At 39.2% G+C, this 72089-nt stretch overlaps 1 protein-coding gene and 2 pseudogenes across 1 annotated transcript; 2 read left to right on the top strand and 1 right to left on the bottom strand.

Annotated features, from left to right (window-relative positions):
* Nucleotides 1–25358: 25358 nt before the first annotated feature.
* LOC109103770 lies at nucleotides 25359–28315 on the top strand (annotated as a pseudogene).
* Nucleotides 28316–31510: 3195 nt separating this feature from the next.
* On the bottom strand, nucleotides 31511–46698 carry LOC109103771 (uncharacterized protein C18orf19 homolog A-like). Its single transcript, XM_042755780.1, has 5 exons — nucleotides 46476–46698; nucleotides 46350–46375; nucleotides 45217–45590; nucleotides 33020–33131; nucleotides 31511–32635 (listed from the first exon to the last, which is right to left on the bottom strand). Exons 3-5 carry the CDS (start codon nucleotides 45561–45563, stop codon nucleotides 32369–32371), a joined length of 726 nt encoding a protein of 241 aa, XP_042611714.1. The 5' UTR covers nucleotides 45564–45590; nucleotides 46350–46375; nucleotides 46476–46698; the 3' UTR covers nucleotides 31511–32368.
* A 934-nt stretch (nucleotides 46699–47632) lies between these two features.
* LOC122144655 lies at nucleotides 47633–70394 on the top strand (annotated as a pseudogene).
* The last annotated feature ends 1695 nt before the right edge of the window (nucleotides 70395–72089 follow it).

Raw genomic sequence — 72089 nt, 5'->3', positions numbered from 1 at the left:
TAAGATGGTTTTGATTTTTTAATTATTTGCTGGCACCTATAATCCTCCTCCATACAATAAGTGATATAATATATTAGAAAATATATTAATAATGAACATGTTGTCATTAATCACTTTCCCCATTTCATTTCCAAACACGTGAAAGTTTTTTTTTTTTTGTACTTCGGGAACACAATTTAAAGATATTTTGGAATGAAAAAAACTGGGAGGCTGTGACTGTCCCCATAAGACTGTCTCTCGCATACACACCGTGTATGCCTGTGTATGCTCTCTGTGTCATCCGTGCCACAGCGCATCCTGGTGGCGTGGGAGATGACACAGCATACAGTGATATGTATGGAGTAGAAGAGACACAGAGGGAGCGTGACCACAAGGAATTGTTGAATAAAGTTTGTTTTATTTTGTTTTCCTTCACTTACAAAAAAGTTGTTCCCAGTTCACTTCATACTAAAGCCAGATTGCGACCGTCTGATGGGCAGAGGAGTTATTTCTGACGATTACTCTTCTCATACCTTTTATCCAGGGCTCAAACTCGACCATCTCCCCCCCCCACTAAAAAAGTTGACAGGTGCGACCATAAATATTATTAATTTGCGAAGTGCCCGTTTTTGCTGGAGGTCGCCAACTGGGCGACTACCCACCGAAAGCTCCTCACCGCTAAAATATAACAAAAAAAAAAGTTTCTCAGCGGATGATTTGATGGATTTTTTGCTTCATTCTAGCAGCGCCCCGTTCTGTGATTTTTTTTTATTACTTTTTAATTTTTTTAAACGAACTCAGGGCCGGAGTTTAGGTTAATACACACAACTACACGCGAGTGTGGACCTGCCGCGATGTGTACACACAGCTTTCAGCCGGAGATCGGCCCCATAGGAGGGGGGGGGAGGAAAAAGCCGTTCTGGTCAGACAGGAAGTGAAGTGTTTTGTAGACGTCGGCGGCGGGCTCTGGCCCATTATCTTCTCACCGATGCCGAGAATGGAACTCGACAGAGTACTGCATTTTCAGCAGCAGAATCAGCCCGAGTGTTATTGCTATCGTGGTTACTATATTATTAACCTGTTAAAACTTAAACATTTTGAATGTATGTCTTTTTTCCCTAATTGTTTGTGTGAATCAAATCTTTTGTTATGTTCACAGTATTTAAACTGAGACGGGGAGATGAGCATCACAACGTTTTAAGTTGGAAAAAGGAGGAGTTTTCCAGACCAGTCCTCATCTCTGGCGCACATCCGGGGCTGACGCACACAGTCTATGATAAACCGCAGCTCCGCCGTGCACTTGCAGCGGACGAGGAGAAATGGACGGAGACGTATAAGAAGGGGGAAATATGATTGTGCAGAAGGAAAGATAAAGCGGCTAATTTCGTGCACAACTTGAACAACAAACTAGAAACAGGTTTTTTAGAAACTAAAGGCTGTCAGCTGTGGGCGTATTGGTAATATCGTTAAAACAATTCTCGTTTTATAATAATTACTAATATGGCCTTCTTCTAAAACAAGATCTTGGTCTGTGTGTCTTTTAATCTGTGAAATCTTCAGTATATTGAAAGTGCAACTGCCCTACAGTAATCGCAAAAAAGCTCTGTGCTTTGTAAACTTTTTAATTTAAAAAAGTACCAGCTTTTAAAATTATTCTCCGAATTGCAAATAAACGGGAAATTCAAAACCGATACAGTTTTGGCGCGCCTTAATCCTGGGGCAGGGGACGGCGGGTGGTAGCTTAGGGCCTCAAGTTCAAGGGCAAGTGACTCATTACTGCTTCTCTTTTTTTTCCCCTTCCCCCCCTTTTTTTTCTTGTACTAATATAGTACATAGTGTGGGAACATCAAAAATTAACATCAAAAGGTAGGCATATTTTATAAGAGATTCCTACAGTACAAAAAACTTACTGAAATTGCCTCCATGTAGGAGGAGGCCCAAGCTACACTCAGTGGTCAAGTGATGCTTAGGCTCCCTGATACTGGTACAAGATTCTGTGTTAATGAACCAAGTTCTTTGTTGTTTGACTGTCGATTTTCAAGCTGAAAAAAGAAAATAAAGACATTAGTTCCCACTTTAAGTGAAAACCTTAGTTCCCAGGTCCATCTACAAGATGGATATTAAATTGCTGATAAAGTCAAAGGAAAAGATAGGGACATAAACACATGACAGTAGGATTGAAATGTTGATGAAAAATGTAAATAAAATAAAATAATATAATCGTTATAAAATAAATACTACACGTTGTATTCTGTGGCACTAAAAAAAAAAATTTTTTATTGGCTCCTAAGTTTTTTTTCTTGTAGGAGCCAATGGCTTTCATTACCTCGATTTTTTTGTTTGTTTGGGAGCCCTGACTGTTTATAGGACCTTGACCACTGTGTATTTACATTGGCAAGTTCAATGGCGACATTCACAGGCCTCCCCGGTTTTCAATTCCAAAATATCTTTAAATTGTGTTTCCAAAGAACGAACGGAGCTTTTACGGGGGTTTGGAACGGGACCCGGTAGGGGGACAAAATTTTATTTTTGGGGTGAAAGTATCCCGTTAAGACACAACGTTTTTTGTTTTTTTTTTCAGTTACAATGGTATATAATAAAATATACTGTTATAAACTGTCATTTTTTACCTTAAATTTAACATGATTTTATTGTTTGTTTTGAGTTACATTGTTATTAGAATAAGTTTAATTACAAAAATGTCAACGAAAAAATGTTGTCCTCTAGTTGTATCTGGTTTAATGTTTGTGGGTTTGTAGAAAGTGGTCCTGCTTCGTTAGTTCGATTTTGTCTTATTCCCACCTTTTATTTGTCTAGATACATAGTGGTAATTACATCAGTCGAAGATTCCTGTCCTGCTTCCATGAATATACTTAAAGGCACATTTACCTATTTGGCTAGACCTCAGACCATGGTGGCAGCCACTTGGTCTCACTGTGATGTTGACTCTGCTGATTGTGATGGCTGACGGACAGTGTGAGTGTGTTATGACTTCCATCCTGAGCAAGCAACAGGTGCCTGTTGGACGGAGGCAGACGGATCGTGTCTGCGTCTCAGGCTGGTAAGAAGCTTGGCCTCCAGCAAACAGACTTTGAGTCCATCACTAACAGGCCACTGACAGGAATTGAAAGGTAATCGTCTGGTGGGGGCGTGAGCCTGATATTTGTAAGGCCCCCCTGTTTTTGGATATTGTAGAGAAAGGTTAATTACTATTAGTACATGATCCTGTGCCCATGTGATTTTCGTGGGAAATAATGATTTTCCAGTTTTTCCTTTTCTTTTCCTTGCAGTTACTGCCCTGTGTTGTGTTTGGCTTTAAGCATCACTATGCTATACATAATTAGGCCTGTTTTGCACAAGTATTAATTTCTGGACATGCCAATCGTTTTGTGCTTCAGACATTAATGACACTCATAAAAAAATTCATGTGTTCTTACTTATCAGCAAAAACTATTTTTTCTCTGGCTGACCAAGGGTCATACAAAAATGGTTATACGAAGGTCTGTAAATTTATAGGTTTCATAGTTGTTATATACACACAGACAACCAGAAAATATTATTTTTGTTTAAACTTTTATTCTTTTTTAATTCAGAGGTTGTCCATAAAACTCTTTCTTATCTGTGGGTCTGGACATTACCGTGACCGGCCTAATAAAGGGGGAAAAGCTTGTCTCACCACAGATTTATATATATCAATTGTAAAATATCCTCACAGCCCCACGCACTCACCGCATATCTGTTTACAGCGGACTTGGCCCTGGAAACTTCAAAAACATCAGTGAGAGGGTCACCGGGAAAAAGGTAGGCAACAAACACAGGTCACTCTTCCCATGTTAAGCACGCAGTGGTGCCTATGAGCTCAGAGGGGCCGCCAGAGGGCGCTAAAGCAAAACATGCATTCTCCTTTCAGGCTTTCAGACTAACAAGGACAATTTTAAGAAACTCCATCCTGACAAACATATCTAAAAAAACGACAACAGTTAAATGGCATAAAGTTTCATCTTTGTAAACACGACTGAATTAGGTCTGTCCTTTGTTTTTTGGACATAAACATTCTTTGTTTTGTAAAAAGGAAAGAAAAAGATGGGGGAAGGAAGCGGATGGGGGGAGAAAGAAAAAAAAGGAAGGGAAGGAGGGGGGGGGGGAGAGGGAAAGGGGGCAGGGCAGGGAGAGAAGGGGGGGGGGAGGTGGGGAGGGGGAGAAAGAAAAATTCTAGCAATAGTGTGGTTATTGATTTACTGTAATAGTCATTCTTAACTGCAATACTTATTTTTAAAAAAAAAAAAAATCCAAATCAGTATAGAGGTAGTTGACAGAATACTATACGCAGTACCTAGCATTGTTCGCCTGGTAACTAAATTGTGAGTAGAAATCAATTTCATTAGTTGATTTCATAAAAGCTGAATAAAATAAAATGTTTAGAAAAAATTAAAGCTTTACACCAAATTTAGAAATGTTGCCCCGTGTCAACTTACTGAAAATAGGAATAAATTGAAGTCTAAAATAAGTAAAACTTAAATAAAAAAAATAAAAATGAAATGAAAACTAAAAATAATTGAAATAAAAGCTAATTAAACATATGAATAAATATTATAATAGTATAGGAAATATACTAAATAACCTGCGATAAACTTTAATAAAAAATTTGTTTAGAGTACGAAGAAAAAGGAGTTTTTATAGTAATAATTGTAAACTTTTTTTTTTTTTACAGTAAAATAATTTCAGTCAAGTACCCAAGGTGATCAAGTGCTTTAAAACTATCGATGAATATGTTACAAAAAGTTATTTACAAATTTTTATTTTAAATTTGCGTCATTTTTATGAGTTTTTTTTTTTTTTTGGAATGAAATTAATCGTAAAATATCAAAAGCATATGGGCAATTCTTTTTAAACTTAAGGTTTTTTTCAAAGCAAAACTATTTGTACACACTGGGATGATGAGAGTTAAGTTTTTCAGTCTTTCTGGCTTGTCAGCGACAATTACAGGCAATGGGTAGTTTCTCTCTGGAGGAGAACCGATGCATCTAAAAAGCCACTGTGACAATCAGTGAATTGCTTAGGTTGTGATAAAAGTTCTAGGTCATATTTTTCAGAGGACGCTTAGTTTTGAGGATTTTTCGTGATGCAGTGCCATTAATTCACAAATTAAGATACTTTTGGGAGGTGCGCTGAGCGTTTCACCAACTCAGGTTACTTCACTTTGCCCACTCAGCCGGACATTCCCCACACCAAACCGGCCCGGATATATTTATAGACCGCAGACAGTTTGGGCGAAGAGAAGGGGGTGTCTGACAACATCTGCTGAATATTCTGCTAGACGGTGGGGTCAGCCCAGTTAAGGGAGCCTCTTCAATGCCTGCCTTGATTGGTGGGGAGATGCCCGAGGCTGGCACTAAGGAGTGTGTGGTGGGTAAGTTCTTAACACGCGCGCGCTCACACACACACACAACAACACCACACACAAACAGACAAAAGGTGCACCGGTGCAAACAGTCCCAGCTCTCCCTCTCTCTCCACCGCCAGTGGCGGCGCCAGTCCTCCCCTCCCACCGCTCCGGTCGGTCCTGTCTGGAGCTGCTCCCACTCTCGGAGGACAGAGGGAGGCGCAGGGAGGAGGGGGGCTTGTGAACCGTGATACAGGTCACAGAAAGCCATTCTCCCTGAGATGAAAGCGAGAGGAAAAGACCGTTGAAGATGCGGGGAACGGGAGTTACCGCGGGCTAGCAGCAGAAAATGCTCGTGGAGTGGTCGCGAGAATGGGGATGAGGACGCGCGTGCACCGATGACCGCAAGCTGCTGGTGGCCGCTGCTGTGGAAGTGTTCCTCAGTTTCATGTGAAGGCCGCGGCCGGCGGTCTCTTACCAACCCGACCCGTCACTTCCCCAGACCCCATTCGAACTCATCACGGTCCGTGACAGCAGCTCCAGGGACAACAATAACAACAACAGCCAACTCCAAATGACACATGCTCCTGCAACGGCACACCCTATCCCACAGCCCACAGGGAATGGATATATGTAAGTAGGGCGGGTTTTTTCTCAAGCCGTTTTTCGAATGCGGAGGGAATGGGAACGCGAAAATCCCCGAACTGTTACTTTGGGTCCAATTTCGAAAGGAGCGGGTTAATGAAAATGAATGTTTTAAAACCGTGGATATTGACCGCACTCGACCTCACTAACTTTGTGACAACATACCAGTTTCAGATTCAAACGTTTTAATTTTCGGTCCCGCAGTCACGCAAATGCTCAAATGTAACCGTATCACGTCCCCGAACCGTTATTGTGGCACCAAGCTGGTGCAAATATGTTGAAACGCGAAACGTATTGAGATTCAGCTTAACACCGTATTGGGGGAAGAGACATTCTCAAAGACGAATTATGGCATTATTTTGAACACCGTTATTTGTCACCGTAACTCACGGGGCACACCCATAGAATTTGGTTTATGGCGTATTAAGGACTATTCGAGGGGTTCAGGGAGGCGCACGCAAAGTGTCGACGTTTGGGGTCAGAAATGACTTTTTAATAAGCCTTCTCGATGTATTGTAAAAACCGTTTGGAAAAACCGATTAAATATATGAATACAAACGAGTGTTGCTGATGACGCGGGTGTTCTGGGTGTGTTTGGCACTGGAACACAACTCGGTGCATCAGTTGAAATTGCTGGTGTTTGCTGTGGGGGACTGCGGCACAATATGGCAATCCGATTTAAACAGTTATTTCTTAAAACTAACCAGCGTCCTGTTTTTATGTTAATAGGGCTTTTTTTTTCTTTATTCTTTCGTTCTTCTTAATTTCTAGTCAGGTAATGCAATAGTGATTAGTATCTTTTCAATTAGGGACCAGAGTATTTTATTTATCAGGGTCTAGCACCGATTTTATAAGACACTAGTATTTTACGAAGCTGATACTAGTTTGCAGATTCTTATTAGTGTTGGGGGATATGCTGCCACATCCATGTAGTCCTCTTGGGGGCCTGTGAGATTGCCGATACACAATATCCTCATGAGGCAATTTTATTAAATTATTTACTTACTTAGTTTCATAGCCCGGAGAGAGAACCAACTCCAACAGTGGAGGGGAGGGGGAAGGCAAACAAGCAGATACACCAGTTATTCTTTTAGTAAGGAGCAGTAAGCAGGACAGATGGTCATGTCATTAAAAATATTTAAATTATGAATTGAATATGTATTTTACACAATTATAATGCGTTTAGTTTCCTCAGTTATTCAAACAGCAGCTACAAGAAAACAAGCAAACAACATTTTACATTATCAAAGATATCATCACTGGGGGAATTCAGTCTAAGCGCGAGTTTATACAGGAAAAATGGACTTTCCTTTATAACGAAGTGAAGCTAATCTACACTGTAATGAATGAATAAATCACTTATACTACATCACACGTACATCTGAAGTTTGGTTTGTTTATGATGAGAGAAATTCACAGAGGAGAGCAGAATTCATTCAGCGAGTGCACAAGACAGGACAACACTGAGTGTTTCAGGTGGGAAAGACTCATCTAAACTCCTCTGATTGGCCATCGTATTCAACAGCTCACAGAAGCGTGGGTGAGATTGAGTTTATAAAACTGTAATGAAAGATGTGAAAAACGATATATGATGGAAAAATAAGCAACTAATATTAAAGGGATAATAAGGACTAGCCTCATAATAATATAATCATCTTGATATCATCAAAGGATTATCAGCCAGAGGCGGAGATTATCTGACTATAGTCACACTACAGAATCCTATTGATTGTGGTTACTAGCAACCTACGATTTCTTATGGGGCTGTTATGTATGTACAGTTGCTTTTTAACTACTAATTGGTTCAGGGATGGGCTTACTTTACAGTTCAGTTGGAAGTTGTATTACTTTCTTATTAAATTAAAAGTTTAGTTGATTGTAACAATTACAACGCTAGCGTATAATATAGGGCACCAATGTATATTTTAGTTCACACCAGGATAACGGAATAGATACGAGTAACTTTTTTAATAGATTCATAGCATGGTTGGAATAAGATTGGTATACAATGAATAATTGCCAGTAAAGGTAGTCACTTGGTACTGATTTAAAAATAGGTACAAATTTTAAACCAGCTTGCCATAGTGCACACATTCTTTAACTCTATTTCCTTCTGCTGGGGTCCCCGCACAAAACAGATCTCTGGTTGTCCAGATCGCTCTTATTCTCACCGATTAATGTACAATTTAATCACAGATTTAATAGCATTATATGCTTAACATGTTAATTACAGTGCAGTTAATGTAATATTATTTAGTGTAGCTTCTTGTAGCTGTGTGTCGTGTTGTCGTAACTATAACATGAAAGCTGCAGGCGAAGTCTTGTTGTTAGATCTAACAGACTTGGTAGTATGTCCCACTGGCGTTATTTGGCTGGGAAAGTGGTTCACTGTGGTCTGGAGCGGAAAGCCGCCATTCAGTCAACCCCTTCCCCCACTATCACAAGCCCAGACTGGTCTTACCCAAGTGCCTGCTGAGACTCCCGGGCTTTCTGAAGTCCACAAGCAGGACAAAAGGGCCTGGCATAATCAGTACGCGCACTGGCTAAGTTTCTGGGACGACAAATGGGATGAAGGGGTAACCTAAAAGTAAACCTTCATATAAAAGAAGGATCCCTATTCCTTCAAAGCCCCCCGGTAGACGTCACTGATGTCTTGACCCAGAAACTTTTCATTCTCTCTTGAACTTTGAATTGATTTCTTGTTCTGTAAGATGTATGATGCATAGGCAGTTTCCCTCTGCTAGTGAGACGAAATCAAGGAAAAATTGGTGGGAAAAGGGTGTTGTGTGCTTTAAAAAACAAGAGAGAGAGAGAATTGAGAATTCGATTTTTGAATGATCTCATGAAAGCGATAGACGTTTCACCACTGAATTATTTTGTTTTTTTTGCATTATTATGACTATCCCCAATCAAATGTCCATAACTGCAAATCTAAAAGAGTGTTTTACCTCTGAGTTTTTTTATTTTTGTTTGTTTGTTTGTTTTTTGTAATTTTCAAAAAACCACAGTGATTATGCTTTATTTATATTTTTTAAATTAATGAACATTTCAACACTATCCTGTTGTGGTTATCATTACTTTGCCATTTTCACATTACAATAAACGAGTTTTTCAATAGCAACAGTGACAACATCTTAGGGAGTGATGTCAAATGTGACATCTTCTTTTTCTTTTTCTGACATAATCAATCCCTAACTTTTATTTTGCTTTTTTGTCAAATTCAGAGAGAGGCTATTGTTGGCTATTATAGCAATTTAACCCAACTATGATGACTTTCCACGTTTGGAGAACCCCGGCAATGGGGTAAAGGGTTCCTGGTGATTCTTCAACACTGCAATACAATAATTGTAAAATATGTGTTTGTTACGGGTTAAATTAAAAAAAACTTAAGTACAGGCCTGTTTTTTTTTTTCATGAAAATGACACAATGCAAACTAAGTTCCCGTTGGTGGCGTCTAAAATTATTACTTTGATTGACTCGACGTTCTTAAACATAATATTTATTTCTTATTTCATGCTTTTTGATTGGAGAAACCTGCATAAATTATGACCCATATTCATTCTTGACTGTTACTGTGATTATTCGTATTAATTTATTTATTTGGATCAATTGGCCGTCTCATTTCCTGCTGTGTTGGTCGTGGCACAAACTTGTGTGTATCTTACAGTGCGTCTTGTTCTTGTTCCCTAATGGATAACGCATACAACCCTAACACTGTATATATATGTAGTATGTGGTATTGTGTGTGTGGTCATGTGTCGGGACACGTGAAGGGAGAGGTGTGTGCGATTTGTGGGTTTGCTTTCGGGTGTGGGGCCTGTGGTGGGCGTGGGTGGTTGTTCGGGACAGGCCCGTGGCAGACAGTGGAATGCCTGGTGACTTTGGCGCTCAGATTCCACTGCAGTGCTGGCTGCTTCAGGGCTCAGCGTTTCAAAACGGAGGGCCGCGGTGCGACATAAATCGGGCTGTCTGTAGAAGACGCGATATTAGTCTCATTCAGCTATCTTTCAAACGGGGTGGATTAGAACACATTTGTCAACGCAAAGTGCTGGCTATACGTGTTGCAGTTTATTGCACAGTCCTTCGAGGTGAGTTTCCTTTCCGTGTCTCGGGTGGCTTTCCATGTCTGGCCTCATGTTAGCCATGGGGTGAAATAATAACGTCCCTGCATGACGAGTGTATTTAGGGATCAGTCTGCGTCTGCGGTTTGCGACGAGCGAAAGACCTCTTAAACTATCTCTGACAAGTGAACCTTACACACCACATAAAAAACGGCTATTTCAAGGGGAAACAGAACTGGCTATTAATAGAGCGCCGTGTTGGAACAGCACATGTTTGCAATTGACTAGGCATGCTAGCACCAGAGTACAACAGAAATGCCCATCATTGACAATACCTCCCTGATCCCCTAAGGTTTGCAAAAATGTGCAAGGCACATACAAGGGATAGTTGTCGTCCATTACCAGTGGGGCCGCAAAAGCCCAAAGTCATACAACCAGAATGCTGAGACCACGATAAATAATGGACTGCCCAGCTTCGGAACCAAAACACTAGGATGCGCTGCAAGCCTCGTACATGTAACGAATAACAGTATAGGGTACAAAACACCATCCTCGTCATACTGACGCTCCCTCTTGCAATCAATTTTGCACACTTTTGTTAGTTTATCCACGGGCAGGCCGAAGCATTTGGCCCGGAACATACTAGGTGAGGCTTGAGACGACCACAAGAGTCGAGTGTTTAAATTGCCAGAAGGCCAGAAGTCAGAGATCATCTGGTTGTTTAAAACTATTTAAGCCAAGATGCTAGCCAATAGTGAAGATGTGCTAGATAAATTTTAACGCGATGGGGAAGGCGTGTTCGATGGTGATTAACAATAGCAATGTGTGCGGTACCATGTTTTATTAAAATGGACATTTAAGTTATACAGTCAGCTTAGGTTTTCATAAGGTTATATATCTTCATTATTGCTTTTTAGTGAACAAGAATTATGGGTACTAGCCTCATATTTTTGATCAATAGCTACCATGCAAATTCTGGCCAAATACCCAATTAGTAGCAAGTTGTATATATTACCTAATAGCCCATATGGTGGTGGTTGTTGGATTTGTCCACATACCATAGCACGGAAATTTTTATTGCTACATGTAACAAACGAATTTAACACTGTAGGAGGCTCATAATGCAACTTAGATAATTGGTCACAGGCGCTGAAGTAAAATCACAGACACAAAGGAGGGGGGGGACGTGAGCTGGGGTCGACAAGTTCTCACGGCGGGGTTATCATAAGGCGGTTTGAACGGCTAGAAACTTCACAATGTTGAGTGACGGTAACTACATGATCAACCTGACTCTAGTGTTTTACACAAGGATCATACTTCTCGGTAGCTGCACTAAAATTGCTGAATGATATGTATAAAATACAACTTTACTGAAGAAAGTCATGTATAAGAGAATTCAACAGGGGTACAGAATTAATTACCTTTATTACAAAAAACTCAAAATAATAACTGTACTACAATCTAGACCTATGAATGAAACACTATTGATTATAGTATTTAATTTAATCCTTGCAAAACAGTCTATACAACCTATCCAATTATGTTTTTTGAGTACAAATGGTAACACCAATATATAATAACATATGTATATTTTTTTCTTATAACTGAAATCAGTACCTTGGTTGAATATTTAGATTACATAATACATTAACACGATTACCAGTAAATTATATTTCCCCACCAGGCGATGACCAACAATGTAATTATTTTACAAAACAAACAAATACAATAAAATTCTCTGTAATTTCACCCAAATATTGGCCTAGTCAGATATCCGAAAAAAAGAAAGCAAAAATGACTAAAGCCATACCTGGGTTTTTAAACCCCACTAAACTGTGAAACATTATATTGAACCTAATTTTCACACGTTTTACATTTTTTATTAAACAATCGTACTATATATATCATGCAAGCTCCAATTATGAATTTACCTATTACATGCAAATTATTATTAAAAATAAGTATTATATTATCTGTATATTCACCAAATATTGAATTGATCAGATACCAGTAAAAAAAAAAAAAAAAAAAAAACTTACAGTGCTTGACTCCTGTTAAAAATAAAATAAAATAAATAACTAGTGCCGCCTTTTTAGGTTTCAAATTCATTATTACTATAACCGGCTCTGGAACTAAGAGAGCTTGCTGAGAATGTGTGGTATTACATGCACCATTTGTGTGGTGTAGTTTTTTTGATCAGAGCAGTTTTTTTTTTGTGTGAAGTGTGTGAACACATAGAAGAAGATCAGTAATTGCCTTGTTCAGAGTAGTCGACCCCGTGGGGCCACCCCAGTGCTCTAAGTCCAGTACATATGCAAACACTCTGTTTGTCGCTTTTCCTCTCCAGTGTGGCTCCGTGGGAGACTCCCAGGTCACAACCCCTGCCCCAGTAACCCCCGGGGCAGGGCAATCAAAACTGGACTTTACAGGCCCACCCCGGCCATAACAGCGCTCCCTCCAATAATCTAAAATGCACCTAATGCAATAGCAGTGTGTGTGCGTCTGTGAGCGGAGTGTGGATGAGGGCACACCGAGTTCAGCTGTCAAAAACGCCATCCTGCTAATCTTTTGTATGGGCCTGCTCTCGATCCGAGGAGGGTGTTTTGTGTGTTATGGTGTGTTTCGCTCGTGTCATGTCAAAAGGGTTGTAAAGGGCACACAGGGGTTGTGTCGGGGTCCCATCTGAGGGGTACCTAGATCCTTCACTTTTTACAAACACTACTAAAACGAACACACTAAACCGCACCATTCATTTTCTGTCAGATCATTAAACCTACCGAAGATCACCCACAGCCTCCACCAAGTAACAACGCGGTGCGAATGAAATGTGTCTCTTGACTGCAACGCAAAAACGTCTCTCTCTTGTGAGACTGGCCGGAAGCTACTGTTTGAAACCAGTAGCTTCTCAAGCTGCACACTGTTTATAATTTACCTGTAGTTTCAAAGGCACTACAGACAAGCTTACTTTTATACAACCCGCTACCAACAAAAACCCATAAAAAAAGAAAACAAGTACTTTAATTCGAGTACATTTTACATGCAAGTACCGTTCTCTAGTCTTGTCTGTACCTTTTCTACTTTTAAAATCCACATGGTTAATGAATTCAGTGTTTCTTGCTCTTATGCTTTCCCTTTGTACTTTATTCGTAAAATGTATTTTTGTCTGAAGTGAAAATTGTTTTCAAAATAATCTTATCCTACACCATTTTTATTCAGTGTACAGTATATAAAAACAATGCAATAATGGTTAATTGGTCACAGAACGTATATTTTATTGGCACACAACAGAGAAGTGTTTGTACAGCTTAAGTTAGGTGGCACGTACATATAAAACACAACAGACAAAAAACAAAAACTTCATTACCCTAAAAAACAAACAAAATCACAACTTTATTTACCTGACAAACATACGAAAAGAAGACTAAAATCTGGGATTGTTTTTGATAATCTTGATTCATCAACTTAAGCCCCTTGAACAAACCTGATCTCAATAGATTCACTTATGGCTAGAGTCATATGAATATACTTTGTACGGTTCTCTTTCATATTTTTTTTTCCTGTTGATCTGCTTCTTGCCCTTACCGAAGGTTAGGTTTAGGAGGTTGACCTTCCTGCTTGGTTTTTCTACAAACAACAAATTGACTTCATAATACGAAATGCTTCCCTGCGTAACTATACGTCCGTTTAATTCTTCTCATGACGTCATGTGCTAGATCCTTTTAAGAGCACACAGTGATTACTGAGTTATTCTTTAAAAACCTGTGATGATGCTTTACTCGCATTACATATAACTTGTGTTGGAAAACATCATGAAAACATTAAAGGAAATGTTAACGGAAGGTTTTTGGTGAAACTTTCAATTTCAAACAGGCTACCCTATTAGTTTAGCTAGTTGCTGTATTTGTTAGCATGACTCTTTTTAGGTTTGGCTTTCGTTCTGGGTAGACATTGGCATACGGGCCTCTATCCCTACATACAAACCCAGCTCTCTGATTGTTTATGTTTTTATGGTGAGCGTGGTCCGGTCGGGTCGTTTCGACGCTACAGGGGTTGATGACCGGGTGTCTTTGGAAGGCAAAGAGGGAGCAGCTCCGGGTGTCCACCCTCCGCACTCACATTTGCAACGCGAATGAGCTTTGCCCTCTGACAGCAGCAGCTGAGCCTCACCGTCCGCAGCACAGTCCAGCCAGCCTTGACATTGGCCATGGTCCCCGGTCCTGTTGTGTTTCCGTGCCCCTCCGCACATCAACGCACTACGGGAGAAAGCAGAACGCGGAAGTTGGGCCACCCTCTGGGACTCTCCACGGGCCGCCGGAGACTTGGGCTCAGAGGGATTTGTGTAGTGCATGCTGGGGGCTCGTACCACACCTGCGTGGGAGGGGATGTAGTGTGTTTTTGGTACGTGTCTGGAAGAGTCGTATGTGTAACAGACCCATTTATGTATTCATGCTGTCCTGATGGGGGTTTGCTGGATAATGGATAGGGTTTAAGGGTGCACAATCTCTCGCCTGTGTTTGGCTTTTGTGTAACCGATGACCACAGGAACCAGACTTGTGGTCTGATTGTCAGCCAACACAGTGGGAGTTGTGTGTTGTTCAGTGTTATATACAAAAAACACAATATAAATCATATATATATCAGTTATTAAAAAATATATATACAGTATTATATATATATATATTAATATATAGTGATATATATATATATGTATATATATATATTATATATATTATATATATAATATAATAATTTATTATGTGATTAATAAATGTATTTTGTATATAAGCAGTTTCTTTCTCCCGAGGTAGCTGATACAGTTTTTTCAGTAGCTGATGTTATGTCAGGAGAGTTGATAAGAATTTAAAATTTAATAAAGAAATATACGAAAAAAAATTCAAAATACACCTCGACCATAAATAAATTCTTATAATTAAACTATTTATCCTCAAAATTCACCAAAAAAAAAAAAAAACCACTACTGTTTAGTATTGTGTTTTAATTAAAAAATCGAGAAAGAAAATGAAGCAGCACAACTGTTTTCAGCATTGATAATAATCAGAAATGTTTTCTTTCTTGATGCAGCAAATCAGTCATATTATACTGAAATTCTGAAGGATCATGTGACACTGAAGACGTGAAGAAAATTCCAGCCAGCATTGATCACAGGAATAAATTATGATTTCCTAAATATTAATTACAATTAGGAAAACAGATATTTTTAAATTGTAATAAAATTCTCTTAGTTTTTTTTTTTTCTTTCCTTTCTCACCTGTTTTTTGTTGATGAAATTAAGTGCAGCCTTGGTGTTGGCATAACTTTTGAAAAGCTAGTGTTTAATTTTAAGTTTATTTTCATTAATTGATATTTAATTATATTTTTTAAAAACTAACGTTTGTTTTTGGTTTTTGGTCAAAAATGAACAAATATTAATAAATGTAAATGGCTTTTTAACTGGTCAAAATAAAATATTGATCTAACAATACGTTTTCTAAAATAGGTTTTAGGTTCCACTTTTTAAAAAATGCAAGTTTGCAGTTTATAAAACTGCAGTTTTTTGTTTATACATTTTCTTTAAAATACAAAAAAACTGATTTAGGAGAGCATCTTCAAGCACAAAAATGCAAAGCGTTTTAGATGCACACATCTTGTCACACATGTGGTTAGTTTTAACAAGCCAATGATCCTTTAAATTTCTGAATGCAAAAAACAGAACATAGTAAGACAAAGGAAGTTTATTAGAAGAAAAGCATATTTTTAAAATCAGACATAGACGTTGGAATTTATAAATAAAATCTGGTGTGTGGTTTGCACCACAGTCGTGGCAGAAACACAAGACTCTATCTAAAAAAGCGGTTGTCCGCTGTGTTTGTTGATGCCTTTTACCAGGAATGTAAAACGGTTTGTCCCGCATAACACACCAGCGTCTGGCCTCCCTTCCGCTGCCTTTTTTTTTTTTTGTTTTTGTTGTAAAAAATGGTGCATTGGTGCTTCGGGGCCGCAAAAGAGACAGCCCGAGCAGACAGAGCAGACCGCAACGAGAATCAGATCAGAGAACGTGATGTTGATCAGACTGTGGTGTCTCACCACCCTTCCCCTCTCATTAGGCATGCATGCACTGGTTCCTGCTCTCAGACAGCAGCTCCTCCTACCCCCTGATCTCAGGTTGAAAGGTCAGAGGTCCTGCCATAAACCCTTAGCTTCTCGTTCATGTGCTCGTCCTTGTGGAGTGCCGGCTGCCTATTTACATACAAACAATCTGTTCCTGCATTGGCAATTACTAGAGAGGACCGTCAAAACATTAAAATCATTATTTTAGCAAATATGAATATTTTAGGTTTATATTTCACCGCAACATTGATGTTGGATTTTGTGTGATTTTTCTGTGTTGTGAGATATTTCACAATGCCAATTGTTTACACAAATATGTAAAATGTAATAAAAATCCAGGCATCTTTTCCACATTTGTTCTTTTACTTTTTTTTTACAAAATGGTCTTTTGTAATATGCACTAATATACGATACACAAAATTTTGAGTGATGCACAAATCATTGAATCAACACGTATTAACTAATTTGAACTTTAGTGTTTTTACTAACATTTTTATCCATTTCAATCATGTACTATTCCCAATTGTACACAAAACCATTGAATAATGTTGTAGTATTACGATATATTATTTAGAGTTTCTTATATAACATAGCAACATTAAACCCGCATCGCAGGAAGTTTGTTATTGTGTTGCTGGTGGCTGAATTGGTGTAGAGTGTGGTCCCCCCTGACCCTCATTTGAAAGTCTGTCGGGATCTGATTATGTCGGTCACCCCTTTCTGCACCTGACCCCCAAACGGAGAGAATGGGGGCACTATTTTATTTAATTATTATTGTCACGAGTTGGCCTGTCTGGAAAAATTACCTCACTGAAATTGCCCCGGCATTTGTATATCTAACTATATACATTTTATTTAAACATTTTTTTTTGAGGGGTAAGAATCAGATTTTGAAAGTAAAAAACATTACAAGCACCTCAACCACAATAAGACTGTTAGACATATGATGCTGCCTGTGTTACTGTATAATAGATGTTGTGTCTTATTGCTTATGAAAAATATAAAGTGTTTTTCGCTGACGGTAAACTTAGGTTAATAGTTGGAACCCGAGGTGTGCAGTGTATATGGGATATTGTGATATAGATCATAGTTATTACTACATACGGTGATGATTCTTAGCTGAATGCTGTATTGGACCAATCAGTTTTCAGGACAAGAACTGTCCATTCTGTGATCAAGAAGGACATTTCTAGCATGTTTTATTCTGTCATACTTTTATTGTTTCCAGTTCTTTTTGGTCTCGTTCGTCAACCACTCATTCCTCTCCGCGTGTACGGCAGTGTCAGATGCGTAGGAGATGATGCACTGGAAGTAGTGTGATCCTTAGGGAGCGCGTGGAGGCCGAGGGGTTGTTTGTGTGTTAATGTAGTGAGTCAGTGTTCAGATAGGATGGGCTCTTACCTTCACATCTCGTATTACAGCAGTCAGTGAAGTCACATGCTGAACCCTGTCATAATCATCATGTTGTTGACTTGATGTTCGCAGTTATTCTCCGAGTCTCCCAGCGCTATGTTTAGAAGATGTTCTCCTGCCAGGACTAAAGCTATCAAGGCTTAGCGTTCTTTCTTTACTTTTCCAAAGAGATAATGGAAATTATCACAGAGGGATACCATAGACTTTGTCTGGGGTTTGGCAGCGTGACACATGCATATTTGAGAGCTATTTGCACCATGACACTTGTTTCGGTTGTAAGAGCCAAAGAGCCATTTGCTCTCTAATCATTTATGTTGTTCAGTTCATGCACGGCAGAAAACAAAATGGAGGGAAAAGAATTTTTTTAAAATGAGGGGGGAACTATGGAAATGTAATCTTTGATCCAAAACGAGTTTTGGCTCCCAACTGATGCCAGTGCAGTTCAAAATACACAGACAGCTTAAACATCACAGTATTTACATTTTTGTGTTGCTTTATGTTGCCCTCTCTGCTGCATGGTAACCCATTAGTCTATAGCTTACTTAATACATTTCCTGGTGTGGTGCATGTCAGTGCCATGATAATGGAAAAACACAAATGCTAATCTTTCACTCTGAAATGTACTTTAATTGTTGTTTGACGTCATAGGTTGGTTTTGTAAGCTATTTGTTAATATTCAGCATTTGGGCATTTATAGTTTGGCTACTGTTGTAGGCAGGGCACAATTCAAAAGTTAAAACAGAATTTAATGGCAGTTAATGTTAATGTAATAAAGTTTACAACATGGTCTTGTCCATTCTGGTATGATGCTCAATTTTCACATCCAATCGTTCTCTTTCAAGTTGTTTTGCTTAATTTAAAATACTCAGAAATACACTAAATATGGAAGTACAGTGGTTTTGCCACAGTTTGGATGCATTAGATCCGAAAACCCTGCATTCACAGCGATTTAGGCAACAAGCTGTGTATGACCCTCCATTCGTTTGGTCTTTTTACAATAAGGCTGGTTAGAAATCCTTCAGGATGTGGAGTGAGAGGAGTTGGTCTGAGCCGAGTGTATGTAATATCCAGCATGCCTCAGTGTTGTGAGGTCCCCACAGGCATGCCTGCTCTCGAAGACTTCCCTGTGGATAGAGGCTACCCAGTGAGGAACGCCTCACCATAGAATAAACATTGATGTATGAGGGTGAAAAAGTGATGGTGAGGATGAAAGCTATATATAAAGCATGATCTTCACATGTTAGTTTATACATGTGTACAAGGAACCAAAAGTTTCCACAGAGGCGGACGATGTTTATGTACACTGTCCAGGCCACATGCTGTTTCCACTGTAGAGTGCTTTTGAAGAGCTCTGTCATGCCGTCAGAACTACGAACGAAGTGAACACATCATGTGTACCAAAAAACCCGAAAACTATTGATGAAGAACTAAACCCTCTGGTCTGGGTTCCTGTTTCAAGGGGATATGACTCAATCGCTGGGCGCGACAGTAGTGAGAGGTGGAGGAGGGCAGAGAAGGGGGTGTCAAAAGGAAGAAGAGGAGGAGAGGGGGTGTAAAAACAATATTTGCGGTAAGTAGGTGTCACCGGTGGGATGAGATGAGCTGTAGGTTGGGGGGTGGCAGTAGGGGGACTCTGTAGGCAGGTGGGCGTCTGGGACAAGGCAGAGCTTATCTTGTACAGTCTTACCGGCAGGTTAAATAATTAAAGAAAAGTGGTTGTTATGCATGGGGAGTCTAGACGTGTCTGGCGCCCGTATGGGGCATCTCTTTAATGCGAGCGCTTTATCTCAGATTAGAGCGCGAGGTCAGTGGCCTTGCGCCCTGCTTAGGTGACAGTGCCGCTTTGCGCCAGCGAGGCACAGACAATGAGCTCCTGCCACTGGCACGATTAAATGCACCCTAGTTCTCCATTGCACTTCCTGCTATCTCTCCCACTGTGAAAGGGCCATGCGTTAGATACCTCCGTTCATTTTTACATAACTTTTATAATGATTGAATATGGTGTGCCACAAGTCTTTACGATTTGGACCGTCTTTGTTTTATTGGGTGGCTCTTTAATTGTTCTCTGATCTCTATTTGTTTCCATGAGACTCCGTTTATTCAAGTGTCCTCACTTTCTCTCTTTCTTTTCCTCTGTCCTCCAACATACTCTGTCTCTCTGCGCAGGCCAACCGCGTCTATTGCGTTTTTTCCCATACACCTTGTGGTCTCTGTGAATGGAAAAGAAAATGTCTGTCACAACCAGAAAAGGGGCTGCTCTGGTGAAAGACTTCACAAGCTCACCCTCCCCCTTTCTCCCCAGTTTCCCCAAACAGAAGAAGACGAGAAAAGTCCACAATGCTTAGTTGCCTCTTTCTTTCTTTTTTGTCCTTTCTGGATAAAATAAGTCCCACACAGTTGTAGCCGGCAAATATTACGAAAATATTAATACTTTGGTCTAGCGACCTTCGCTGCAGACATTTCTTTTCTATCATTCTTTTTCTTCCTTGCTTGAGCTTTCTTTCTTTCTTTTCTTTCCTTTCTGTTCTTTCTTTCTTTTGCCCCTTCCACAAGCCTCTCATAACAGTTGATTCATAGCAATGTTGCAGCCCAGGGAATGTTCCAGAAGGGGCATTACTGCCAGCAGTGAGACGTGGTGGAAAGGCAGTCTTCCATATGATTGCGTTTTCTGGGTTGAAACTTGCCGTCTCCATCCCACATGGGCGTTCTGCTGTGCCCTTTCCTTTTGGTCTGGCATCTGATGTGCCCGCCGGGGGGCCGGGACAACTCAGAGTAAACAGGATGGAGGGGGCAACGCGTCCTTCTCAAGTTCCCAGAATGCCTTTGTTGTATGGTGCGCGCAGTGACGTGGGGTGAATGGATGGTTAACTAGATTAAGGCTTGTGCTTGATGAAGCAGTGGTATTATGACTGGATATGTCCATCTCTGTTTCTTCTCCAATTACCAGTACAACCTGAGTCATGAATGCCAACCTGGGTGGCTGCATGTTCAGCTGTAGGTTTGTGCATGGAGTTGTACGTGGGGATGCTTACTTTTAGTGTCGTTTCGTATCCCTGAAAACACAAGCTGGCCCAGACTAAAGAGGAGGCAAGGAAACTTTCAATGTTTTTTCCTCTCGTCCTCGCTGTCTTGCCATGCCGATGAAGTCACTTGGAAATTAGTCGTTCACTGCACACACACTCTTTCCCTTGGAAATTTGTTGTGTAATGTGTGCTTTGGTATGAATTCAAAGCCCATTCTAAGGAGTTTTCCCTCACTGCTGTGAGTTCAACTGTTGGATCTCTCATGACGGGATGATCTCCAAGTACTGTGCCCAACTCCATGAGAATAGTACTGTACCGGGGAGAGACATTTGGAGACGGAGCACAGATGGCTGGCAGTGTGCAGCAGTCCCCATTCTCAAGCCTCTCTCCCCCCTCCTCCTCCTCCACCCGCTCCGTTTCTTTCCTCCCAGATCGTGAGAGCACAGCTGTTTTCCTTTCTGTTATGAAACTGTGGAGAGGAGGAAACAGGAAATGGCTTCATGAAATATAGATCTGGAGGCCAGACTTGGTTTGTCTTTGCAGCTTGTGAGCACAGTATAAAAAGAAGAGTGAGGAGAGAGAGGGGGGGAAAGTTTCGGATAGGCTTATGTAATGCCCTCCTCCATTTCCTCCTCAGCTCAGTAACCAGAATGGCCTCCGCAGAAGAGAGCATTCCCGCAGTTTCTAGCACACCTCTGTGCTGCCAGGGCGTGTTTCAGACCTCAGAGAAGAGGTGGACGACTGCTTGAACAACGCCGCACCCAGTTCACCTAAGCGGCGCCTTTAGAGGCTCTGTGACAGGTGTTAGCACATATCTCCTCTTAGCTAACAACACAATGGAGCAGCATACGTAGCAGTAAGAGGATTGAGCTGTCTGATCTCAGAGAGTCCGCATAAGGCTAACCTCGAATTAGCCCAGCTGCCTCTCTCCCTCACCGATGTGCAGTTATTGCCACATTATCGCGCAGCCTGTTTTACATTTCTGCCCTGTCGCAAAACAGGCTGACGACGGTTTTTGTTGTGTCTGCTCTCTCTGGGGTTTGTGTCTGTAATCATAATACATTAACAGATCTCTTCCGGGAATTGCCGTCCACGTCCTGACTTAAATGCTTGAGCCCTCCGATTAGTACACGGAAGGTTAAATAAGGCTTCAAGGAATATGATTTTATATAGGGATTACGAGTTTATGTAACTTGTGCTGTTCTTGTCTAGCGTAGTGATGAAACAGCTGATGACTCGCAATGAAGTCACACCATTGAATTCCAGTTTCATTGGTATCTGAATAGTATCTAATTTAGATAAAACAAATCAAGACCAGACACCACCTGATTACACTCCTACTTTTAATGGATCCTAGTAAGGTTAGGGAGCATATTTAATTTGACAAATTACATCTGTTGAGAGAAGGATGTAGAGTTGGTATAGGTACAGGTGGTGATTGTTTAGCTGGCAAAACATTAAAAAGGTGTCTTTCCAAAAAAAAAAAAAAAAAAAAAAAATTAATGAGGATCAGTTGAGAAAATTAGACAAGACCATACAACCTGTTGAATGGACTGTACACCTGTACCCTCACAGCCTTTTCATTCAAGCCCCCCCTGACTACTAGTGTTTGTGCTATATGCTCCATGGTTATATCATCCTATCGTCAGCCTGTGAGATGGCAGATACACAATATTATTACATGCTAATTTATTTAATTATTTATATAATTAGTTTCATAACCCGGAGAGTGAACCAGCTCCACCAGTGAACCAGAGTAGGGCTAAAAGCAGACACACATTTTTATCTTTTTAGAAAAGTAGCATATCAGTTGTCATGTCATAAAATATTTTTGATATGACTGAATGTGTATTTAACATGATCACAATTTAATCAATACATTATAAGTTACTAATTATAATGCTTACATTTCCTCATTCAAACAGCAGCTACAGAAAATGAGCAAAGAATATTTACATGATCAAAGAACATCATAGCTGACTTCAGTCTAGTTTGAGTTTATGCCATAAACATATGTTATAATCAGTGAAGATATCTATACTGTATGATAAATAAATCTGTTATACTTACATCGCACGTACATCTGTAGTTTGTTGTCTCTGATGAAATAATTCCACGAGAGAGCAGAATTCAGTCAGCGAGCGTGCACTCGACAACAAAAACTCTGGTGTTTCAGTGCATTTCATGCATTCATAAGCTCAACAGAATCATGTGTGATTGGTTATAACACGCAACACTGTAAAAACAGAAAAAAGAAATATGATGGACCAAATAAGGTCTAATATTAATTAGATAGTATTACTAGCCTGATAATAATAATAAAAAATCATTGTGATATCGTCAAAGGGATCAGCCACAGGTGATATCGCTGAATATCGTTCGATACACACTCGATAACAATACTATCGTCTATCAGCACAACCCTACTGACTACAGTCCATTTTTACTGCATTAGATGCCATCATCTCTTGTTTGGGTCAGAACAGGTCATTTTTAAGGAGGACAGAGTGAGAATGCTCTGATAAGATTAGCCTGGCAGCTTAGAGAAAACTGTTACAGTGTGTTAAAGCAGCAGTGGCAGTCCTGGATGAAGGAATGGTGCTAGAGCAGTGCCTGCTATGCTAGGTTGGCTGAGATTACAGCCCTAGTGTCTTGGGGGGTGGAGATGTGTCAGCTACATGTTCACCCCACCCCATCCCCCTCAAGCTACCACCAGTTGTCTGTTTCTTGGAGTTAGTCCAGGCCGTAATCTGGTTAGGGCCGTTTTATCTCCTGTGCTGGGTTAACTCCTGGGATGTGTCTGGTCTCTGGTCCTCTCCTCTCCAAGCCCTTAACAGATGGGGCCTTTGTCTTGCAAGCACTCCTCTCCAGTGGAGCCGTGGCAAAGAGCCAGTGCCATCGCAGTTTATATAACCAGTGTCACTACATGGCCCAACTGCATCCCGGGTACGGGCCTTGTTCTGTAAAGAGAAAGTGCCATGATGGAAAGGTCAGAAACTAAAGTTTGAGATGGTTCACCTAAAGAAAACTACTAGCTTGACAAAACTGGTTTTCAGTAGAGATGAGTCAGGATGGTTGACTAGGTATTGAGGTTGACTGATTAACTCAGCGGTTTCTCAATTCCAGTCCTCGTGCCCCCCCCCCAGCTCTGCATATTTTGTATGTCTCTCTTTGTTAACACACCTGATTCAGATAATTAGGCTCGTTAGAATTGAGCTCCGTGCATGAACTGTGTTTCCCATTGACATGGTCCATACACAGTGTTCATTGCTCCCTACTCCCTGAGCAGGGGATATCTGTTGAAGGTTACGTCACTTTGAAATATTCATTCACGAATTTGCACTGCACAACATATTCACACATGGACAAATGTGACATCATATACATCTGTAAATAAATACCAATTTAAATTCACGTCTCGCACACTTCAATGCACTTTGAAATGGAACATAATATGTTCGCCTTGAACTGGAATCGTGGTGGAATATCCTGTGATGTCCACTTTGCAGGGCACTATGTTCGAATAGAACAAACGTCTGAAGCAATAAGAGAAACATACAAAATGTGCAGAGCAGGGAGGAGTGAGGACTGGAATTGAGAACCGCTGGATTAACTTTACTAAAAGTCGCAATGAGGAACTACTAGAAGTAGTGACAGATCTTTTCTTCTATATTGTGATGTTTATCTGAGTGTTAAGGATTATCAAAAAAGAAAAACAATGCAGAGCGAGGACTTGGTTTAATGCATTGGATGGTGAATGGATTGAGAGAGGTGGACGTTGCACTCAAAAGTGGAGGCAGATAAGCATGCAGGGGCAGGATCAAGTGGACTGAATGATGGGAGAAGTCCAGCATACATTACCAGAGAGATGTTTTCACCAGAAGATCCCGTTATGAAATTTTAGTGAAACTCTATGAGTTCAATTTAAAAAAAAATGTATAAATAAAATGAAGTGTTCAAAATAAGATATATAACATGCATTTGGACTTTAAAGAGGATGAATTTAAATTTGTAGCTTCTGGGAAAAGCACCCATTTCATTCAGATCTTTTTTCCAAGTCCACTGTGTGTTGCTGATGTCATAGCCGTATGTTTGACAATGATTACCCTTAACATCAGTGTAGATTGTGTTAGACAGCTGACGGTGTTTACTTCAGTGTCGCAGCTTTGCAGCAGTTTTTCCATTGTCTCATAATAAACCTTCACGTGTCAGATGGAATTGTCTGGGTTACTCAGTCAGTGGGGCAGCAGGGATAAAAAGATTTCTCTGAATGTATGTTTGGCATATTTCTACATGGTTTTCATGTGACTGGAGAACAAGTATGTTTTGACTGGGCCCATCTGTGTTCAAGGGTTGAACGAGAGGTCTACCCTGTTTGGAACAACATGTCTGATCATTTTTCCACAATTGCTAGAGAAGAATCACTAAAACAATGCTGAGTAGAACATAAAAAAAATGAATTCCTTCTTTTGACTGAGTGAGGTCTACCCATAATCAGTTTATGAAATCAGAGCTGTGGCCTAGCAGACGTATTGAGCTGTGCTCACATTAATAATAAAAAATGACCCCCAAACTCTCTTATTTCTCTTTTGTCTCCATTCTTTGACTTGATGTAGGTCAGAAACGCGATTTGAAATGTCATGTTATCACATTTTTGTGGATTAGTCTTGATTTTGTTCTGTCAATCTCAATACTCCCCGCTGTGTTTCACGTTACTGCCCCCTGGTGGTAAGAAACTAAGAACATGATGTGCTTGCCATATCATTACTTGTATTCATAAGCAACTGTCTAGCTTTACACCTCCTCTCTGATGTTCCTGAAAGCTCATAAATCATTAACAGCAATCTCTATTTTTAATAAATGTAACCCCTAAAAGTGAATGCTTAATACTTGTACTGTTTATGCTGCAAACATGAATGATATCTGGTCAAACTATGTGCATTTTTTGAGGTTAGATGTGGTATTCATCTTTTTAAGCAATCAAGCTTATGATTTTCAGCTGGCGGATAATAAAACATGCAATAAAGAAACCCTTACAGTGAGTTTTGCATAGGGAAAATAGATTGAAAATATAAAAATGCTGTAAGTTCTGCAGCTCTGCGAATGTGTGAAATATGCTAATGATTTTCTCTCTGTTTTCTTGTCTTGCAGCTGAACTGGAGTTTGTTCAGATAATAATCATAATTGTGGTGATGACTGTAATGGTAGTTGTAATCATCTGTTTTGCTGAATCACTATCGGCTATCGGCCTGGGCCTTCCTCACACGCCACAGCCAGGCCCGTCAACGAGAGGAGGGCATGCAGCCGGTAAGAGTGTGTGTGTGTGTGTGTGTGTTTGATTCTCCAGTCACCATGTGTGTCCTGTCTGTGTGCACTCTGAGTGGGTGTAGAGTTCCTGTTCTTTTGTTTGATCACCATGTGTGTGACTTTGTGACCGTGTTCATATGGGCCAGCTTCAGGGTCATTGTGTTGGTACACCTGCACAAATGCATTATGTAGCTAGTCACTAGGGATGGGTCAGGATGGTCCACTGGCTCCTTTAGTGAGGTTGACTTGTGCCTTTAATGTTTTTTATAATGCATTATAATCCAGGGATCTCTGTTTTGTGTGTGTGGACTATGATAATGTTGTGCTATAAAAGGTTAGAGTTATCCATATTTCATTAAGAAACATGTCTGATAGTGGGCTTGACGCTAAACCAACCTATTCACACAGAAGTCTAACTAGTCATTTAGGTAACCCACAGACTAGTTGATTTTGGAAATATGTAGTTCTTATATCCCTGGTTATTCTTTATGTTGATTTACGTCCTGTAGTTGAGAGCGAGACATGCTCGTCTAGACTGCAGTCCATTTCACCTCCCAGAACGAGAGAGAGAGAGAGAGTCATAAAAAGATATGAAGGAGATGAAGATGTGATTTAGGAACAGATGCAGAGCATGAAAGGAACCAAGCAAGCTCTTAAATTCAGAAACAAGCTCATAAATTTAGAGAATAGCGCAGTTTCTACAGCTGTACAAGACTAACCAGCGGTGTTGAATTAATAATGCATGATATTAATGCATTCTCATATTTACTGCATGCGCATTTAGATAAACTTTTCGGATGCCTGAAGCGAATTTGTATTTTTCTACCCAAATATTCACAACTCTAATGCATGAGATGAAGTTGATTTATGTCTTGTTCTTAATGCATGACTCACATTGGCCTTTCTTTTCTGTATCATAGGACGCCTGTGCATGGCCAACAGATAGTTTGGTGACGCAACAAGGAGCCACTGAGGTTAGTTAACTGACATGACCTATTATTCAACTTTTCTGTGAATTATTCAATTCTTGTCTATGGCTGGGCAACATAGTTAAGAGCTAATAGCATGAACACAACAATATTTATTTCACCCTTTCATGGACGATCAATATTTTTAAACATTTATGCTCTGAAATGACCCTATTTACACTAAATAAATACAAATATATCCTTTTTATTATATACAACAATATAACAGTGCAAAGTCATAAAGAGCCATATTTACTTATATGTAATGTTTACTAAATATACACTACTGTTCAAAGGTTATAACTTTTATTCAGCAAGGATGCATAAAACTTTCTATTGAAGTATCCAGGAAACAATGTATTATGGTTTTCACAAAAAATATGAAGCAGCATAGCTGTTTTCGACATTGATAATTATAATCATGTTTCTGGAGCAGCAAATCAGCATTCATACTGATTTCTGAAGGGATCATGTGACACTGAAGACTGGAGTAATGGTGCTGAAAATTAAGCTTTGATCTTTGTAAAAAATCTTTCAGAATATTGTTGTTCTTACTTTTATTTTCAGTCAAATAAATGCAGCCTTAAGGCACATAAGACACTTCTTTCAATACATTAAAAAAACAAACTTTTGAACAATACTGTATATTGATTGATTGTATAATTAACTAATGGTATAAATTAGTTTGGCTGCATGTTTCCATTTTTTATTTAAGTTAATTTTAAGTTAATTTCTAAAGGTATAATGAATGTTTTCTTCTCTGTGTTTCAGGTGATGTATGGGCCACGGAGCGGAGAGCGCTTCAACCCCACCTTCATTTATGCAAAGGGATCGATTCAGCCGCTTCCAGCCCACCTACCCATACCTGCAGCAGGACATCCACTTGCCGCCCACCATCTGCCTGTCAGACGGCGAGGAGCTGCCGCCCTACAAGGGCCCCTGTACCCTGCAGCTCAGAGACCCTGAGCAGCAGCTCGAGCTGAGCCGTGCGTCTGTGCGCGCGCGCCCCCCAACCGACCATTTTTCGACAGCGACCTGATAGACGTTTACACGTGCACGGAGGTGGCCCGCGGCCCCCGAGCAGCAACTCTGGCAAGAGTGCCTCGAACTCGCACGTGGAGGGGCCGCCGCCCACCTATAGCGAGGTGATGGGTCAGACGTACCCAGGCTCCGCCTCCTTCCTGCACCAGCACAGCAATAACACACCACCCTCCAACCCAGAGGACAGCCAGTGGCTCCGCCCAGCCTGGCGCAAGCACAACCCTGTTCGTCAAGGTTAAGGATAGCCGGCGCGACAAACCCGTGTGACTAGGACACACCTGCAGAGGGCAGTAGAGAGCGTGTGCCGTCACCTGTGCTCTCTGGTACTTCCTCCTGGACCTAAAGGGGAGTGGCTTCACTCTTAGTACACTCCCTTGCACAATTTAAATCGAAAATTGAGGAACCAAGCTTACAAAGTTTATTTTTTGGGCCTTTTTTTTTTTTTTTTGCTAGAACTTCGGGGCCTTGTATGGATGTTTTGGGCTCCTCGGCTAAATCTCTTTGTTTGTTTATGCTTTCCTGTATTTAAAGAACACGTGTGTTGGCACAGATTGTTTGCGTGCGAGAGACCACATAGGTCATAGGATTGAGAAATTTTCTATTTGTTTGTGCATTTCCAGGACTCGTGCACAAAAACTGTTCACAACTAATCAAAATCCAAATTGAGTGCCATGAAAAAATCTTAAATCTTGGGGATGTGACTCACAACAACAACAACAATGTCTTTATGTTGCACTTATTCTTTAAAGAGTAGAAACGCCTACCCTTAGTTACTTTTCATACGTCAATCCACATGGTTCCTGGTATTTTTTTTCCCTTCATTTTCACGTTTCGCATTTCTCGTTTTCCTGAAATGGAGATGTAGAACTCTGATCCAGCCTAAAATCTCCACACCTGAACTGCATCATGGCACTTACTTTAAAAAAAGAGGGGGTTTAACAAGCCATTCAGATTCATGATCACTTTTTCCGCGCCGACCAAGTGAGAGATACTGGCATGGATATCTGCAGATGGAAGTCACGACACACACGCCACTTTCATCCTGTCGAGTAGCACTTTAAACTTACGTCACTTCAGCATTGTCATGGGGTCCAAGTGCAAGGGAATCATGGGAACTGTAGTCTTACGCACATCCTGTCTCCTTCAGAATGAGTGTGTCATATCTCAATTTGTTTTCACACTAAAAAAAGCATGCATATTGTTTTATTCCAGTTATCCATACTATACTTTAGTTCACGATCGTATATGGATCTCATATTTTATCTCTCCTGGAATGCCGTTTTATGCCGAGGCAGCACAGGAACACACTTCTATCTGTTATTTGTCATCAGTATTTATTCTTTTATCAGTTCAAACGAAACGTGTACCAATCATAACAAGGTACATCCCCCTTTTTTCTTTTCTTCATTTGAAGTCGTATTCAATCACGTGGCACACATTTGGAATGCTTTCAGACATGCAGATTGTGTTTTTCATCGCCCCTGAGCTTTGTAAACCATCACTCTTTGGCCTTCCCTAGATAGTCCCCATAGAAAACCTATTTTATTAACTAGCTATTTATTCAAGTGACCAGTTTGAGAGAGGACATTTAGTCGAAGTGGGAGGGAACGCCACTCCCCCCCACTAAAATAGGCTTTTATATGATCTTTTTTCCCCTTAAATAGCAAGACTCTCCTATCGCCCATCCGCTTTGACTCTGAAACCTTGGCTTCCCGTCACTCATTCTGACCCGCGCAGTTTGAGTTCGTACTGTATTGCTGCTGCTGCTGCTATGCGCTGCTACCGCTGCTGCTGTTGTCCGTTCGTTATGTAGGCCTATGTCCGCTTCCCTATTACTTTCTATTTGCGTACCAACCGAGACATAGATGTCCATGCTCTGTTTTGGTTTTCTTCGTTAACATTAGCGCATTTCCGCTGTCATAGTCGTGCTAGGAAAACGAACCCAAATGTATTTTTTTTTCCGTTTGCAGCCGAGAGGTTTGCATGTTACAATTTACATGAGCATATTCGGTGCCTAACAGTCAAGTTTAAGCAGACATAGAAACCCACTTGCACTCAAAAGTCCCCACCTTTGTTGTGCCTCACTTCCTATGGTGCTTCTTTCAGTAGTCGGACTCTGTTTATTTGTACGGTGCTGTATATAACTTGAATATATTATTGCACATATCCTACCCAATGGGTAGAAAACCACAAGAAAGCATTGTTAATACTGTAATATAATGTATAGATAATATTAAAAAGAAAACTTTAACATGGTGGCATCAAGTTTTGTGAATGCCTTCAATTGTGCTTTGTCTTTTTTGTAAAACAGAGTAAAGAGAAATGCTACAGTAGGGTCACAGAAATACAAAAAGACTTCTTATATATATATATATATATATATATTTTTTTTTCCTATACAGTAAATGCAAATGTGTTATGTGATGATACAAATATTCTGATTATAAGGCAGTTAGCCTATATAAAGGATAACTAGCTGCTGCTTTTGTAACTTCCAGAGAAAGAATTATAAATGCCAGCGCTTGTCATTTTATTTATTGAAGTTGATTTTGTGACTGCTAGCTGTTGTGTAATAACCACGCAGAATAATAACGTCATTGCAACGAATGGAACGGATTGTCGACTTTTGGGCTCCCACGCGGCCTTTTCTCCGACCGGGGAGAAGGTTTAGTCACGTGGGTTCATATCAAATAGCTCAGGGTGAGGCTTTATCGGTTAACATTCTGTTGTTTTTATGCACATAATTGAGTTGTGTGGTATATAACAGAGCATCAAATGAGGAAAATCCAGCCCATAGCTGATCCTTACTGCATGTTCACGTTGTCATTTTCCTCTGCATAGCAGTGATTCCGAGGCTCCTCTCCAGAAACACGGATCCGCGAGCGCGTGACTGAAGACTTGTGTGGGTGAGTGACTTCAGCGTCCCGTTCCATGGAACTGGAATTTCCCGCCAATCCACATCAACGTTCTCCATTGGCATTGAGCGAGATCACGTCACAGGACTACAATCGTGGACTACAAACTTTCTTTTGTTGTTGTTTTTTACAAGAAGAAACAGTTCAGTGCGCGAGGAACGCTGCTGTCCTTACGCCTTTTTATTTGATTTCTATTGTTCTATTTAATTGTGACGTCAGCGGTTTTCAGTTTGAGGTCTGTTAATTGCAATACTTTTACAGGAAAAAGGTGACTTAAAAACCAAATGAAAAAAATAAAATAAAATAAATAAATACAAGGCAAAAAAAGATACTGTTGTAGTCCCTCATGAAACGATTCCACGCTTGTTCTTTCGCTGTCATCAAATGGCTAGAGAGAGCAATTAAAGTTGAGGAAAAGAACCAGAGAATGAGTTTTTTGTGCTTTGTGTTTGTCATTATGTTGTGCTTAGTTATCGAACCGAATCTAAAAACCATTTGAGTATTATTAAACAGCTCTGGTATGAAATGGCAATAGTTAATAAACTTCGAGCATCTACGCTGAAAAGTGTCAGTATAAGGCCAAGATAAAAACAAAACACTTCAAAAACTTGCATTTAAGAAACATATCCAATATGCATATTAAAAAAAAAAAAAACTTTCAAAACATTTCAAATAATATCTTTTTTATTGTTATTGGTGACAGCCAAGTGGAAGATCCGTCAACAGATAATAAAAGGCCTCAAAATCCCATCAGACCCAAACAGCCCAAGTGCGTCGGCAGCCTGATAATCAGTTCAATTATTAACCTTCATTAGTCACTATGCAAAATTAAAGAAAAACAGGACTTGAGAAATGTGACACTCCACAGACATTGACAGCTGAAGATGAGCTCGCATAAGTGAAACACATGAATATGGCAGGAGTGTACTGAATTGGAAACAAGACACAAAGGCTGTTGCTGATTTGCAGAATGAATGTCAGCACTATTTGTAAATTTTTCTGTATAATGTTTTTTCAGTATTTTAAACAACAACATAAGCTGGTTTACATCTTAACGTACAATTTCAGCTTTTGCGTAATACCAAGTTACAATAAATTTAAGATTTTATTCTCAGTACCGTATGTGACAAGTCTGTGCTGCTTAGAACCCTTCATTTAAATAAGAGCCAGTGTTATGTGGTAAACTCAACTAATTATTACATATACGATACTGGACACATTACACCTGCCGTTCTCTTAGAAAACACACTCTCGTCCGTTAAAAAACACTTCAAGTAGAGTCCAACGGCTTTCAGCAGACTGTGATATTTTATATCTAGAAACTATGTTCAATTTATGAACCATAATCTCACTTGTGATAGTATAGCATATTTTGTGAACAGTAAGTGTAGAGCTTACAGGCTACATTACACTACTTTATATATGCATAAGAAATGTTGTTTCCTTAAGTGCATTATTATTATTATTATTATTATTAAATAATATGAATCTTCATGAAATTATGGGGGGAGTAAGTCTATAAACCTATTCCTTTTTCTTTCGGAAAGACACTTTGTCTTTGGTTTCTTGAAGTTTTTCTGTGAACTTGTCTTTGGTTTCCTCCATCCTCCCGGATATACGATCCTTGGTCTCCTCCATTTTCCCAGAGATCCTCTCTTTGGTCTCCTCCATCTTCTCCTGCAGGTATTCCTTCACGGGTGGAGGGGTGGACATGTATCCGTGCTTCCTCAGGTACTTCACGGACAGCGACGTTCCTCCGAGAGTCACCGTGTAGCGCGCAGGTGTGGCGATTCAGGAGAGCAGAGAACATTGAACCAATGTCACACTCGTACAAATAAAGCTTCTTTATTGAAATCTATGGTTCCATGAAGAACTTTGAACATTCACTGGACATTCCCATTGCACAAAAGAGTCCTTCTGATTATTAAAATGTTCTTTACACTTCAAAATGTCAATGACATTGTAATGAAATGATTTGAGATGAGCTGCTGTGTAGATGCTGTCTCTATTTATTCAATTTCTTGCAAATTCTTTTGGAAAACTGAACCTACAGTAAATCACTAAATTTAATTTCTATAGAAGTTTATTTTTTTCTCATTTGTAAATCAGAAAATGAACACATTAGTCAATTATTTTATAGAATTAATTCACTAAAACACAAAGCAGTTCACCCACCTTATACATGGCATAAGCGGTCAGTGCGTAGCCGCTCTGGGAATTCTCCAGGAGTTTCACCACCTTGTCAGGAAACCCAACATACTCCAGAAAGGGTACCAAATTCACTCCTCTGCAGACCAAAACAAGACAATAAGCACAGAAAGACATTTCACATAAAAGCCTTCACTTTCTTAAGGGGCAGTTATTCATATATGAACATTACGTTGTTATTTATTCACATGTTGGTAAACAACTTTTGGTGGCCATTGACTTCCACTGTATATACAAATATAATAGCAATAATAATAATAAGTAGCAGTGATTTGGTAGTAATTTCTGCAATTTGGTTACCGAGCAGTGTATTTTTTTAGTATTATTTATACTATTATAGTCTTTATTCATTTGTAATTATTTTAGAATTTTTTGAGCTTTTGTATTTACATTGTAACTTTTGTTTTTTGTCATTTTTATTATTACTTTTTCTAAATATTACTATTTAGGTTTAATTTATTTTTATTTCCATTTTAGTTTAGTTTTAGGTTATATTTATTTTCCAATTAGTAATTGTAAGGCTCGAACTTTATATATATATGTGTGTGTGTGTGTCTGTATACATACAAAAAAAAAAAAAAAATCAGGAAGGGGCCCAACACTTTTTCACACCACTGTATGTGTGTGTGTGTTATATGTGTTATATATATATATATATATATATATATATATATATATATATATATATATATACATACATACACATACAGTACAGGTCAAAAAGTTTGGAAAATTACTATTTTTAATGTTTTTGAAAGAAGTTTCTTCTGCTCATCAAGCCTGCATTTATTTAGGTTTTTGTTTTTTTTTCCAGTGTAATATTGTGATATATAATATTACATTTAAAATAATTGTTTTTAAATTTATTATACTTTAAATTATCATTTATTTCTGTGATGCAAAGCTGAATTTTTAGGATCATTATCACATGATCCTTTAGAAATCATTCTAATATGATGATTCATTATCAAAGTTGGAAACAGTTCTGCTGCTTAATATTTTTTCAGAACATGTGATACTTTTTTAGGATACTTTGATGAATAAAAAGAAAAAAAAGAAAAAAATATATATATGTTTTTAAAATATAAATATTTTGTAATAACAATATACACTACTGGTCAGTAATTTGGGGTCAGTCATTTTTTTTAAATTTTTTTTTTTTTAAAATAAAATCAATACTTTTTATTCAGCAAAGGATGTGTTAAATTGATAAAAAAAGTGATAGTAAAGAAAATATATTATTAGAATATATATTATTAGAATTTTTTTTTTTTTGAATAAATGCAGTTCTTTTTAACCTTTTATTCATCAAATATATTAGACAGCAGAACTGTTTCCAACACTCATAAAAAATCAAAATATTAGAATGATTTCTAAATGATCATGTGATAGACTGGATGTTACATGTGACACTGAAGGCTGGAGTAATGATGCTGAAAATTCAGCTTTGCATCACAGGAATAAATTATTTTTTTAAAGTATATTCAAATAGAAAACTATTATTTTAAGTTGTAATAATATTTCACAATATTACTGTTTTTTTTCTGTATTTTGTGATCAAATAAATGCAGGATTGATGAGCAAAAGAGACTTCTTTCAAAAACATTAAAAATAGTAATGTTTCCAAACTTTTGACCTGTACTGTATGTGTATATATATGTATATGTGTATGTGTATGTGTATGTGTGTGTATATATATATATATATATATATATATATATATATATATATATATATATATCTATATACACATACACATACACATACACACACACGCATCTCAATAAATTATAATGTCTTGGAAAAGTTAATTTATTTCAGTAATTCAATTCAAATTGTGAAACTCGTGTATAAAATAAATTCAGTGCACACAGACTGAAGTAGTTAAAGTCTTTGGTTCTTTTAATTGTGATGATTTCGGCTCACATTTAACAAAACCCCACCAATTCACTCATCTCAACAAATTAGAATACTTCATAAGACCAATAAAAAAAAAACATTTTTAGTGAATTATTGGCCTTCTGGAAAATATGTTTATTTACTCAATACTTGACAGTGGCCTTCAGCTCATCTGCATTTTTTGGTCTCTTGTTTCTCATTTTCCTCTTGATTCTCTCTGGGGTTCAGGTCTGGTGAGTTTGCTGGCCAGTCAAGCACACCAACAAAAAGCTGGTCAGCAGAAGGAAGCATGAAGTGCTCCAAAATTTCTTGGTAAACGGGTGCAGTGACTTTGGTTTTCAAAAAACACAATGGACCAACACCAGCAGATGCCATTGCACCCCAAATCTTCACAGACTGTGGAAACTTAACTCTGGACTTCATGCAACTTGGGCTATGAGCTTCTCTCCACCTTTCCTCCAGACTCTAGGACCTTGGTTTCCAAATGAAATACAAAACTTGCTCTCATCTGAAAAGAGGACTTTGGGCCACTGGGCAACAGTCCAGTTCTTCTTCTCTTAGCCCAGGTAAGACGCCTCTGACGTTGTCTGTGGTTCAGGAGTGGCTTTAACAAGAGGAATACGACAACTGTAGCCAAATTCCTTGACATGTCTGTGTGTGGGTGGCTCTTGATGCCTTGACCCCAGCCTCAGTCCATTCCTTGTGAAGTTCACTCAAATTCTTGAATTGAGTTTTGCTTGACAATCCTCATAAGGCTACGGTTCTCTCGGTTGGTTGTGCATCTTTTTTCTTCCACACTTTTTCCTTCCCACTCAACTTTCTGTTAACACGCTTGGATACAGCACTCTGTGAACAGCCAGCTTCTTTGGCGATGAATGTTTGTGGCTTATCCTCTTTGTGAAGTGTGTCAATGATTGTCTTCTGGACAACTGTCAGATCAGCAGTCTTCCCCATGATTGTGTGGTCTAGTGAACCAAACTGAGAGACCATTTTGAAGGCTCAGGAAACCTTTGCAGGTGTTTTGAGTTGATTAGCTGATTGGCATGTCACCATATTCTAATTTGTTGAGATGTTGAGTGAATTGGTGGGTTTTTGTTAAATGTGAGCCAAAATCATTACAATTAAAAGAACCAAAGACTTATCTAAACTACTTCCGTCTTACTGAGATGCATTTATTTAATACATGAATTTCACAATTTGAGTCGAATTACTGAAATAAATGAACTTTTCCAGACATTCTAATTTACTGAGATGCACCTGTGTGTATATATATATATATATATATATATATATATATATATATATATATATATATATATATATATATATATATTATATATATATAAACACTTCTTGTTTTCAAAAACAATTGAAAAATCTACTGAAATGTAATACTTATTTAAGAATCAAATGGGCATCTTTAATATGTGACCCTGGACCACAAAACAGGTCTTAAGTGTCAATTTTTCTAAATTGAGATTTATACATCATCTAAATGCTGAATAAATAAACTTTCCATTGATGTATGGTTTATTAGGATTGGACAATATTTGGGTGAGATACAACTATTTGAAAATCTGGAATCTGAGGGTGCAAAAAATCAAAATACTGAGAAAATCACCTTTAAAGATGTCCAAATGAATTCTTAACAATCCATATTACTAATCAAAAATAAAGTTTTGATATAACAAAATATCTTCATGGAACATGATCTTTACTTAATATCCTAATGATTTTTGGCATAAAAGAAAAATCAATAATTTTGACCCAAAACAAGTTTTTTTGTCTATTGCCACATATTGTGGTCCAACTACAAATATACCCCAGAGACTTAAGACTGGTTTTGTGCTCCAGGGTCACATATGAACTAAAGGCTGTGAAGACAAACTGATAACTCTGGTCTTGTCTTCTCTGCAGAGTGAGCTCATGCTGAGTGAAACAGCCAATTCTCAAGCATCCATTACCACCTCCCACATTTCTCAAACGTCTAGACAATGGTGACCCACATTCAGCCAGATGTAATGCAGAGTAAACATTCCAGTGTGTCATTTACCTCAATCCACCGCGCGCCATACACATACAATGACTGAGCAAAAAGAAAATTACCTAGTACCTACCTAACAACCCCCCCCCCCCCCCAACACACACCTGCTTAACAGATCAACACGAATCTCCTACAAAAATCTCACAGCTAGCCCTTATTCATTGGTTTGTTTTGTCAGAACCTACAACTTTATGTTGCGCTTCTCATAGGACATTGGCATTTTATTTATTTAGTTTTTATTTCTTTTACTTTAATCAACCAGTCTGAAATATCTTCAGTAACAGACCGATATACTGCATCAGTCAGGCTGATATTAAGAAGCAGATAAATAGTGCAAAAAAAGTGTTGATTTAAATTCAGCAAATGTTCAAACTCAGATTAATTTTATTATACTTTTTATTTTGATTAAATATAAAAATATATAATATATAATAATTGCAATAATATTGTATTATTTTTCTTAAATATTTGAAATACATTTGAATTTACAGTAAAATTATTACAACAGTATATTATAATATAATAGCATAGTGCAGTGGTCGTCAACCTACGGCACGCGTGCCAACAGTGGGACGCAGAGGGATTATCGCTGGCACGCGAGCAATAGGGAAAACTGCATACTGACATACATTTTGAGGTAATAACTTCTTAAAGTGCTCCTGTAGCTCAAGTGGTAGAGCATTGCGTTAACAAGCGCAAGGTTGGGGGTTCGATTCCCGGGGAACATATGATAGGTAAAAATTGATAGCCTGAATGCACTGTAAGTCACTTTGGATAAAAGCATCTGCTAAATGCATAAATTTAATTTAATTTAATTTTAAAGTCACACAGCCTGTTATACAGGAGCTATAAATACTATTAAAGTGTGAGAATGAACTTGCGCTAGTCAACGGATGCACACGCGAACGCTGCACATACCAGGCGCTTCAGATCAAAGCCTCTGTGGTCTAACAGCGCTTATCAATGTCAATGACTGAGATGGCCAATCAAATCAAAGTAGGCGGGGTTTACTGTTGACAGAAGCAGAGTGTGAAGCGTCAGTTTAACGTTAAAGAGGGCAAGGTAAGGTGAAGCTGCAAATCATTTAATAAGTCTATTAACGCTACGTTTTATGAAAAAAATTAAAAAAAAAAAACATATATACCCAGTATAAAAAACTATTCAATTTGTTTTTCTCAAATATTGCCACTTTTAGAGAGAAAGAGAGAGAGAGAGAGAGAGAGAGAGAGAGAGAGAGAGAGAGAAGAGAAGAGATGAGAGAAGAGAGAGAAGAGAGAGAGAGAGAGAGAGGGGAGAGAGAGAGAGACGAGAGAGAGAGATGTGAGAGAGCAGATGTGTAAATTGTCTGCGTCTGTGTCTCTCTCTACAAACAATGAATCTGAGTTTAGTTACTTAAAGAGCAGGTCATATGGGTTTTTGAAAAATCTCTCTTTTGCCGTTTATAATGTATATACCCAAAAAAAAAAACAATCAAAAAAGTTAATAAAAAAAAAAGCTACAATAAAGATATTGTCTCTCAAAATAAAAAGACAGAGTCAACTCAGAGTCGCCTTTACGAGTCGTTACATTTTCAAATCTTTTGCCTGTTACCGGTATACGTCACTGGGTAACACATTTGCATAATCCCCACCTGCCCGCAGAACAGAGTCTGACCTGCCCAAAAACACTTTTGCTATTAGTGCGTTTACATCATGTTGAGAAGACGCGGTGTTCAAGGATACCACAGAAATACAATTCGAGCCTTTTGTTGTGTGCTTGTCATTTTATCAAGAAGTGCTTCTCTAATCTGGGCTTTTATCTTCGTTGGCTTCTAATCTTCTTAATTTGGACTAACAAGCTCTTCGAACCACAACCTGTAAGTAGTACGATTGATACGTTTTGTGTACATTTTCAATTAATACCTCAAAACATAAGAATTTCTAAAAATTCGCAGTGAACCTAAGAAAGTGCAGCTTTAGGTTTCCAGGTAAAGCACGATATTACTGTCTTACTGAAGTAGTTCTAAAAATTCGCAGTGAACCTAAGAATATGGTTGATTATTGTAGACTGACGTTGTTCTAATTACTTTGTTTAATAATAAAGAATGTAGTGTAGCACACAGACTTTATAATAATTGTGAAACTGCTGTTTATTGTGCTGCACTGGCAGTTCCAGGGTTAATGCGGAGAGATGAGTGAGTTTGTCTGTGCTCCTGTGATACAACTGTTTCTGCGTTCTGATTAAAAGTAGTTAGTAAGCGTCTTTTGTCTGTCGTTCTTAAAACATTACAGTAGACATATTTTGGTTTACAAACTGTATTGTTTAATCAGTTAGTCACGTTAGCACTCGGCTAAACGTATCCACCTAGTGTTCACAGTTTAGCAGCTAAACTTTAGCTGTGGGGCACGATTCGCTTGCATAAGTGTTTTTGTATTTTATGTCATTATAAGAACGGATTGATTATATTATTGTTTTATGTAAAGGTGCTTTGTCAATGGTAGCGCTGGCTAACTGGCTCAAGGACTCAATCTCTGTGCCAATCACAACAGGTTTGGCCAGCTGACCAATCAGAGCAGAGTAGGCTTGAGGAAGGGAGGGGCTTGCTGCAAACTTGCTTGAAACGAATCATTTCGTAATCATTGGCAAATGACTCTAATATTAACTGTATATTCTGAGAAATTACAATTTTTCTGACCTTAGATGCATTTAAACCTGATGTAGGGGACTCCAATACAATATTAGGACACTTTAAAATACCATATGACCTGCTCTTTAAAAAAACAGCGATTTTAACCCCCTTGTTGCTGAGAAATATAATGTAGCGATTCAGTATCGATTAATAAAAGTCGCATGGAAGCGCTGACAAGTTTATGAGCTTCTGAATGTTTCTTTTTGCTCAGCGCGATCTCAGATCTCTGTGTGTGAGTGGTGTGTATGTGCGTGCATCAGCAGCACATTAATGTAGAATGGTGATTGAACGGTTTTAAAGCATTGGCCTTGTCACACATACACACACACACACACATATATATCACACACACACACACACACACACACACACACACACACACACATATATATACAGTGGTGTTCAGTAATGGTCACATCTGTTATTCAAGAAACTTTTGAAAAGTAAAATCCTCAGAAACTATTTGCATTAGGGCTGTGATGGTCGCCGTTGTCTACTGCCACGTTAGTACACTTGACGTCACACACTCTACGCACACTTGCTTTATATACAAGTGTAATAACAGTAATAGCTGAAAATTGAATGTTTTACTTAAGACTATAAGTCTATGGTAGTTTACAAAATTACATCAAACACCATACAACAGCATTTGCTTTAGATTGGCAGGTTTGAGCGCAGGAAACTACAGTTTATGCATTCAGCTAATTGATTTTGTGTTGGGCGATGGACCTTGTTAGGAAACCAATAATACATTGCCGTTCTGGGTGCTATCTCCATTCATGTCACCCTTCCGTGTTTGTACAAGTGTCTTCAAGTTCCCGTGATCACAAACGCCTGGCTGGTCAGGTTTGGTGAGACTTTCTCCAAACTGGCCAAATAGGAACAAGACAGCGATAAATGAAAGATGTTAACAAGAAATGGGCCACGATTCCTAGTTCAAAGAGAAGCGCAGGCAGACGAGGAGTTAATACTCCCGCTTAAAGTGGGATTTATACTTTGGACACAGGACACTTCGCGAGCCTCTGCTGACTGCGCAAGCACCTTCCTAAACGGAGGAGGCTTTTTTAGGTGAACTGTATCTACACCGGACGTGACACCGCGTTGCAACAGGTTTGTCTAGTGTCTACATAGGACATTTGAACTCCATGTCAGTGCCTCATAAATAGGACGAGGCAGTTTACTGTCGGGGATTTGCTATGTGTCATGCCACATACAATGTAGCATCACTGACTGTTAATGAGTATAATGAGTTATATAGTAAGTTATTTTGTCGTGTCGCGCAACTCGCGTCCTGTAGACAGGGTGCATTTAACTTTCTTATGTAGGCTACTTTCTTGTTTAACTATTATTTCTTTGATATTTATTTTAGTATTTTGCAGGCTGCGTATTCACTGATGGAAGTGCTAAAATAAACATGCACGTTTGTTAAATGATTGAGCCTCATTTATTATTATTTGTGTTTCAAATATTATATATATATATATATATATATATATATATATATATATATATATATATATTCTATATATATATATATATATAAATTATATAATTAATATTAATTATATATGTATATCACAACCGTGCCACCGGCGGTAGTTGGTCCATTACCACCGCGGTGGTAAAAATCTGCCACAGTCACAGCCCTAATTAGCATGAAAATCAAGTAGGCCTATTTTTTTTTTTTTAATTCATATAATTATATGGGGGTTGATGGTTGTTGGCACTGTGGTTAACCAGACAAATTTTAGATGTTATGTCATGCCGAAAATGTTGCCGACCCTTGGTATAATGTATTATAATAATATTGTTTTTATTAAGTATTTGTAATATTTTTTTTTATTTGGAACTAAAAATTTTATAAATTTTATAGCCATATCGATAATCACAAAATTGTGGCACACGATATCGATGCAGAATCGATTCTGAGATCTTCTGAATGCATTGTGATTCTCTCTGGAATCGATTCTGAGCATTGATTTTAACAGCAGATTGCGCTCAACTCTAGCTTTTATCCACACACTCAAGTTCTCATAAAGAAGAGCACTTGTGCGTTCGGCTGAATCTGTAATTTCACCTCGGCTCAGAATGCTTTTATGACACAAGATTAATGAGTGAACGTCCTAGTAATTCGCTTCTATCTTTTCTAATTTTATGAATGATTATTTTAGGTTCAAGTGTGTGTAAGGATTGGAAACGAGCACAGTATGGCTGTTTCTAAAGCATGCAGTGCCATCTGCTGCTCAAAACTACACTCAGAATCGGCTTGAGAAAGAATCGCGATGCATTCTGAAAATTTCAGAATCGATTCATTGCATCGATTTATTTTCCAAGCGCTAATTATTATCAGTTGTTATTACACGGCTATGTGGAATACTTAATTCTGATTGGTCAGTCGCGACATTCCGAGGTTTTCTTATCCTTTGATAACAACCAGCTGTTAACTCCGGCTCATCCAGGTTGAGCGCTACACTCTTCTAGGAACAGTTTTTTTCTCCATGTAAGCTTTGTGTTTGGTTAGTTAATAAAATACTAAAAACTCAATTCAATATTATGTGTTCAATTATTTAATTATGTCATCCCGGTATCGCGGACATCGCTCTCTTGTTCATAAAAACCATAGACAGTAAAAGAAATGGACACAGCGACCCAATTGGAACTGAATTGAGACAAGTGAAGCCCATTTTTAGCGATTTTTAGCACTTCCGTTTCTGACGCGCAGACTCAAACTAAGCTTGATGACGTCAGCAACCTGTCTGACAGATGTAAATCTTCTAGTAGCTGTGCGTGCGAACTGCCATCGTTAATCTTGCAGAGACGGCGAGCTTGAGCGGGGAGTTCTTTGGCGTGAGTGAGCAGGAGTAAGTATTCTGATTAAATATTTTGTATAGTATTTTAAAATGTAACGCCAGTACGCCATATCTCTTGACGTCTCCTCCCCGATTGCCTGCGAGCTTCTCCTCCTGTCTGTACGGTAATTTCTCTAACTGTGCGACAGAGAGTCGAGTGGTTATGACGCAATCGTTAGCCCTATTTTTACAAAAACTGTTTCTACGGGGCCATAATGTAACATAGAAGGTAATGGAGCCCTTTATACATTGTCGTGTTATCTTTAGAAATAAATAATGGACAAATGGAGTCTTTAAACGCCTCAGATATAAAGTTATTCGCTGTCAAAGTGACGCCAAAATGAATGGGAGTCAATGGGATGCTAACAGCAGGTGAAGTTCTACTACAAGATGGCGGCACGCGCGCCGACTTCAACTTCCGGTCGACTTCCTTACCGCCTGTTAAAACGGCAGCTTCCTGCCATTTTGTGATGATTGTTTTGTACGCTGTAATGGTTTATAGGATAACTAACAAACTGGTAAGATTTTAAAGAGTCATATGATGCTGCTAAAAATAACATTATTTTGTGTATTTGGTGTAATGCAATGTGGTTATGCAGTTAGACGGTTCAAAAAACACATTATTTTCCATATAATGTACATTAATGTTTCTCCTCTATGCTCCGTCTTTCTGAAACACGTTGATTTTTACAAAGCTAATTGTTCTGAAAAAGCGAGGTGTGCTCTGATTGGCCAGCTATCCAGTGCGTTGTGATTGGCTGAATACCTCAAGCGTGTGACGAAAATATTACGCCCCTTAAAGGGATACTCCACCCGTTTTTTCCATATTAAACTATGTTATTCCCTTAACTAAGACGAGTTGATACATTCCTCTCTCGTCTCAGTGCGTGCACTAAATCGCTCTGGCGTGCGGCGAAACTTTGTTAGCACTTAGCTTAGCCAGTTCATTCAATAGGGGCCAAGCAGAGAAGCTACCAAACACCTCCACGTTTTCCCTATATTAAATACAGTTACTCGAGTAGTGTACTTTGACTTGGCGCAGTAATATCTTCACTCGTGGAAAGTCCTCTCACCGCCCCCGCTCCCCATGTGAAGATATTACTGCGCCAAGTCAAAGTGCTCCCGAGCACTTGCTATGTTATTCCGCCATACAATATAGTTATCCATTTTTACACGCTTAGAAAAGCGCAACGTTTTGTTTTGTGTCACCGTCCTAGGTCGAGGTACACTACTCGAGTAACTGTATTTAAATAGGGAAAACGTGGAGGTGTTTGGTAGCTTCTCTGCTTGGCCCCTATTGAATGAACTGGGCTAAGCTAAGTGCTAACAAAGTTTCGCCGCGCGCCAGAGCGATTTAGTGCACGCACTGTTACGAAAGAGGTATGTATCAACTTGTCTTAGTTAAGGGAATAACATAGATTAATATGAAAAAAACGGTGGAGTATCACTTTAACATAGTTCAGTCAATGTACTGTTAGGAGTAACTGAATAACTCGGCTGCTCTGCTCGTGCACATCCCATCATCGCTTTCTTTTAGCAGTTCAGTCAATGTACTGTTAGGAGTAACTGAATAACTCGGGATATTGGTTTATTTCACGTCAGGCACGTTTATAAACTGAATAAATTAAGTAACTTGTGATTTAGTGCGTACTGGAGACGCGAACCGTTTCAACCAATTCAGATAGATTTGGTGAACTGGTACGATCGGTTCACTTAGAAGATCCGGTTAAATAGAAAGATTCATTCTCGATCCGGACATCACTAGACGAGACAAAACCAATAAAACCCATTACAAACGAGACATTTGTTGCATCCAGTGGGGACATAATTACTGATTATAATGACTTATACTGTGTTTTTAGGCGTTGCGTATCACGCTGCGTAAACATAAAACCATTTGTCTGCATTTGTGATCTGAGAAACAACACTGTACTGCGCAAAACTGGCGTTTGAATCATCAGTGGCAAATTATTTAAATATAAAAAAAAAATATCGATACAAATAATGTGTATATACAACTCAAAATGTAATATGAACAAAAACGAATATGAACATATTCACTGGTAAAGGTGAAGGGGAGTAGCTTGAAGATGTCATGTTTCAAAATCACTTGACATCACCCAACGTTCCTCTGGAGGCAAAACTCCCTTTAGGCTTCGGCTATGGCTCTAGGGTGTTGTGAAGGTAGGGGCGGAGCATAGAGACTATGCCGTTTCTCGTTTGTTACTCTAGAGTAGACCAATTCACTTTATTGAGGCATACTGCCCCCATTTGGTATGGAATGTGGAGTATGACTTGATTTTTTTGCCAGAAATTACACATGGCTCCTTTAAATCAATATCTTCTATCGCCTTGATTATTTATGTGGTGAAATGTTGTCTACCGTAACTCTTAAATGTCCGTCTAGTTTGAACTTGCCGCTTGTTAGCTACTGCAGTCTTCACGGAAGCTTGTGTTCAAATATTTCAACTAAAATCAATATTTTGGGTCTTATTATGTACATATGTGGCAAGTAGCCACTTCGGGTCGGGGTCTTGTATCACCCTGTCGAGGGTTATTCTGCGATAACAAACGGCTGGATGTACTTTATCCCTTACTTAAATAACCGATAGCATTCATCACAACATGATTCACTCAGTGGTCTTCGAATGACAATTATTATTTTGATTTAAATTGACACAGTTGTGATCCATCGTCTACTTACTTCATTGCAGCGTAGTAAAAAGTGCCGAACCACACTGTAGAGGTCAGCAGGTGCACAGGGATCACGACCTTGCCGTACTGCTTAAAGGTTTTCTTGAATCTCTGAATGAGGCCAATGGATTTGTCCTGCAGAGGGTCCGGATCCTCCTGCGCCGGAGCAGGGTTTCCCGGATGATCTCTGCCGGTGTTTCTCTGGGAGCACAACCATCGCGGGCTGGAGCTCAGGCGTTTCCAGCAGCTGTGGGCCGCGGGAGCCAGCATCTGTGCGGGACGGCTGCGGGACGGAGGACTGGTCTGCAGCAGGACAGCAGTCTGCCGGAAGACTCTCGCACACACTAACCGCTGCATCCCAAACTAGCTTCTGCTCCCACCGGTCTGCCAGCAGAGAAAACAAGACCACAGTCTGACAGAGACCTGACGAGCAAAGTAAAGACGACAAGATCATGCACGACAGTGAAGAAAACCCTCTATGAGATATAAGCAGATGTCAGTAGTATGAGACCACATTCAGACTATTTAATTATCGTTTTTATTTATTATCGATATTTAAACCCAAAAATGTTTTAAGGAATTTAAAAACAGTAAAAAAAAAAAAGAACACTATAATACTACAATATAATACATTTATATTTGATGAAAGTATTTTTTAAAAAGAGAAACAACATTAAATGAAATAAAATGCACTGGCGGTATTTATAGAAAAAATAAAGTATTTCTATTGAAGCTCAAAATGCTCTTTGAATCAGTTTAATTTAATATAAATTTTCATTTTCAAGAGTAATAGTTCATGTTAGCTCAAGTGCTGCTGGCATTGAAGACTTACAATTGTGAATTCTGTAGAGTTTCAATTCTAATTTCACTCAAACTGGTTACAGGATCTGATAATTTGTTGTTAATAATAAAGGAATAATCAAAATAGCGGTAACTCTAAATTATTGGTACCAATACTGATATTAGAAGCACATTTATAATGTATATTAATATTGATTTAATCAAGACAATGTGTTAAAAAGCCTGATTTTATTTGAAGCTTGTGATTTCACTTATTCTTTGGTTGTTACAACAGGCAAAACCTGTAGATCTATAATAAATCCTGTGTATCATTTATCAGCTGACGTGAATTATTATTCCTACCTTCAATATCCCATCGGTTTCAGCAGCTGAAAACAGTGCAGAAAGAAAAAACAATCAAATAAATCAGCTGCACATGCTCAGTCACGTTTACAAAGAAGCTTTACGGGGGAGAAATCACAGACCGACCTCCTAAAACAATCGTCTTTAAAATGTTTACTTGTGGAGTGTTATGGTAGTCACCAAACGTGAGTCAGCTAGCTTTGCTAAGGATGTCTACTGACTGACCTGCTAAACTGATCAAAGTTGAGCCCGTCCTGTGTCTAAACACACAAAGCACCACGAGACATGTGCACAGCTACATACAGGAGTGATGTGATCTCCCTAAAACACACACACACGCGTTTATTCACGTCCTTTCTGTCATTCAGAGACGCCCGAGCACAGCGACATCACGCATGGTGACCGCGCGCAATGCCTTGTGGGAAATGGAGTACAGTCGCGCTGATGATGAAACGGACTACACGCACGTATTTCCGTTTGCATCACTTCCGTATAGCGAAGCATACTAGCCCCAGACGTATTGCAAACGACAAAAAAAAAAAAAAGAAAAAAAAGAATATTTTCTATTTAGGTGTTGTTAACCATAAAAAAAAAAAACATCTTATTCTAGTTATTGCTTCCTGAGAGTTTACTAAATATGAACCCATTTCGCCAAACGTTGTGTCTCGATGTGCTAAAGGCACAATTAACGTTACCCTCCTTATTCCAGTAACGTTATAATATTTACTCGTTTTTAGAACAACGCACTTAATACAAGCAAAGTATTGAAGAGTAAACACTAGAGACAGGCTTCATTTATACTCTTGATACCACACACTCTTTACAACAATTACAATACAGCACAATATAGTAATTAAAATTATATTTAGTATAGAAATGGTGTATGGATAAATTAGTGTTTTATTTTTTTTTACACATGTAAATAATGTAAACATGTAAATATAATCGACTTTGAGCGATACCTGCGCTGCAGTAATCCAAACATGTAAATATAATGACTTTAATAGGCTACATTATCCATTAACCTATTAAGTTTAATTTAAAAGGATTTGATAACCAACAAACAGCTAAAGACACTTGTCCTCCATCTACTTGGCCCTCTAACACTACATCTCTCTATTCTGTTTCTGTTCTATCTACTTGTTCTCTTTTATTTTTATCTCTACCTTTATTTTTCGTTTGCAAAACTTTATTTTCTTTTGCTAAACTTATTTTTTTTTGCGTATATATACGGCATTATTTTGACTCCATAGAGAAGTACTCAGCTGCAGTAGACGCCGGGTCCTGTAGGCGGCGCTGCGGGGTTCATCTGAACCAGAGCAGGAGAGATCCGTGAAGAGAGAGAGATAGCGCGCTGCTTGTGGAGACTTGATGGCGCAGAAGTCGAGTGAGTGCAGCGATATTGATTCAGTCTTCAGCGATCTGCGTGTTACATAATCATATACATAATATATGATGTAATTGTTCGTCTCTTTCTGAGGTCAAGCAGTGTCAGAAACACGTGCTGCTATTATGAGCGCAGCACTGACGCACTGCTAGTTCACGTTCATATTGATCTGTCTGCATACATTTCATTGTATATACATCGCTTAACATTTCAAATCATTTTTTTTCTTGAAGTGTGTTTTCTCTGTGGTCCATCAGTGTATTTAAAAGGCGAACGCGTATTTCATAACATAAATATGAGTGTGTTGCTTGTCTGTTTAAAGGATTGTTTGAGGCGGACAGGAAGTGTTCTGATCAGGACATAGACCAGACCTCAGCTTCATCCTCATCATCCTCATCGCTGAAGAGACAGCGGGACGGTGATGATGAAGAGCACTCTCCCAGTAAGAAGCAGGTGAGCTCGCGCACAGGCCTGACATGTCATGCACATTGGCTGTAAGAAAGTTTATAGTTTTATAAAAACGTCAGAGACTGGGGCTAGTTGTTTACTCCAGGGATTTACTCTCAGTTATTTACTGTTTATTTAAAATTGAGTTATGGCTTTTAAAGGAATAGTTCACCCAGAATGAAAAATGGGTGTAAATGAACTCGCCCTCAGGGCATCCAATATTAAAAATATATCATTTCATCATCTGAACAGATTTGCATAAATGTAGCATTGCATCACTTGCTCACCAATGGATCCTCTGCAGTGAATCCGTCACAACAAAATTACCAACAGCTGATAAAAACATCACAATAATCCACACCTCTCCTGTCCATCAGTTAATGTCTTGTGAAGTGAAAAGTTGTGCATAAACAAATCCAAAACCTAGGGAACGATTTTAACTTAAAATGATTGTCTCTAGCTAAAACCCTGGGGAAGGCTTAGCCCTAAATATATTACGTCTGTTGCAAACAAACTGAAAATGAATGAAAAGTGTCGAATGCAGCATTAAGTTAAGATCTGCTCATGTAGCACTATATTTCTTTTTACGCTTTTTTAACAAATCACCAGTCTTGGGTGTGTTACTTTAAAAATGTATTCCGTTACAGTCACAAATTACTTAATGGAAAAAAAGTATTCAGTAACTTAATCCAAGCACCACAATATAAAAGTAATCTGATTACTTTTGGATTCCTTCAAGGTCACACATGTAAATGCAATATAATCGAAATTACTTATTTTGCATCATATCCTAAATAAATATATGTGATGCACAATATAAAATATTTAAGAAAATGCCATTTAGTTGGGTAAGTATGCTCTGCTCATATCAAACCAGAACACAACAGAAACACATGTCAGTATAATAAGAACAGTTGCACTGAATTATGTTAACATTAAACATTGCTAAAATATTGTAGGATTCAAGATGCAGAAGTTTAATCCTGTGGAGTATTGCAGTTAATCTGATGGCATCTAATGAAAGAGTAAATGTGCATTCAGTTAAAACTCACAGGTTTGAGCAAAATTGTCTATTGAGTTTCTATGATTTATGAAAAATGTTCTAAAAGTTTCTATGATTTAAGTTGTTCAGAGGTCCTTATAGGAAAATAACCAACTTTTTGAGCAATGATGCCGGGCAACTTTGACTTTTGTTGCCATCAAGGGGCAATCAGGTGAGACACGTTTTTTTTTTTAAAAACATGTTTTTTTTTGTTTTGCAGGTCACCGAGGAATCGTTACACAGTCAGAAAGTGGCCACACATTACAACAAGCTTCAGGAGCGTGGCCTGGCAGAGCGCAATAAAAGCAGGATAGTGCATATGCGCAACTTCAACAACTGGTTAAAGAGTGTGCTTATAGGTGAGAAGCAGCACTGGCTTGGCGTTTACCGTACAGTGGCATGCTTGTTGGTGGTTGGGTTAGATGCTAATAAACTCTACTGAGTGGAATGGCAAGCAGGATCTCACAGAGTTGTTGTTCTGAGGTCTGTGTGTTGGTCTCCTCAGCGGACATCTTGGACAAGGTGAAGCAAAGACGGAGAGAGGTGACCGTGCTGGATCTCGGCTGTGGAAAAGGAGGAGATCTTCTCAAATGGAAGAAAGGACATATTGATAAACTTGTGTGTGCAGGTAACTACACGGTTCTCTTCATACTTTGATATTGTCTTCATTTGTACATTTTTTTTTAGGTTCTCTTTACTGTATTCTGGAAGATCTCTCTCTGTGAAAACCATACGTCTTTTTTTTCTTTACCATTTGAAAAAGCATATACGAATTGGTAAAGCCATAGCTAACAAAGTTTAAAGCCCTTGTATAAGTGCAATGATTGCGAGTCAGTTGAGTAAGCTGTCCTTTACTCTTCGCAGGATGAGACTAGCCTTCACTCAGTATAGATTTTTTGGGTGAATAGTAAATGGTATAGTTAAGTGTAGATAGTAATTTGTTTATTTTACATAGTGTTTACTGAATTAAAAATAAATAATTTTAAAGTTCCCTTTCGAACAGTCGCTTCTTTTGCATTGTACGCTTAAACAGGATTTATACTTTCAACTGGCTCCGCGAGCCTCCGCTGACTGCGCACTAACCTTCCCAAACGGACGAGGCTTTTATACTTATTGCGTTCGCTGTTGTACTGTTGAAATTTGCATGTACAAGACTTCTCGCATGATGAATGAGTTGATGAATTAATAAATTCTTTATGAATAAACTGTTTAAAACAATCTTAAACTATTGGCTTAATTTAGCATCGGAACTTTAAGACTTTAGCAAATAGTTTATAATTAGTATCTAAATGAATCCTAATTCTATTTTTATACAATAAAAATATAACGTACTTCAAACAAAAGCCTTGGACAAACTATGCAAACAATTTTTTCCAAAAAAAAAAAAAAAAAACATTTTCTGTTAAAAAGCACTTGATGGAGTTTAAACTTCACATTAAACTGCTTCTTTTTCACACAAATGCCGGCACAGAGGTGCATGTTCGGCTAGAATCGCTCTGAACTCATGAATCTTTGGATGCGGAGCTGTGCAGAAATTTACAAAAAAATGCCGTGCACACCGCCACGCAAAATGAGTTTGCGCGCCCTTAAAGTGAACTTCCGGCAACACTGCAATGTATTTGAACTGCATGAAATCTATAAAATGTTCAATAACTCTTTTCATGTTTTCTGGGGTTGTCAGAAGCAGAAGTCGTCATAGTTGGGTAAACTTATATTTAAAAAAGAAACAAGAATTTTTAAGATTGCAGTGTGTCTCTTTAATCTAGTCTTAAACTACTGGCTTTATTTCACATCGAACACAATTTATCACAATCTAATTCTATTTTTACACAATAAAAATAAAACATACTCAAACGCCCTCAAAGCGAACATTCGGCAACATCGCAATGACGTTATATTTTCCATGCGCACCCAAGCGAACTTGTGGATGTGTTGAGTATAAATCAGCCTTTATGGGGAAACTCCTGTTTACTCAGAGGGGCCGTCTACACAATGTTTTTCAGCCAAAACTGAAAACTTTTTATGCGTTTTGCCTGTTCGTTTACACTACAACGGCATTTTAGGGGACCGGAAACGCATATTTTTGAAAACAGGATTCAAAGTGCAGGTTTTTGAAAACGGCACCGTTATTGTTTTCGTGTAAAACACCCAAAACGGGAATCTTTGAAAGAGGTGATGTCATGCGCGTGTGTACTGCGTGTAAGGTATGTAGACATGCGCTGTACGTAACGATTTTAAAAGGCAAGCCCGAACAAACATGACAAACACAACAATGGCGGAGAGTACATGGTACTGTTATTGCCGCTCAAGAGTTTGCAAACGCTTCTTCAGCAAAGTGTGGATTTACTTAAATATTACAACCAACAGCAGAGATCACTTTCCTATAGATTCTGTTTACTAGCAAGGTGACAGCGCCAACTACTGGCCTGGCATACGTAATACAGCGTTTTTGGCTGTTATCTTTAAAAACTAAAAAATCAAAAAACTTTGAAAACGTATATGTGTAAACCCGAAACTTTTTAAAAACGCAAGGGAAAAACTTCAGCTTTTGTCTACATGGTTGTCGTGTAAATGTAGCCTGATACCGAAGCCTGATTTGTTCAAGTTCGTGCAGCTGCACGAACCAGTGGCACTTCAACCTGTCAGTGGGAGTGGAGCCGACTGCTGAATAAGTCGGCTCTGAGTGCCTTGTCAGAATTTTTCTCCTTCAGCGACAAAGATCATCGCCTCTGTGGACTCTTTCTGAGATCACCTAGAAGCCTTTCCCTGTGGCAATCCGGTGACTACTAGAGCAAATTTCTGAGCAAATATCCAGTGATGTTGTTGCAAATGTCACGTCATGAGTGTGACTCGAACCGGGGCATGATGCAGATGAGCCTGTGTTTTGACGGCGAGCCTTCAAGTTAAAAAGTTTGAGAACCGCTGTTCTAGATTGTAATTTTAGCTTATAATACAAACAAATCATTCAATTTGTGTTTTGATTCATTGAAACGGACAGTTTGAACATTCATAAAATCAATTCCAAACACTATCAGCATTTTTGCTACAGAGGTTTAAATCAGAGATGCTTTTAGAAATATCTGAATATTTCAAAATATTTTAGCAATAAATAATTTGAAAATCAATTAAATCTGTTAAATCTATTATAGCATCTTAAAAAATAAAACGAAAAGGAAGTAAACACTGTAACAAAGTCTGGGCTCACTGGGAAATATATTTTCTAAATTCTCATGAAGTACACAATGAATAGAACATAGCAGTCAACTGGATGTAGTGCAGCATAGTTTGAAATCAAGATACAAAGGCAAAATGCTATAATACTTTTAAAAACATTACAGTTTCTTAATAAACTGGTATACTGTTAAAATGCATTTTCGGTAAAAATAAAATAAAATATAGGCCAACCATTAATCAAGAAAAAATTAGCATTGACACGTTACTGCACTCCTTTAAATGTCTTCATATTGTGAATCAGTCACTTGTGTTTGTACGCCACAGATATCGCAGCTGTGTCCATCGAGCAGTGTCAGCAGCGCTATAATGACGTGAGACGTAGGGGTCACCCAAACGACCGCACCTTCTCAGCCGAGTTCATCACCGCAGACTGCAGCAGGGTATGAGCCGGTGTTCTATCAGATCTGCACAGATTACACTCTCTTCACCAGCTGCTTCATCTGTTAGAGAGACTCATTGATTTCATAGCAAAAAGGAAGAGAGATAAAAGTCAGTGTGTGACAGTACAGGGTCACGTTCTCTCTCTGTCTGTCTGTCTCGGAGCTGCTGTCTGAGAAGCTGCGGGACCCTGAGCTGCGGTTTGACGTGTGCAGCAGCTGTCAGTTTGTGTATCATTATTCCTTTGAGAGTGAGCAGCAGGCTGACACCATGCTGAGAAACGCCTGTGAGAGACTCCGGCCGGGAGGATTCTTCATCGGAACCACTCCAGATGCGTATGAGCTGGTGTAAGATCTCTCTCTATGTCTCTCTCTTTCTCTGTCTCTCTCTGTCTCTGTCTCTGTCTCTCTATGTCTCTCTCTCTCTCTGAACTAGTTGCTTGTTAGCATGCATATTACTAGTATATTGGCTGTTTGTTAGTATTTATAAATCACATATTAAAGGGTTAGTTCACCCAAATATTAAAATTATGTCATTAATGACTCACCCTCATGTCGTTCCAAACCCGTAAGACCTCCGTTCATCTTCGGAACACAGTTTAAGATATTTTAGATTTAGTCCGAGAGCTTTCAGTCCCTCCATTGAGAATGTATGTACGGTATACTGTCCACGTCCAGAAAGGTAATAAAAACATCTTCAAAGTAGTCCATGTGACATCAGGGGGTCCGTTAGAATTTTTTGAAGCATCGAAAATACATTTTGGTCCAAAAATAGCAAAAACTACGATTTTATTCAGCGTTCTCTTCTCTTCCGTGTCTGTTATGAGCGCGTTCACAATACTGCAGTTTAGTGATATCCGGTTCGCGAACGAATCACTCGTTGTAACCGGATCTTCTTGAACCAGTTCACCAAATCGAACTGAATCGTTTGAAACGGTTCGCGTCTCCAATAAGCATTAATCCACAAATGACTTAAGCTGTTAACTTTTTTAACATGGCTGACACTCCCTCTGAGTGCAAATAAACCAATATCCCGGAGTAATTCGTTTTACTCAACAGTACACTGACTGAACCGAGCCAGATAACGAACGAAACATTGACTCGTTCTCGAGTCAGAACCGTTTCTGTCTTAAGCATCCAAATAAATAAACCAATAACAAAAGACACTTACCATGAAATGGTGAAGCAGACTGACACTCAGCGCGTCTGAACCGAACTGGTTCTTTTTGATGATTGATTCTGAACTGATTACTAATGTATATGAGCGCGGGTAAACCGAAGGCTTGATCAAGGGCAGTCCATCGCCAATGAAGTCATTACGTTGAGCGCAAAAGAACTGGTGAACCGTTTTCTTCAACCAGTTTATTGAATCGAACTGTCCGAAAGAACCGGTTCGCGGAAAAGAACAGAACTTCCCATCACTACCGGTGATCCGAAAACCTATGCAACCGGTTCTTGACTCGAGAACGAGTCAATGTTTCGTTCGTTATCTGGCTCGGCATCTTCAGTTCTCTCTTCACAGCAGTTCAGTCAGTGTACTGTTTGAGTAAATGGATTACTCCGGGATATTGGTTTATTTTGACTCAGAGGGAGTGTCAGCCACATTAAAAAAGTTAACAGCTTAAATCATTTGTGGATTAATGCTTATTTGAGACGCGAACCGTTTCAAACGATTCAGTTCGATTTGGTGAACTGGTTCAAGAAGATCCGGTTACAACGAGTGATTCGTTCGCGAACCGGATATCACTAAACTGCAGTATTGTGAACGCGCTCATAACAGACCCGGGAGAGAAGAGAACGTTGAATAAAGTCGTAGTTTTTGCTATTTTTGGACCAAAATGTATGTAAGGTGTTTTCGATGCTTCAAAAAATTCTAACGGACCCTCTGATGTCACATGGACTACTTTGATGATGTTTTTATTACCTTTCTGGACGTGGACAGTATACCGTACATACATTCTCAATGGAGGGACTGAAAGCTCTCGGACTAAATCTAAAATATCTTAAACTGTGTTCCGAAGATGAACGGAGGTCTTACGGGTTTGGAACGACATGAGGGTGAGTCATTAATGACATAATTTTAATATTTGGGTGAACTAACATATTAATGTCTTATTCTGCACTAGCATATTTTAGATTCCTTAACCTGACCCCATGCCAAAATAAAATGAAAAACCTTAGTGAATGTTCCCTAATCTAAAGTGTTACCAAAAAAAGCATACTAACCTCAAACTTTTGAGCAGTCCTGCACGTACTTGTACATTAGGTATAGAAAATACTTACGTTAATAAAAGTGAAAGTGTTTTTAGTTTACGATGCAAAACAAATCATTCAGTTTGTGTTTTGAAACTGATTAATGGAAATGAATAGTTTATTGATTCATAGAAATGAATTGAACATCCCAATACAATCTGCATTTTTACCACTGGATTTTGAATCTGAGATGTTTCACACAATTGCATTCACAATAGTAACGAAATAATGTAATCATGTCAACCAGACCACATAAATTCTCATTTTGTTCCTCAAAACAGTGATTTTATTTGTTAACCACAGCTGTTAACATTCAGTATGTGCTTTAATATTATGATCTCTCGATCCGCAGGAAGCGTTTGGAGGTGTCGGACTCCAACAGCTTTGGAAATGAAGTGTTTCAGGGTGACCTTCCAGAAGAAAGGAGACTACCCTCTGTTCGGCTGTCAGTATGACTTCAGTATGGAGGGTGTCGTCAACGTCCCAGAGTTTCTGGTGTATTTCCCCCCTGTTTGAGGAGTAAGTGTGTCCTCTTCCTCTCAAACACAGCGAGTCATCACGATTGTTCCTTTCCTGATGTGTCAGCAGAGGGTGCTACAGCTCCATAAAATATGTGCTGTCATGTTGGACGCATCCTTGAGTTCATATTGTTTTAGTTCTGCTTTAAGAAAATCCTTAACACTTGCAGTTTGTTTTAAATGGAATTATAAGGTTACAGATTCAAAAAAACAAGCTATTCGCTTTGGCAAGAAACCACTGATACTTCCTGTGTTGTGCAATAAATATCATGAATCATGAATTTTTTTATTTTTTTCAGAATGGCGAAAAAGTACAACATGCGTCTAGTTTACAAGAAAACCTTCAGAGAGTTCTTTGAGGAGAAGGTTAAAGATGAGAAGAATAAGGTTCTGATGCAGTGGATGCAGGCACTGGAGGTTTGTAGCTCTGTTCTTAATGTGGGGTACGACTGACACTCGTCTTTGACAATCAGTGAATCTCTTGCTTATTTCCTCTATTCATTCTTTATGGAATCCTTCATGAACGGAGAATAACACACAAAATGATGTTGAATTGTCCGTTTTGACGAGTATTAACGTGCAAACAGTTGTTTACGCCTAAGGTGAACGTAAGCTGTAGGGAGAACATGTATCAGTACATTGCAATCCATTGCTGCTGTGCATTTGGTTTGAAAGGGACAGCAGCCTAATTTAGTTGCTGTGGTCAGAGTCATTGATGTTAATCAGGCATCAAAAGAAAAGCAGAAAATCACTTACTGCTCTTGACTGAAAAACTTTAGCCCTAAAAATCGATTTAAATTTATTTATAGAAATAAAATATGTCTGATCTTGATAAAACCTTAATCAAACCTATATAATGAGTTTGTAAATTTTAGAGAAAAGCTTAATAAATTCAATGTAACTAAACCCATTTGTTTTCTTTTCCGACTAAATTTACTGTCGATTTAGTTGACTAAAATCTTATGATATTTAGTTGACTAAAACTTGACTAAAACTAAAAACAATTCAGATGACTAAAATGACTAAAACTAAATGGCATTTTAGTCAAAAGACTGACTAAAACTAAATAAAAAATCTGCTGTCAAAAGTAACACTGATACAGTCAAAAACACACAAGGTTTACATATAAACACAGTTGGTTACGTCTAAAGTGAAAGTAAACAGTTGAGGGAAAAGCGGATGATGCGTGTCTTAAAGTGACAGCAGACTTATAGCACTAAACATGCTGCCGCTTGTCATTAAAGGGATAGTTCACACATAAATTAAAATTGTCATTTTTTACTCACTCTCATGTTGTCCCAAACCTGTATTAATGTCTTTCTTGTGCTGAACACAAAAGAAGATACTTTGAAGAATGTGGGTAACCAAACACTTGCTGGTCCCCATTAATTTTGATAGTTGGACAAAAAAAAAAAAATACTATAGAAGTTACTGGAGACCAGCAAGTGTTTGGTAACCCACATTCTTCAAAATAAAATTTTTGTGTTCAACAGAAGAAAGGAATTCATTCAGGTTTAAAACTATATGAGAGTGAGTAAATGATGACAGAATTTTCATTTTTGGCTGAACTGTTAATAAAACAACAAAAAAAATCACTCACTGCTCTTGACTGAACAAACTTGCAGAATAGTAAAACCAACGACAAAGAATCGTGATAAAATCACCTCTAAGTTTAGTCTAATTTAAATGTAATTTACAACATTTACAACATATACAGATGATATTACAAAAAAAATGTAATTGTGTTTCAGTAAAAATGCTGCATCTTTGATTCACATTACACAGCCCTTGATATATCTAAAATTGGTCCTTGTTTAATGTCATAATACACATACTTTATTCATATAAAATTCATTTCAAATAGAATAAAAAAAAAAATTCTGTTTTTTTAAGAGTAATTAAATACACCATTTCTTATCTCTGCCTCTCACACAGCTTTCCTTTTTGGGTTGCTGTTGGCTGCATTCTTATTTTTCCATACCTTTCTTTTAAACCACCTGTTATGTAGAGATTACTTTTCTCGAGTCAGTTAATTTCTGATCAGTCCCACCCTATAATTCTTGCTTATTTAATGTCCTGCTTTAATTCAGGAATACATTGCGTTAGAAAATTACCTTGGGTTGTGAAGCCATTTTATATTGACTTTAAATATAAATTCCTCCCATGGTTTTGATGACTTTCCGTTAGCTATGATAACTATTTAGTTATATATATTTTTTTCTTGTGTGTTTTATGTCTTTTGTTTTTGTTGTTGTTTATAACAAATTAACTTATACTATTATAAAAAAACTGATCAAATAAATACACCATTTCTTATTTCTTATAATAGTAATTTTTCCTGACTATAAGGTGACACTCAGTGTAATTAATTATGGCATTTTTATCAAAAATAATTATGGCATTTTTGTATGATAGCTATATCATTTTATCAAATACTTTTGATTGATAGTCCTGTATGTGTGTGTAAAAGCATGTTCCTGTTGATATTTTTTTTTTATTTTTTTTTTATTTTTTTTAGTCAGGTCGACTGTATCCACATGAGCACAAATCCTCAACCGAACACAGCTGTAATAACTGCATATTAGCACAAACTGAGCATATTTAACACTCCTCAAGGCCCTCTTTTCCCAGTGAGAAAGTCCCTCTCACATTCAGCTCTAATCTCATTAGCCTCCCTAACATGAACATGACTGCTGAGAAAAAACCCCTGATTTTGAGCAGACTGGATGAAACTGGTCTGATTTCATCCTAGGCTTTTCGATGTGAGCAGATCTTCTCTTCCTTCCTTCATCTTTATTTCTTTGTTCTTCTGTAAAAAATTCACCAGCTATCTCGATAAATTGGACTAAAACACCTGGGGACTTAATTCAGACTCTCATAGAGCCTTGGAAATGTCTCTATAATTTGACTCGGACTAGCAGCCAGTCGTTGGCCACACACACACTGTAAAGTTTCAGGAGCGACAACAGGAGTGAATCCCCTAAATTACAATTCTGTGTGTGTGCAGAACAGAACCCATTCTCAGAGACTGCAGTGATTGATACCATGGGAACCATAGCAATGTTCTGGCATCTTTCTGGCGCGTTTTGGTATCTGTTATTTTTAACTAAAGTGAGATTACAGCGACCAAAGACTCGTTATGTTTAGCAATTTCAGCTAAACCAGAGCTGTAAGATATTGTTTGGAAAGCTGTTTCGTAGAGTACGCTCTTAAAGGGTTGCCATGTCCACTTACTATAAGCGATGATCATTAAGTGTCTTTGGTCTTTTTTTTAGATCTCATAACAAAAAGATACACATTATAAAAAGATAAAAAATACACATGCACATATTGATATATTTTTATTATGTCACAAGTTAACACGTTTGGATTTGAGTGTATTATGGGCTTGTTCTTATTTGTGGAGTTATTTTTCTAGCAAGACCTGGCAACACTGAGTCATAATGTAGCCTGTGATGTCTTCCACTGCACATACAGAAAAGACACAACTCTTAAAACCTGTTTTAAAGATGTCACTAACAACTAGTTGTTGAGTTCGGTTCTGTACACTGCGTATAATTTCTGTAAATGTGGTTGTGTCACTACCTATTTTTTCCTATTTTTAGGAGTCGATACGGTTGCATAAATGCAGTTGTCACTCCCGTAAATTACAGAACTGTGTATAGAGAACAGGATTAGGCACTTAAAGGGTGAACTGATAACCAATTTAACTGCAGTTGACATGGCCAGTAAGTAGTGACACCCAGCAACTTCCTAGCCACACCCTAGCAACCATTTACAGCACCCTAGCAACCATATAGTACAATTGACTGGCATATCTCAGCACCAGAACATTGTAGGGATATGATGGTGTGCTCTTTTGACTTGATAGGCAAGTAGTTTCACATATCAATCTTTAAACTGTCTAGCCACACCCTGGCAACCATTAACAGCACCCCTAGCAACCATACCGCAGTGTGAATAATTCACAAATTGGATCAAAGAGACATGTTGGTTAACACTTTTGATTCGAGCAGGCAACTAATCTAAAAAAGTATCACTAATGAAACTGTGTTGCAGAGACCCTAGCAACTATTTAGAGCACCCTAGCGACCATATAGCAAACATGAACAAGCAATATGTTAGCCTCAGGAACATCATACAGACTTAAAAGTTGGCTCTTGCAGCCCCCCCGAACACACCCTAACAACTGCCTAGCTTTATATCTGTTATCTGTAGATGATGCCTTTTGAACCATACCGCTTTATCTTTACTTTGACAGAATCAAACAGTTTTGTCCATCTTGTTGTCATAGCAATACCCTCCGGACGAGAGGGGCCAACTGGCGTCCGACAGTCCGGCGAGTACGACCACGCCAAGAGAATCGCTGCCAGTCCTGCTGCCAGACGTCCACTGGTGAGCCGCAATATCATTTTCTTCAACAGAAAGCACTTTCTCTTTGTGTTAGCTGTGTTCTGATAGTTTGCTCTTTCTCCACAGGGAACCTTGAGCAAGTCTGAGTGGGAGGCTACAAGTATGTGATGTCCTTCCTGTTGAAATCAGTGTTCAGTGGCGTCTTTTGAAATAGATGTAACTTTGTGAAACACATTAGATGTTATCTCAACGGTTTTTTATAAATTCACATGACAAAAAAACTAATAAGATAATGCAGTGACTTTTTCATCAAAAGTCACAGTTGAGCTGTTCGATGTACATATTCATAGAGTGTAACATGGCAAAAGGGCTTCATTTGTTATTGAAAAACGCTGCCCGCATCAAAATCCAGGAAATTAAAGACCCCAGCTGTGAAATTCACTTTCCTTCTTGAGATAAATGACTTGATATTTCCTCCTACTGAAGTACAGCGTGTGGGCTGGCTATCAGAGCAAAAAAAAAACTATTAGATTAGAAGCACTTAACTTGTAACCTACACGAACAGAAAAGGTCAAGTAGTTACATGCAATTTTTTTTTTTTTTTTGAGGACAATGTACCATGGTAGCATCAAGGCATTCTTTTAATGTGAATAATGAATTAATGAATACAATTTTGGTTTTCCGCAATACATGAAGCCAGCACAATGTTGTCAAGATTGATTGTAGCAAAAAATGTTTTTTTGAGCAGCAAATCGGCATATTATACTGATTTCCGATAGGATCATGGGACACTGAAGACTGGAGGTAATGATGCTGAAAATTCAGCTTGATCACAGGAATAATTTAACATTTCACTATATTCACATAGAAAAACAGTGATTTTAAATTCTAATAATATTTCCAGTTACTGTTATTGTATTTTTGATGTAAATAAATGCTGCTTCAGTGAGCAGAAGACACTTTCAAAAAAAAATCCCGACGCACCAATATTTTGAACAATAGCGTAGCTTTGAAAAGTTTTTGTTCTAGAAATCTTTTGAATGGTTCATTATAAATGAACTATTTAAAAACTAACTATTAAATTCAAGTTTGTGCACAGCGTTAGGTATTTATGGTGAAATATTTTAATTAAATGCATTTGCATTTGTGTAACTTCCATAGAGTGGTTTCTGGTCTTAAGTGTTTCAAAAAAACTGAATGATATTTTTGCATAGTTTAATCTAGTACACGTTTTGAATGCGATTACCATCATGTCTCTTCCTTTAACAACCAAACAACTCTGCCGTTCTCTCTCTCTCTTGTAGGCATATACCTGGTGTATGTGTTTGAGGGAGAAAAATGGCATGAGTCCGAGGGATTCACAATCGAGCTGTTGTGTCCGGATGGATGTGAGCCAAAGAAATGGAGTCTCATTGTCATTCACCTGGTTTCCAGGAGGCCTGCGCTGAGCACGTCCATTTTCACAAACAGTCAAATATTTTTATACACAGAGAGCTTCCCTCATGAGAGTGGGGTTTGGAGCTGTTGTGAGTTAGTGTGCACAATGCACCTGATCAATATTCTGTCTGAACACTGTATTTCTGTTCTATATGTCACGGTTCACATGCTACCCTTTCTGTTCAGTCGAGCTGTCTAATAGCCCTGTAGAGCTCGCAGTCATACGCTCCCTTTGGGTTTGGCCTGATTGTAATCCACCCCTTTCTTCAGGCTGACTGAAATCTGTTGTGGATTAATTTTTTTTTTTTCTTGGCTTTTTCCTTTCCATTTTTTTTCTGTACTGGTCACTTGTGTAAGTAATGAATGGTATAGTGGTTATCTCTACATATTTTCTTTGATTTACAGGAGGATGTGTATTCCAGTCTGTGCTCTTCTGATTTCTCTGTGTAGACGCAGGGTTGATGGGGGCAGGCCCTGCAGCTGTCAGGGAAATAAAACCTGTTCTTTCTATGAATATTAACACCTGAGTTTTTAGTCAGTTGAATGCCTGTCTTTTTTGTTTGCTATGATCACTCAGTGTATATTTGCACGTTTGTGTGCTTCACTCTGAAACATGCAGCCTCTACAGCCCGTATGTAGTATTAAATTAAATCCGAGATCTTGTCATTTAAGTGCACTAAGCCAGATGATAGTTTCTGTTGTAATATATTGTAAAATGTAATTTATTCCTGTTATCAAAGCTGAATTTTCAGCATCATTACTCCAGTCTTCAGTGTCACATGATCCTTCAGCAAATCAGGGAGAATAATGCTGATTCTGCTGCTCAAGAAACATGTCTGATTTTACTATCATGTTGGCCAACAGTTGTGCTGCTTCATACTTTTGTGGGAGGGCCACAAACTTTTTTTTCTAGTTGTTTGTCAACAGAAAGTTCTTCAAAAAGAACATTGTTTATTCTAAAAAACCAAACCTTTTGTAAGTAATAGAAAGTATTATGGTCATTTTTAATATTTGGTATGCACAGTTGGCTTAAATAAAAGCATATTAATTTCATTATTTATTTATCATTTCATAGTAATTTTCATGATTTTAAAAAAAAAAAAAACAACAACATTTCACACCAACTGGAAATATTTTCAGGTCTTTTATTGTTTAATACTGATGATTTTGGCATACAGCTCATGAAAACCCAAAATTCCTATCTCAAAAAAAAATTAGCATATCATGAAAGGTTTACTCATGAGCCTATTAACCTAATCATCTGGGAATCAACTAATTAACTCTAAACACCTGCAAAAGATTCCGGGAGGCTTTGAAAACTCCCAGCCTGGTTCATTACTCAAAACCGCAATCATGGTGTAAGACTGCCGACCTGACTGCTGTCCCAGAAGGCCATCATTGACACCCCTCAAGCGAGAGAGGGTAAGACAGAAAAAGAAATTTCTGAGCGAATAGGCTGTTCCCAGAGTGCTGTATCAAAGGCACCTCAGTGGGAGATCTGTGTAGGAAGAGAAGAAAAGTGCTTATGCTTAAGCAGCTACTGCTTGAGAAGTGGCCGGACCCTGAGGAAGATTGTGGAGAAGGGTTGGATTTGATTGTTCAGACCTTGGGGACCTGCGAGGAAGCAGTGGGGCTGGAGTCTGGGTAGAGCATCAGAGCCGCATTTTTTGAGGCGTGCGTGCTTTTTGTACCAGAAACAGTGGCAGAAGCGCCTGACCTGGGCTACAGAGAGAAGCAGCACTGGACTGTTGCTCCAGTGGTCCAAAGAAATACTTTGGATGAAAGCAAATTTTGCATGTCATTCGAGGAAATCAAAGATTCTGGGGAAGTCTGGAGGAGGACTGGGGAGAAAGAAAATGCCAAAAGTACTTAAGTCCAGTGTCAAATTTTCCCTGAGGCAGTGATGGTCTGGGGTGCCATGTCCAGCTACTGGTGTTAGTCCACTGTGTTTTATCAAGGGCAGAGTCAATCCAGCTAGCTATCAGGAGATTTTGGAGGCACTTCATGCTTCCATCTGCTGAAAAAGCTTTATGGAGATGAGAGATTTCGTTTTTCAGCCGCGACCTGGCACCTGCTCACAGTGCCAAAACCACTGGTAAAATGGTTTACTGACCATGGTATTACTGTGCTCAGGTGGCCTGCCAGCTCTCCTGACCCTGAACCCCATAGAGAATCTGTAAGGATATTGTGAAGAGAAAGTTGAGGCACATAAAGACCCAACACTCTGGATGAGCTTAAGGCACTTTCTCCGAAGCATCCTGGGCCTCCATAACACCTCAGCAGTGCCACAGGCTGATTTTGCCTCCATGCCACGCCGCATTGAAGCAGTCATTTCTGCCAAAAGGATTCCCGACCAAGTATTGAGGTGCATAACAACATAATTATTTGAAGGTTGACTTTTTTTTTGTATTAAAACACTTTTCTTTTATTGTTCGGATGAAATATGCTAATTTTTTGAGATAGGTAAATTATGGGTTTTCATGAGCTTGTATGCCAAAATCTCTTATACCTGACATATTTCAGTTGGTTTGCAATGACTCTACATCTATGAAAGTTTTTAATTTTATCATTACTTATGGAAAATAATGAACTTTTATCACATATGCTAATGTTTTCAGAAGGACCTGTTGTTAGGGGGGGGTTACATGGTTAAATAAGTGTACTGCTCCCTCTTGCATTTAAAAGACAGCAGTCATTGCAGGGAAGTCATTACCTTATTAAGGGTTTATGGGAGTTAAAATTAAATTTTTTTTAATTACTTAAACATTATATTGCAATTCACAATAATTAAATCCCACAACGACATAAAGAAGTACTTGTGGCTCTACATATAAAATCAGCAAAAATTAATTTGACTGATTTTTAAAGGCAGCAAATTTTTAATTTATAAATATCCCGTAGAACGTAAAGGGAATAACGATCCCTGAACAAAGCAGGGTCAGTATCAAAAGTCACAGTGGTATAAGGGGGTTTCCACCAGCTGCTTTAGCAGTGCATGCCCCCCCCTCATGGACGCCCCCGATTTTTTCCGTTTTCACAGTTTTGTGTGTGTGTGTGTGTGTGTTTGTGTGTTTTTTTGCGGTAAATTATATATAATATAATGAAACCCATTTTACAGAAAATTGTGTGAAAACCATTTGAGTGGCAGTGATGTGGATAATTGTTTTTTTTTAATGAAGTTCAGAATTTTTCATACTGAAGGATGAAACGTATTTAAAAATAATTGGCTTTGCAATTTTTTGTCAGAATCAAACGGTTTTGCTCCTGTCAGGTTACGGAAAGCATCACCCGGGCTGACGCAAACTTTTTGAGGTGACCCGCGATGGGGGGGTCAGAAGTGTTAAACAGATCGTGGATCTACCTTTTTGTGTCAAAAGTTCAGACTGCTGGGGGGTGGTTGCAGGGGAGGAAATTTTTTTTGGGCCACATTAAAAAATTTAATACCCAAAGTTTAAAGGGGTTAAACCCAAAAATGAAATTCTTAAATACTTACTCTCAGAAATCCAAGATGGTTTTTTTAAGGGGACAGAATTGATTAAATTCATTATGTCACTTGTTTACCCCTGGTGTCTGAGTGAAAGGGTCCCTAATGAAGGGCCCAAAAAAGGGTAAAAACATCCAAAATCCACAAGAACCCCCACTCCAGCCCTCTTAAAACTTGTGAAGTTGAAGGGTAGTTTGAAAAACAAACAGATTGGGTTAGGATCAGTACGTGTTGGGCTTTACGTTTTAGGGATTCCCTTTTGCCTTTTTAAAATTGCATTAAATTTCAGAATCTGGTTCCACGATAATTTATAGTGCTTAAAACAAGTTTACCCCCATTTTCTGGAAGAACTGAGCGACCAACCTTGGGTTCCCCCTCCAACTTTAAAACATTCCCAGGTAACTAGATAGCCCCATGCCCGACACCAAATGGCCCCGGGTGACCCCCCAGCTCACCTTTTCAACAACACACACACACACACACACACACACACCACACACACACACACACACACAACACACACACACACACACACACCACACACACACATACACACACACACCCCAAAATTTATTCATTTAGACTATAATTAATCAGTTACAAATGTATCTGGTATATGCATGTATTGTTTGTATGTTTCACTATTGTAGTAGCCTAGTCACAATTCTTTATTTTCATTAGTTAGACTCTCAGTGCTTATATTCAGGTATATGAGTGTATCTCTGCCTAAGATCTCCTACATGTTGCGTACTATTTGTACCATAGTCTGCTTTTTATTCCTCAAACAATTATGTACACTGTGATCCCAATATGCATCATACTATTTGTACCATAGTTTTGGTAAACTGAACAAATTCTCTAGACTAGCAATAAACATGCCAATGGGCCATAAACCGGAGACAAAGGAAATTTCTCCGCTCAAAATTCATGCCTCTGATTGGGCATTCCACCCAAAAGGTGGGTGTGAATAGAAAGTTTAAAAGCCATTATCTTTGGATAATCTGTGCTCAGAAACCCTTGCTTTTCGAGACGAACACTCTCCAAGACTCCTCAAAACTCTCCTGAGTTTTACTTTCCGGCAGTTTTTCTCTTCAAAATAACTTGCGAACCACTGAGGACTTTCCTATCTTCAGAAGAACCAGGGGAAAATCTCCAGCTTCCTTCTAATAAGAACTAATCAAGAACCTACATTTTCTACCCACGGACTCTTGTTCAGCAACGAAGCCAATGCAAGTAACCGTTTACAGCTACTAAGATGCGTTTTTAAAGTCTGAGCCCCCTTTAAGGTGATTTTTGATTCTTTGATGATTCTCATTAGGTTGTGGTCTTCATATATGTGTTTTGCTTGATTTAGTTAGATGCTAGCTATAGGTTCACTTATTAAATCTCTTATATTCACAATTGAGTTGTCTCTGTGTGTTGCTCACAATTCGAAGTACTGAATGTTTGTTATCTTGCTACATGCTAAACTACTGCTAGTACTGCATAAGTAGAACAGTTAATCTTCCTTGGCCAGGAGAATAACCTTTTCTAGAATTGATTAATGGTTATTTTGTCTGCTCGGTGGACGGACAGATATAATAATTGTAATATCAATTCTGCTACAGTTAATTCTAAAATCTAATCTAAATATTCATTATTAATTATAACCAGCTATAATTAATCATAAATATTCCCTTTTTGAGCTAATTTGCTACATTATTTGTGGAGGGCGGCGACATTCAAACTTTGTTGTGAGCAAACTCAGTATCAATTTTTTGTGTTCTTATATTTTGCATGCTTAGAGTGAGACAAGTCGCAACGCGAACTCACTCTGCTGATTGATGGTTCATAGCCACCTCCAGTACTGTATTTTAACAGCCTCTATTTGTCTAACATTTAGTTACTGTTAATTGTTAAAGTAGCAAGTTCATAATATTAAAATTGTTCTCTAAAGACGACGAAATCTCTTTTAAGTACATTTTAATATTATCAAAATCGCCTGTTGGAACGAAGAAAACTTCATTCATTGCGATAAAGATTGATTTGAGCGATGTTCCTCTTATCATCTTTTAAAGGCCTTATTTGATTGTATAGCTAGATTGAAGTCATTGCGTTTTCCAATTTCATTCAATTAAACGATCTCACTCCCTTAGGATTACCATGCGTGCCTAATGCAGATCTGGGTCATAAGAATATTGCGAGTCAGTAAATGATTGGAATGTAAATGGGAGCTGTTAAAACCATCAACAAAAAAAATTATAACAGTAGCGAAGAAATCCTGTTGTTTATAATTTTTATTGTGTGCTGGCAGCGAAGAAATCCTGCCAAACGCATCAGTGTGCAGAGTTTAAGTTACACCTACTGTAAGAATCTGTTCAGTCCACATTGTTCTTGTGATAGCTGCAGTAAATGGTCCGACAGAATGAGAGGAATCTAACACTAACGCTATCATTTTTTAACTACATTGGAGCACGGTAAATTTAACTAACACGCCAGAGGGGTAGGCTGATTTTAAGTATCTAACACTCCTTGAACTCCTCCTCCTACCCTCCTGAATTTACCTGTTGTGGGCTCACCCACTCCCACCGTAATGGGCATTCGCCGCGAAGTTGACTTCTCTCTCCCCTAATTCCATCCATGGATTCAGGTTTGTTTTATTGTTAATTTCGTTTCTGTTTTTTTTTTTTTCCCTTCTTGTCATTATTATCATTCTTGTCCATTCGATTTTACCTGCTGGTTTATTTCTTTATTTTTTATTTATTTTTTGTTTTTACTGTATTATCTGGTATCCCTTTTTTTCAGTTTATTTTTTGTTTTTGTTTTCTTTTTTATTATTATTATTATTTGGATCAGTGTCCCTCTCTCTATCTTCTCCTCTTACTTCACCACTCACTTATTTAAATTTAGTTTAAAGCAGTGTTTGAATTTAAAATTTAAAACTAATTTCTGTATTCTATCCATTTTGTGTTTATACCATAGTAGCACTCCCTCGAGTGCTAGTTGGTGAATCGACAGTTGCTGACAGCGGATCACAGTGACTGCCCAATACATGACTGGATACCCATCCATCACTAAGCTAGGCCATTAATACTGCCCCAATCCGGCTATCGAAACACCCAAATCGGTTTTCTCCTCATCTGTAAGGTAATACCTGATCCTGGCTGTCCAAGCAAGCTAACACATTACTATATGTTATGCACCCACCGCCCCTTAACCCAGTAGCCCTGGCTTAACCTAACAGCAGTGACCGGCTTCAACCTCCTCTAGCCTGTTTCACGGTCTCCCTTCTCTGTGTTTTGATTTGTTTGTTTTGTTTTTGTTTTTTTCATTTTCCTTTCTTTTTGTTTGCCTAGAGACCGAACCTTTGAGAATCATCAGGAAGGCTGAGTATAGATTGACGCCCAAGCTCAAGTCTTTAGAAGATCATGCGTCACATCTTCATTAGATCTTTCCGGTGCTTTCCCCACACAAATTACCCACACCTCGGCCATTCACGGCCGAGATATCAGTGCCGGCCTAACGCCCCACTTACTGTTTGTACTTCAAACAGTGAGGACCGTGCATAAGACCATATAATGACTATACTTGCAGCCTGCTAATGCGGAAGACTTGCATTTGCTTTTTGTGCTGTCCCCCCCCCCCCTCTCTCCTCTCTCTCTCTCTCTCTCCCTCTCTCCCTCTCTACAGTGACCCGCATGCTCGTCAGCCAGCACTGATGCCCACTGGATCGACGAGAGTCCTGGCTGAGTGCAATAACTGTCTACCACTCCTGTCTGAAGCCGCTGGTGGCCTATCCAGCAACCTGAGCCTGGAGACAGCTCGTAGCGACAACCTGGGTGCCCTGATGTCCACACAGACACGATCCGACACCGGACCTACGCCACCAAAGATCTCATCAATATCATCGTGCCCCTATCGCCACAACCCTCCGCTCTCGCTCATGCCAACACTTGAATGAAGCAAGCATCTCCCGCATGGAAACAGGAAGCAGCAGCGCTGAAGCTTCAAGGCTGAGGATGCTCATAGAAACCTAGCGCGTTTCCTTGCTGCAAGTGACCTTTGACCAGCACCACAACCAGCACATGACACCCGGCGAAATGGACCAAGAGTCTGCATGGAGGTAAATAGAGGCACTCCATAAAGCCTTTGACTGATCGCCTTGTAGTACCAACGCATGCCGATAGACAGTATGAAAAGGAACACCATATAGGACTGAGTGCAAAACTTCAGCAGCAAGCTTGAGGCTCTCACCTGAGAGAGGCAGAGACTGACCTCAAAGAGGAGGGACCGTCCGGGCTAAGGCCTCGAAGGCCAACCTTGCCAAGTTTCCTGGGCGGAAGTCCGTTGCCTGGCCCGCACAATGAGACGATTTAAACGATGAACTTGCCATATTTCACACCGATCTTAAAACATGCATAGAGACTGTGCAAATTGACTCTGAACGGGGAAATGCACACCACAAGAAAGTTCCCCTAAAACCAGTTATGCTGCTACCTCCTAGTCAAGAACCCCAGCGGTCGACAGTGGGGTGATGATCCCACCTGCTCAAGACATCACCTTTCCATCATCCCATAACCCCCAGCAGCAGAAAGGGGATGGGAGCACTTTTTCCAAAGGCTGTCTTCTCGGTCACCGGTGTTTCACCTCAAAAATTGGGATAAGCTGTGGTGGTCTAGAACCATTCCCACGTTCACTCCAACACACCCGCAGGGGTCCACGATGTGCACAGCCTACTTAAAAGACATTGACTTTCACTTGCAACCTGTTGCCAGTGCTACCTGCACGAGACAACTCTATCTGCGTTAGGCACACCTCCAGACCGTGAGGTGCGGAGCTTTCTAGACGCGGCAGCCCGAAAATGGTCAAAGTAGATTGCCCAGCAACTGCAGCAGGCTTTGAATTAAGGAGTTCTCTTGAACTCCGGAGTCAGAGCAAGGACTTGATTACGGCCCATGTACCTTAAAACAGGCCAGACAGGAACCCAAACAGGCCTACTACAACATGCCTTATACAGGGGGCCTACTTCGGGCACAGGAATGAATCAGGAATGGAAGACGCTTTTAACATTCAAGAACGTCTGTTCCTCCTGGACCCTGCACCCAACAATGAGTCACCACTTGGTGGTTTCTGGCGTGCCCACTGACTAATGTCCACTCAACCAGCTACGAGATTTTGGCCCATAAGTCCTATTCAAAACAAAGAACTGCCGCTGGAAATACAGAAAAAATGACCCACAAAATCTTTCCGGCGTCGCTAATCAATAGTTCAGGACAACTTGCTCTAGAGGGCGCCGGACAAAGCCACAGTGACCAAACCTGTCAACACAATGAACAATGGCAAGATCCTTCGCAGCCAGCAGAGAACAGCGTGTCCATGGTTGTGCCCTGTCTTAAGCACCAGATTGGGCACACCGGAGATTCCTGGAGCAGTTCACCACCACCCCTCACCTAAAGGGTGGAGTCCTCAATGAAAACCCTGGATACTGCCCAAAGGTAACCGACACTCGGCGGCACAATCGCATCAAGTTCTAGACTGCCACGCAGCAGAACAGACTTCTCAACGACAACACCCCGGGACAAGCTCAATCTATACACTATCATCAGAAGCTCAACACGCGACGTGCGAAGCTACATCTTGAATCAGCAGCTGAGCATGAGCGACTTTTAAAGGAACTCCCCACGACCTCCAGCAAAAAGCCGCCTCTAATGAGACGCACAAAGAGAAGAGTGAAAGGTCAACGGGCGGCCCTCGAGACTTTCCGATCAGTGCTTCACAAGCCCCGTCCTACTCACAAGCATTGAGACATCTTACAGGTACGCCCCCGCGAGAACGCGCGCGGCTATCCCGCCCAGTGTCGAGACGCCTCGAGGTCTCTTTGAAAAATTTACACTCCCACCCCTCAGTAATCCTTGCTAAGGTCCCACTGCCGCTGACGCACAGAACCAGATATCCCATCACCAATTATTTAACATCACACCCCCCACTCTCATGCTGACGCGCCTGCAGCACGACCTCATAACCGTCCAATCACCCTTCAACACCCTCCAGCCGGACCGCAAATTACCAAAAGTGCCGGTCTTTGCGGGTCTGCTTTTCCCTGACCTGGCCACACACGAACAGCGCTGACTGTCTTGCCATTCCACCCCACCAACGACAGTGCCAAGGGACTCCAGACCGTCGTCCGGGGTAACACTAGATCAAAAAGGGGGGTAGGCCAACAAAATCTAACAACCTTGCCCTCAATCACATTTGGATACAGTATGAGGTGGCCTACGGGAGGCCCTGGTGAGCACTGTAGCTGACCTCACTTTAATGTCAAGCAGCCTTTTTGACATACCTTCGACGTTAAGCCAAGAGACAGAATCGCACGCTTAAATATCAGAGTGGTGTTGTGCTGAAACTATTTGTGCAGTCCTACAGACCAAAATGAGTCACAACGTTGGGCACAGGTAGCTCCAGTTCACCCTGACTAATTTCACCCACACTGACCATATCAGCGCCGCCCCTATGGCGTGAGTTTTCTAGCTCTGCACACCTGTGTACCACTATGACTCTATTCTCTAATCTCCCAATCTTTGACACATCATACTCTCCCGCCCCTCATGGCATCTTTGAGCATCAACTGTTTAGCTATGCTAAAACACATGCTTCTGGGACTGAAAAGTCTGGGCTCCAGTGCGAGACCTCTGCTAGCACCTCTCTCAGCTGCAGATTCCCATCTTTTCATCACCACAATCACCCCATACAGACTGCCAGTCGCAAATTTCGCGGAAAATCCTTGCGGCCAAGCCCCGCGGCTACTTCTCGGCCCAAGAGCGAGAGGTTCAAGTTCGCTTCTTTGGTACTTTCCCAGCTCCGCAAAGAACTCTGACTCAGAGTGCCCCCTGGTTAAGTGGGTTTACAGCTGAATGATTGTCTCCAACAACTGACCCCCATACTATCACGATGGGCATACCCATGTCCGCCATCACCCTCTTCCACTGCGTATCAATGCTCTCAAACAGAATTCAAACCGAACATCTCCGTGTTTGGCTAATAACAACCCTATCAAAACGATTCCCTTTGAATCCCTGGCCCATCACCATGGTGATGCCATGTGCGCTTAACTTTGAAGTGGCATGACAGGTGGATAACCCATTACTCACTGCCTGGTCCTAGCCATATGCACCGCATGATGTTCTACATGAGGCGTAGACAGCGGCTCACGTGACTTTGCGTGGCTGTTA

This window comes from Cyprinus carpio, unplaced genomic scaffold (genome assembly GCF_018340385.1).
Source record: "Cyprinus carpio isolate SPL01 unplaced genomic scaffold, ASM1834038v1 S000006747, whole genome shotgun sequence".
In the NCBI taxonomy this organism is placed as follows: domain Eukaryota; kingdom Metazoa; phylum Chordata; class Actinopteri; order Cypriniformes; family Cyprinidae; genus Cyprinus; species Cyprinus carpio.
The sequence above is the reverse complement of the archived record's forward strand: the minus strand, read 5'-3'. Positions and strand labels throughout refer to the sequence as shown.

Coding starts and splice junctions, on each gene's coding strand:
- LOC109103771 (XM_042755780.1), bottom strand. CDS start 45,563: ATGCAGCGGTTAGTGTGTGCGAGAGTCTTCCGGCAGACTGCTGTCCTG. Junction 33,132..45,216: donor TTTTACTACGCTGCAATGAA/GTAAGTAGACGA, acceptor TTTGGTCTGCAG/AGGAGTGAATTTGGTACCCT. Junction 32,636..33,019: donor CCGCTTATGCCATGTATAAG/GTGGGTGAACTG, acceptor CTGCTCTCCTGA/ATCGCCACACCTGCGCGCTA.